This window comes from Perca flavescens, chromosome 2 (assembly GCF_004354835.1).
Source record: "Perca flavescens isolate YP-PL-M2 chromosome 2, PFLA_1.0, whole genome shotgun sequence".
Lineage (NCBI taxonomy): Eukaryota > Metazoa > Chordata > Actinopteri > Perciformes > Percidae > Perca > Perca flavescens.
This window is the reverse complement of record NC_041332.1, coordinates 1,033,064-1,105,152: the sequence shown is the minus strand read 5'-3', so window position 1 is coordinate 1,105,152 and position 72,089 is coordinate 1,033,064. Positions and strand designations below refer to the sequence as shown.

General features: G+C 41.7%; 2 protein-coding genes across 2 annotated transcripts in view; both read left to right on the top strand.

Annotated features, from left to right (window-relative positions):
- Positions 1–19,071: 19,071 nt before the first annotated feature.
- Positions 19,072–42,542, top strand: LOC114569564 (protein NLRC3-like). Its single transcript, XM_028599488.1, has 9 exons — positions 19,072–19,506; positions 19,597–20,666; positions 21,344–21,406; positions 21,783–21,837; positions 22,523–22,674; positions 23,414–23,509; positions 24,341–24,514; positions 24,774–24,820; positions 41,998–42,542. Exons 1-9 carry the CDS (start codon positions 19,072–19,074, stop codon positions 42,540–42,542), a joined length of 2,637 nt encoding a protein of 878 aa, XP_028455289.1.
- A 19,448-nt stretch (positions 42,543–61,990) lies between these two features.
- polr3f (polymerase (RNA) III (DNA directed) polypeptide F) overlaps positions 61,991–72,089 on the top strand; it is a 15,610-nt gene continuing 5,511 nt past the window's right edge. Inside the window, exons 1-5 of the mRNA XM_028600421.1 lie at positions 61,991–62,197; positions 63,021–63,138; positions 63,223–63,290; positions 63,962–64,029; positions 65,130–65,242. Of these exons, the coding sequence (XP_028456222.1) occupies positions 62,136–62,197; positions 63,021–63,138; positions 63,223–63,290; positions 63,962–64,029; positions 65,130–65,242 (429 nt within the window). The 5' untranslated portion in view covers positions 61,991–62,135. The remainder of the gene's footprint in view (positions 62,198–63,020; positions 63,139–63,222; positions 63,291–63,961; positions 64,030–65,129; positions 65,243–72,089) is intronic.

The window sequence follows — 72,089 nt, the reverse complement described above, 5'->3', positions numbered from 1 at the left end:
TTTCTTCCCAAGAGGGAGTTTTTCCTCGCCACTGTTGCACTGCTTGCTCTTGAGGGAATTACTGTAATTGTTGGAATTGTTGGGGCTTTGTAAATTATAGAGTGTGGTCTAGACCTACTCTATCTGTAAAGTGTCTCTAGATAACTCTTGTTATGATTTGATACTATAAATAAAATTGAATTGAATGTTGGGAGGGCAGGGCCTGTGTTGTTCTCCTCAGAGAGGTGTTTTTGATTGGCAGATGTGTGTCACAAAGTTGATTGCATCCAAAGTGTGAATATGTGTTGGTTTGGATTGGTGGACAGCAGAACAGTCTTTTAATCCTCAACTACAGACTGAATGAAAACACACCCAGAGGTTTCTGAAGAGATGTGTGCCAAAATCTCTACACAGGTGTAGAGCCCTGCACGGGCCAAAAACTCCAGCCCTAACCCGGCCCTGGCCCGTGGTGTTCAAGCCCTACCCGACCCCAGCCCGACAACGTCTGCAATTTTTTCAGCCCGAACCCGGCCCGACCCTAGACCAACATCAATCACTTTAAGCCCTCTCTGACGCACGCTCTTTGAGGCGCTCTCTCGCTCTCTCTCTGACGCGCGTTCTCTGATGCGCGCTGTCTCTGCTACACACGCAAACACACACACGTCACACCTTCTCCATAAACAACATGAAATCAAGGAGAGGGACAACTTTTCCTGCTACAGATTCGCCACCGTGGTCAGAAAACACAGAGGAGACACTTTGTTTCTGTCACTATGACTCTAGAGTCGCTACTCGCTCCGATCGCCGGCACTCTCTCACTTCTCCCTCTACCACACACTCCCCACACACACACACACACACACACACACACCCCACACACACACACATGCGGCTCGACGCACACACCAGCGCACAAGTATAAACATCAGGCCACTTACATAGGCTACGGCGAGAGCTCTGCGTGGAGCCTCCGCACAACTGTAAAATGGCCTTAAGATGGGCACAACGAGGAGAGAAGCTAAAATAAGCCAGAGTCCGACCCGAGCCAGATCTGCAAAAAAAAAAAACTGTAACTGGATAGAATATTTTAGGTTTGTTGTTTGTGGAGCTAACAGTGTTATGCACACTACTGTCGTAGAATGAAAACTGGGACATGTTTTGTTGTTGATTCTCCATGTTGACTGATTTGGGTATATGGAGAGAAATAATTATATTTCCTCAGTCTGCAGCATTGGTCTTGTGTAGTGTTTGGTGAACTTATTGTAAATGTCTCTGTGTACTTCATTTACAGTACTCTAATCACTGAGAAGTAGAATTGCTAAAAGTGTTTTAGGTTAGCAACAGCAGTGTGTATCTGGTTAAAACTTAATTAAGTCAAATGAAAGGTGTGTGTTTCATATGGTAACAATATGGTTTTTTATAAATTAGTGTATAGTTTTTGCAAGTGTGTTTCATTTTGCAAAGGTGCAAAGGTGTTTTGCTAATTAGGTGTGTGGTTGTGCTAATTGTGTGTAGTGTTTTGAAAACACGGGCCCTGTTTTGAAAATCGTGCTTAAGCAATCCAAAAAAACTGTAAGATTTAGCTGACTCTTAGTCCAGTCTCCCTCAGCATCAATCCGTGGTTCACAACATGGTCCACTAGTGTGCCTCTACCTCTGGCTGGGCCTCTTCCTCTTCCTCTACCTCCTTTTCCTCCTCTGTGGATTCTCACTCTCATTCTTCTTCTTCTGACTCCTTCCATTTTGGTTGAAGGCAGGTGAACTTACCTGCTGCATTTTATATAGTGCTTAAACCTGATTGGTTTGTCTACAATTTAGCAGTCATGTGTTTGCGTACCTGGTGGCTGTGTTTAATCACTTGGTTCATGTGTGTTTTCATTTGAAAGCCTTTGCTTTGAAATTGCAAGGAAATTACATCATGATAAATTTCTGTGTCAAATGCATACAAGTGTGTTTAGTGTTTTGAAATCACTGTTTGTAATTCAATTTCAATTCAATTCAATTTTATTTATAGTATCAAATCATAACAAGAGTTATCTCGAGACACTTTACAGATAGAGTAGGTCTAGACCACACTCTATAATTTACAAAGCCCCAACAATTCCAACAATTACAGTAATTCCCTCAAGAGCAAGCAGTGCGACAGTGGCGAGGAAAAACTCCCTCTTGGGAAGAAACCTCGGACAGACCCAGGCTCTTGGTAGGCGGTGTCTGACGGGCGGTTTGGGGGGGTGATGAACAGTGGCGATAATAGTCACATTAATAATGGAACAGTGACTGGATGTAGCGGGGAGCTGCAGGGTTCAGCAGGAAGCTGCAGGGTTCAGCAGGAAGCAGCATGACATTGCAGGGCACCGCTGAGCTCGGCAGGGAGTGCAGCAGGACAACGGCAACAGCTGGAACCAGGATCTTGGTGCCAACGTTCTCCAAGGAAATACGCTGGGGGAAAAAACATAAGGACTCCGGGGAGTAAACTCCCCAGAAGCTAGGATTAGTAACAAGCATTTCTGGGACTGGATACACACAGAAATAGTAATAGTAAAAGTAAATAGTAAATAGAAAATAGTAAATAGAAAATAGAAAGGGAGAGGAGAGAGCAGCTCAGTGTGTCAGAGGAAGGAAGTCCCCCGGCAGTCTAGAACTATAACAGCGTAACTATAACAGCGTAACTAAGAGAGACAGGTCATAAGGAGAGGTAGCTTTTTCGGGCTTAGATCTCTCCCCCTGCCGGATCGGGCTTGGCTGGCCTGTCTCCCTCTACTTTGTTATGTATTATTAATCTAACAATTATGAAGAGAAGCAGGTGGGCCAGTAAGGTGAACACTGCAACTCCTCTCTCCCTAACTATAAGCTTTATCAAATAGAAGAGTTTTAAGTTCATTCTTGAAAGCGATTACAGTGTCTGCCCCCCGAACCCAGATCGGGAGCTGGTTCCATAGGAGAGGAGCCTGGTAGCTGAAGGCTCTGGCTCCCATTCTACTTTTAAAGACTCTAGGTACCACCAGTAACTCTGCATTCTGGGAGCGCAGTGCTCTAGTGGGACAATAGGGTATTAGGAGCTCTTCTAGATATGATGGTGCTAGACCATTTAGAGCAGGGGTCACCAACACGGTGCCCGCGGGCACCAGGTAGCCCCCAAGGACCACATGAGTAGCCCTCAGGAATATTGATATTATCGGTTTCCCACCTTTTTAAATCATTGTTGATAATTATTGTGAGAAATCATTAACATGACCAGTGTCTTCACATAGATGAGCATCATTAATCATTAATAATCATATATAACTAAAGGCAAACTGAGCACATTTGTTATTTCAGAAGAGCGTTATCAAACTGGTAGCCCTTCGTATGACTCAGTACCCATGAAGTAGATCCCAGTTTAGAAAAGGTTGGTGACCCCTGATTTAGAGCTTTGTAGGTCAATAGAAGGATTTTAAACTCAATCCTGGATTCAACAGGAAGCCAGTGCAGAGAAGCTAATACAGGAGAAATATGATCTCTTCTCTTAGTTCTTGTGAGAACACGCGCTGCAGCATTCTGGATCAGCTGGAGAGTCTTAAGGGACTTATTTGAGCAACCTGACAGTAGGGAGTTACAATAGTCCAGCCTGGAAGTAACGAATGCATGGACTAGTTTTTCAGCGTCGTTTTGAGACAGGATATTCCTAATTTTAGCAATGTTACGAAGATGAAAAAAGGCTGTTCTTGAGGTTTGTTTTAGATTGGCATTAAAGGATATATCCTGATCAAAAATAACTCCTAAATTTCTGACAGTAGTGCTGGGGGCCAGGACAATACCATCCAGAGTAGCTATATCTTTAGATAATGAAGTTCTGAGGTGTTTAGGTCCCAGCACAATAACTTCAGTTTTGTTAGGGTTTAACATCAGAAAATTATAGGTCATCCAGGATTTTATATCTTTAATGCACGCTTGAAACTTAGCTAGCTGACTGGTTTCGTCTGGTTTGATTGACAAGTATAATTGGGTGTCATCCGCATAACAGTGAAAGTTAATTGAGTGTTTCCTAATAATATTGCCTAGAGGAAGCATATATAAGGAGAATAGAATTGGTCCAAGCACTGAGCCTTGAGGAACCCCATGGCTAACTTTAGCGTACTTGGAGGATTTATCATTAACATTAACAAATTGAGATCGATCAGAGAAATAGGACTTAAACCAGCCCAGAGCAACTCCTTTAATGCCAACCAAGTGTTCCAATCTCTGTAACAGGATTGAATGGTCAATAGTGTCAAATGCAGCACTAAGATCTAGTAAAACAAGAATGGAGACAAGTCCTTTGTCTGCAGCAGTTAAAAGGTCGTTAGTAATTTTCACCAGTGCCGTCTCTGTGCTATGATGCTTTCTAAATCCTGATTGAAAGTCATCAAATAAACTATTGCTATGTAGAAAATCACATAACTGATTAGCAACCACCTTCTCAAGGATCTTGGATAGAAAGGGAAGGTTAGATATAGGTCTATAGTTTGCTAAGACCTCAGGATCGAGGGTGGGTTTTTTCAGAAGAGGTTTTATCACAGCTACTTTAAATGACTGCGGTACATAACCTGTTAATAAAGACATATTGATCATATCCAGTAATGAAGTGTTTACCACGGGTAACGCTTCTTTGAGTAGTCTCGTTGGGATGGGGTCTAAGAGACAGGTAGACGGCTTAGCTGAGGATATCTTTAACATTAATTGTTGAAGGTCTATAGGATAAAAGCAGTCTAAGTATATGTCAGGTCTAGTCGTTATTTCTAGCGGTCCTGCGTTGAAAGGTGAACCATCAGAAGTTGAGGGCAAAAGATGATGAATTTTATCTCTAATTGTTGTAATTTTATCATTAAAGAAGCTCATGAAGTCATCACTACTCAGAGCTAGAGGAATAGATGGCTCAGTAGAGCTGTGGCTATCTGTCAGCCTGGCTACAGTGCTGAAAAGAAACCTTGGGTTGTTCTTGTTTTCTTCTATTAGTGATGAGTAATAGTCTGATCTGGCCTTTGTTTTGCAAAAAGTGTGAAGCTGACAATGTGCTTACAGTTGTGCAAATCTAGCCTAGTGTTTTGCTCCTTGAGTGTAAGGTTTTGCTAATTGTGGGAAAGTTTTAATTTTAGTGTGTAAGCAATTGTAAAAAACTGTAATCCTATGTAGAAAAATAAAACAGTATACAATAGTACAGTAATTTCACAGGAAATGGTAACAGAAGTGCTGATAGTGCATAGAATACAGTACTGTAAGCAGTTACTGAAACCGTGCAGATGTGTTTGATATGATGATATTTTTACAATACCTATTTTCCAGTCGAGATGTTCTTATCACACCTGCCACTGTGTATCGGCTTAGATTTGGCTGTACTCGCAGTCCAGCCTCCCTCAGCGTCAGGCCGTGGTTGACAACGTGGTCAACCAGTGTCATTTGTCAGATTCGGTCCTCTTTGAGCACCTTCTTGTCTTCCTCTTCCTCTACCTCTTCCTCCAGCATGGCCTCCATCTCTTCCTCTTCCTCTGTTGATTCCTCCTCTGTTGATTCCTCTTCCTCCCCTTCCTCCTTCTCCTTGTCCTCCTCCTCGTTCTCCTCGTTCTCCTCCTCGTCTTACTCTTTCTCTGACTCTTTCCATTGTGCTTGAAGACCGATGAACTCACCTGCTGCTTTTTATAGTGCTTATACACCTGATTGGTGTGTCTACAATTAGGCAGACAAGTGTTTGCACACCTGATGACTGTGTTGAACCAATTGGTTGGTAGGTGCGGTAAGGTGCTTTGGTATTGGTTTCGATTTCTAAATGACAGTGGGCACTACTAGAGTCACATGTGCAAAACTCAGTCTCCACAGCAGCAGTTCATGTGGACCAAACTCTAGTTCAGGGGTCACCAACATGGTGCCCGCGGGCACCAGGTAGCCCCCAAGGACCACATGAGTAGCCCTCAGGCCTGTTCTAAAAATGAAATTGAATATTGATATTATCAGTTTCCCACCTTGTTAAGTCGTCGTTGATAATTATTGTGAGAAATCATTAACATGATCAGTGTCTTCACATAGATGAGTATCATTAATTATTAATAATCATATATAACTATCACTAATCATTAATAATCATATATAACTAAAGGCAAACTGCGCACATTTGTTATTTCAGAAGAGTGTATCAAACTGGTAGCCCTTCGTATGACTCAATACCCATGAAGTAGCTCTCAGTTTAGAAAAGGTTGGTGACCCCTGCTCTAGTTGGTTTTTCATCGCTTGAACACAGTTTTCTAAACTCTACACACTTATCCCATGACTTTAAACACAACCTCCACAACACTGTAGATTTACAGCACTTTGTTCAGATGCGAACACACTGCTGTCAACACTGTTAACCACACATTCAACACAGAATAGATCTCAGTCTGGTGCCTATCAAACACTGCTGATTGCAATTTTAGCTGAAAGCCTAAGTATGTGTCTTATTTTAGACTAGTTAGTGAACATATATGGTATTTATACAGAGAAAGCTCAGAAAGTCTTTTTTTTTGTATACAAACACCAAATAAGAATGAAACAATTTTATACACTGTACTGTTTGAGAGAAACAGGTAAAAGAGCAAAGATACCAACATGTCCAGGTAAGATGTCTGAGTTTATATACACAGCTATAAAAAAGTGAAAAACACTATATCTTTACAATAGTAAAACTGTGTTCTTACTGTTTTCAGAAAGTAATGGAGGTGAAAGCAATAGAAACACCACATTCATTAGTATTTAGAGATGATGAAGACATCCAATGTGATGAAGAAAACTTGCCACATGATGCTGGAGAGAGGCAGGATTAGTCACACTATTCTTTGGTACTGTTACGTACCTTTAGTTTTTTTCCCCAGTAATTCCATAAATTACTAGAGACAAAATACTTTAAACTGAAAAACTGCTGATTTCCATTCCTTCTTTGTTACCTTATGTAAAAATTGGTATGCTATACAATCTATATTTTTTCCTTAAATAAACTATTGAGTAGTGTCAAGTCACTCAAATTGTTCAAACTGTAAAGATGAGAAAGTTTGTAATTTGTGTATTGGTGTTTGATGCTAGTGTTTTTACCCTCAGTGTGTTCTGAGTGACAGTGTGTGTTATCTCAGTGTGTGTGTGTGTGTGTGTGTGTGTGTGTGTGTGTGTGTGTGTGTGTGTGTGTGTGTGTGTGTGTGTGTGTTATCTCAGTGAGGATTGTGCGTAGTGTTTGGCTGCACTGAGCCTGTTTTGCAGCTGATGTGAACTGTTTAGCTCAGGTGACTATTGGTAGTGCAGACTGGAGTTTGAGTTTTGCACACGTGACTCCAGTTGTGCCCACTATCGTTTAGCAATCGGAAAAAAATGTAAGTGTGTTTAGTGTTTTGCAAATCACTGTGTGTAGAGTTTTGCAACAAGTGTGAGGTTGACAATGTGCTTATAGTTGTGCAAATATGGGCTGATGTTTTGCTTCTTGAGTGTAAGGTTTTGCTGATAGTGTACTACTTTTAATTTTAATGTGTAAGCTATCCAAAAAAACTGTAAGTTTAAAAAAGCAGGGTGTTGGGGGAATCACTTTTTCTTCTCTTTTTCATGAAACTGCAGTTTTTGCGAGTTCCCGCATTTTTTGCAAGCTCCCACAATTTCATCGCATAAAATTGTATAAATATCCCGCATATTCCATCACATTTTTTAAGAAAACATGCCACATAATCAAGGATTTTTGCCCGCGTTTTTCTGGAAGGACTCTCTCTTTGTCCTCCTCTTACTCTGACTCTCATTGCCTCCATGCTTGCAAAGTTCTCTAAATGGTTTACCTGAGGCCTATTTGTAGTGCTAAGGCTCAGACAGATTGGTGTTCTGTTTTCTGTGCAGGTGTTTTCAGGTTTGTATGGAAGTTCCTGCAATTGCCAGATGAGTTTTGCATTTTGAACAGTGTTTTTACCAATGACAACAGGAGATTTGGTTTTTGAACAAAGTGTCTAATGTAAGAAAATGTGTGTAGTGTTTCGCAATCAGTGTGTTAAAGAATTGCAAACAAAGTGCAAAGTTGATAATGTGTTTAAGCTATGCTACAAGAAGTTTAGGTTGTCAGGCTTTGGTCTAAGAATTCGTTTTTAGTGTGTAAGCAATGGGCAAAAACTGTAATGGTCTACACACACATACACACACACACGCACACACACACAAACAGTTGTGCAGCATTCCTCCTGTTCAGACTGCGTGTGTCTTAATAGAAACCTCTCTATCTTTTTGGATCAGCTCATATTTTCATTCGGATCACTCCTCTGTCACGTAGCTTAATATCTGTCCTGTGTAACGTGTGTGTGTGTCTGTGTGTGTGTGTGTGTGTGTGTGTGTGTGTGTGTGTGTGTGTGTGTGTGTGTGTGTGTATATGTGTCTGTATGTGTGTGTGTGCGTGTGTGTATATGTGTCTGTATGTATGTATGTATGTGTGTATATGTATGTGTGTGTGTGTGTGTGTGTGTGTGTGTGTGTGTGTGTCTGTGTGTGTGTGTGTGTGTATATGTGTCTGTATGTGTGTATATGTGTGTGTGTGTATATGTGTCTGTATGTGTATGTGTGTGTGTGTGTGTGTGTGTGTATATGTGTCTGTATGTGTATATGTGTGTGTCTGTGTGTGTGTGTGTATATGTGTCTGTATGTGTGTATATGTGTGTGTGTGTGTGTGTGTGTGTGTGTGTATATGTGTCTGTATGTGTGTATGTGTGTGTGTGTGTGTGTGTGTGTGTGTGTGTGTGTGTGTGTATATGTGTGTGTATGTGTGTATATGTGTGTGTGTGTGTGTGTGTGTGTGTCATGTTGTTGTTCTCCAGTTGGAGTTTGATCAACCATCAGATATGTGGCAGAAATGTGTTCTCATTCTCAGCCTGTTCTCATGAAGCATTCATTCATATAGCTCTGAAAAGTAAGCAAGTAAAGCAAAGCTTAACTTAACTGTCCTTTAATTTTTGCCGCCCAAACTCAACTAGCGCTGGAAGAAGTATTCAGATTACTGCAGTAAAAGTACTAATACATCACTGTAATAATATTATATTACAATTAAAAGTCCTGCAGTGAGAATGTTACTTCAGTAAAAGTGTATCATCACGAAAAAGTAGTTAAAGTATTAAAACATTGTAGAAAGTGTGAAGGATCCAACCAGTTGTGTGTTTAATGGTCTAATCATCTCAGCTGGACTTGTAGGCCATTATATTGTTGAATAAAACATCAGATTTTATAAACTACATTTGTTCTGTGTGCAGAAATCTTAATGTGTAAAGTAACTAATAACTAAAGCTGTAACAGATGAATGTAGTGAGTAAAAAGTACAATATTCTTCTAGAAAGTGGCATGAAAAGAAAAGACTCAAGTAAATGACAAGTACCTCAACATTTTACATGAGTAAATGTACTTAGTTACATTCCAGCGCTGCTGTGCAGCCAGCAGGTGTGTCTCCGCTCGTCTCCGCTGTAGGTGGGGGTTCCTGTTTGTCCAGTCGAGTCGGCTCCTCCTGCTGTAAAAGCTGCAGCAGCTGACGTTTAAAGAGATTTTTAATTACACATGATTTCAAGTTAAACCATGATGTAATCCAGAGATCTTCAACAGGGAGCCACCAAAGTATTGGTAGTTTTTATTATTTTTATTGAAATGTCTTAACATGATTTCAACATATTATTTGCAAATATAAATCAGCCAATTTGTGCAGAAAAACAACATTAAAGTTAGAATAAGTGGCCCATAGGTAAGGTAGCCATCCACAGATCCAGTTCATAAAGATTCACTGTGCTACATGTATGTTTAAAACAACATTAAAACATGGTTACAGTTATTATTTAAATGGCTTAGTATTACATGCATTAAAAAGGGTATGTAAAAAGGCTTTAGGCCGCCCTATTATTGTAGGCCCAGTTTAACATGCAACTTTATTTTATATAATATATGTAGTAGGGGGTTCCTGTCCCGTCTCTCTTAAGTTAAGGGGTCAGTATCTTAAAAACTTTGAAGAGCCCTGATAATCCGATCTAAACATGAATCCTTGTTTGTCAGCCTTTGAGAAACATGGCAGTGAGAATGAATTATTTCCTCTCTGTTGAGCTCAGTCTGAAGCTGAAAGGAAACAATAGTTGAGACTATGGTTATTAACAGAGACCCAGCTAACAGGACCAACCGGTCTGATCAGGGGACACCAGCACACCTCTTGTTGTAACAGATAGGCCTCCATTTTTATCACCACAGCTGTCATACAGCGGCCATGTTGGGACTCAAACTGCAGATGTCTTTCTGGAGCCTGAGCAGTGAGACACAAATACAAAATATCTGAGAGAAAAGAAAGACTTTATTTTTGTCTTTTGTTGACAGAATACAGTTTAGAGGGACTTGCACAGACAGGAAAAAGGAGGAACTGGTGGTTTTGGAGTTAGCTCTATACCTCTATACATGAAACTACTAATAATAACTATAAACTAGAGAATGTAATTTCTGAAGAAATTGCGGTGTGAATGCTGTATGTTGAAAGGTTGACGCTACACTGCTGATTGCTGACTTGAATTTTGTGACAAGAAGGTAAAGTAGTGAGAATATTTGTAAAAGTGGGAATGGTTTTAATAGTATGAATTACTTAGAAACGTTGAATAATACCCAGAATGTTTGAAAAGTGTGGCAAGTTTTAATTGTTTTTAGTTGAAAAAGTGGGAATGGGTATTATTAGTTTGAATGTCTTTGAAAAGTTTAATAATACCCAAAATGTTTGAAAGATGTGGAATATAATTATTAAATATTTAATAATTAAGAACAATTTAAACCATGTTATAACGATGTTAACTTATTTCACAAATGCACTGCTGTATGTTGAAAGGCTGACGCTTCACTGCTGATTGCTGACTTGTGTTAGAAGAAGGTAAAGTAGTGAGAATAGTTGAAAAAGTGGGAATGGATTTAATAGTATAAATGTCTTAGAAAAGTTGAATAATACGCAGAATGTTTGAAAGATGTGGCATGTTTTAAGTTAAATGTTTTTAATATCTTGTTTTTGAAAAAGGCTGATTGTCTTTTGAAAAGTTGAATAATGCCCAGAATGTGAATGGAAATTAAAAGTTGTATAAAACTCAGTTAATGAAAGATTAACCGTAATCCTAAGGTATAAATTACCATTAGTATAGGAGAGGAAGGAGGAGGAGACGAGAAGGAGAGGAACAGAGGAAGAGACACACACACACACACACACACACACACACACAGGAAGAGAGGAAGAGGAAGAAATGAGAGGAAAAGAAAAGGAGGAGAGGAGTAGAGAAAGAATATAGAGGAAGAGGGGAGGTAAAAGGAGAAGAGGTGTTTTTGTAAGTAAAAATGATGTGATGACTGAATTAAAGATGGGGAACGTTTTAAAGTTTGAATGGAGTTTCTCGGAATATTTTGATTTAATATTTTTAGTCAATTTTATGATGAAGCGGAATTTGAATGAAGAAGCAGTTAAAGGAGAATGAATGAGTTTGAAAAGCAGGAAATATGTCATATTGGGTAATCTCAATCAACTGACACAGACACATGCACACACACACAAACACACACACACACACACACACACACACAGGTGTGGCGATGGCGCAGTGAACATGACATATGCTTTTGGTGTGGGAGACATGGGTTTGATTCCCACTGTGATACATCAACCAATGTGTCCCTGAGCAAGGCACTTAACCCCTAGTTGGTCGAGAGGCGTGCAACCTCTGACATATATAGCAATTGTAAGTCGCTTTTCAGAAAAGCATCAGCTAAATTACATGTAATATAATGTAACACTCACAGGCACTTACAAAAACACACACAGGAGGATGGTAAGATAGGAAAAGGAGAAGAAAAGGAGAGGAGGAGCAGAGTAAAGGAGGAGAGGAAGAAAGGAGGAGGAGAGGAGTAGTGGCACACCTTTGATAGTCCTGCTTCGAGCTCGGAAACCGTAACTGTTATCCCTTAATGTTTAACACACACACACACACACACACACACACACACACACACACACACACACACACACACACACACACACATACAGACAAAGAGAGACACACACACACACACACAGACAGAGAGAGACACACAACCACAGACAAAGAGACACACACACACACACACACACACACACACACACACACACACACACACACACACACACACACACACACACACACACACAGACAAGAGAGACACACACACACACACACAGACAGAGAGACACACAACCACAGACAAAGAGACACACACACACACACACACACAGTCCAGCTGACAGTCTTGTCTGGGCCCAGGACGAGATAATCTTAGATGGGCCCCCCCGCGCACAGAGCTCTCCTTTTCCCTTGCTCTTCCTCTCTTCTGCTCTTCCTCTCCTGTTCCTCTCCTCTGATCTTACTCCTCCCCTCTCCTCTTCTCACATCTGTCACTGATCCATCCTGCTCAGACTGGGCAGTGGGCCCCTCCCGCATCTCTCTCTACCAAACTCAACTGTTAAACAACTACTACTGTCAAAGTTAACGTATTGTGTCGGGCTTTTATACAACCTGATGGACGATAACATGAGAGCTGGCCTGTTAGCTTACGTTACTATGCTCGTAAACGTTGGCTGCGCTGTTTCTTACCTTGCTCTACGTTGACTTTAGGCTATATTAGTTCTAGCTTCACCGTCGCCACCTTTTTTTAAATAATTGTTTAGAAAATCACTAAGGCCTCTATTTTCTTCTTCTCTTTTCTTTCCTTTTCTGAGCGCCAGACTTGTGCTGACCGAACATTTTGAGCGTACCGAACTTCAAATCTAGCCTACTGACAACTTCAAATTTTGATCAGTGGCCAAACCATTTTTGCGTGGGGGGGAGAGGGGGGTTTGACCACTATTACAAGGACCATTAGGAAGAAAACAACTAAAAAGCTTTTATGTAACACACACACACACACAGAGAGACACACACACACTCACAACCACACAAACAGTCACACAGTCATGTCACAGCAACAGCTTAACATGTCAGGGATCAGATCACATGACCAACTGCAGTTAAAGTTGCCATGACGACTCCTATTTCAGAGAGTTCTTAAAACAGTATGAATGGAAATTAAAAGTTGTATAAAACTCAGTTAATGAAAGATTATCCATAAACCTAAGGAATAATTCACCATTAGTATAGGAGAAGAAGGAGGAGGAGACGAGTAGGAGAGGAAGAAAGGAGAGGAGTTACACAAACGAACTAACAGACACAGGAAGATGAGAAGAGAGGAAGAGGAGGAGAGAAAAGGAGGAGAGAAGTAGAGAAAGAAGAGAGGAAGAAAGGAAAGGAGTTACACACACACACACACCAACAGACATACAAACAGAGGAAGAGAGGAATATAGGAAGACGAAAAGGAGAAGAGAAGGGAAAAGGATGACAGGAGAGGAGTAGACTAGGAACAGTAGCTTCACACCATTGGTCAACATGACAGGGACCAAATGCAGTTAAAGGTTGCTATGACGACTCTTGTATCAGAGAGGCCTTCTCACAGAAACAAAGCTCTGATGCACCTTTGATAGTCCTGCTCCTAGCTCAAAAACCCTAACTCCTATCTCTTAATGTTTGATACTGTTAGAGACATAACACCCTGCTGATCATCCTGTCCAAGAATGGTGTGTGTGGTGTAAGAAATGTGAGGACAGCAGCTGTCTGAAAAGGGCCTGTTTCTCTTCTCCTCCTGGCATTTCTGGGAGGATTTAGTACAGGAGGCAGTGCGGCAGTTGGTGGAGATGGCTTCACTTGGAAGCTCAGTGTGCCTCATGTGAAAGTCAGATTGCCTCCCTGAGCAGATTGTTAGAAAGGGCACAAGATGTCCTACATTTTGATGTAAACGTAATGTATGAGGAGTTAAAACTGTGGATGGTAGCGCAAGGTAAAGAAAATTAGATAGAAATGGAAGAAGGGAGACGGGTCTATAGTTATTGACTTCGGAGGAGTTTGTTGTTTTTGTTTTTTTAGTAGTGGGGTCACTCTTACCTCTTTGAGGGCGTCAGGGAAACAGCCAGTTGACAAGGCGATGTTAATGAGATGGGTGAGGACATTTTCTCTCCCTCTAGACCCAAAGGGTCAGAGTGTGTTTTTAATGCTGGAGTTCTCTGACTGGTTGGGCCTCCTGTTCTAGTCTGACTCAGTCAGTCTGCTCTCCAGCTCTGTGGAGATGGTGTCAGTAAAAGTCTCCATCTAGTGGACTGATAGCACAACTACAGCTCATCTGGGCTTTCTCTGCCTCACACATGTTGGAACCATGGTTACAGCTGCTGAACGATTGGTTGATTAAATGTCACATTGTTATGTTTTTGTATTTTCCTCCTAAGTGCTACAAGAAATGTCCCCACAAGCCTCTAAAACGGAGACATTTGGAAAACAGTGCTGCACACGTTTGGGTTTGAAAACTCTGGGGTTGCTTCGTAGTCTGGACGGAAACAAGCGGAGACCTTTGGAAACGGTGATGCACATCAGTCAGTCTTATCGGTTAGGCTTATGTTACACCTTTCCTAGTTTCAGGCTCCCAGACCGTGGTCTGGAAGCGGCAGTATTGGCAACAGATGAAGCCACCATGTCTTGAAAGCTTGATCAGTCCAGCATCATGATTCATCCAGAGCTCTGTGTGTTGTGTTGTGTTGAAGCCCAGAGCAGCAGCAGAGACCGGACTCTCCTGAACCTGAACCAGCTGTGTGTCCATCAAGAGCCACCGGTCTATGGATCCACCTTGAGTGTTTCAAGGACAGCTCATAGCTCTGCATAGACTCAGTAAGTCAACATAGTCCCAGCTTTAACATTGCATCATGTTCTGTACACGTTCTAACAATGTTGTTGTTGCATTCATCTCTAGCATTCAGATGCCTGCTGGATCAAGTCATTATCAGCTCATTTCAGACCTTTACATCCTGTAAAATACCTGCAGCACTACCAGTAATATTCTGAGTCATATCACTGCAGACTGATGGAACTGTCAGCAGAAGGTTCCACATTAAAGTGAGGGACTCATCAGTTGAGATGTTTTATCAGTGTGGTTGTCTGAGCTACTTCTCCATAGTCAGTGTGTTAGCTCCAGTAGATGTCAGTTTGGTGAAGCAGGCAGGAGTCCTGACACAGAAGCTAAGCAATGTCCTGCTGTGGACGGGGGCAGCAGCTAAACACATTTCAAACCCCTAAAAACATCTGTATCAGTTTATGTGTAGGCTATGTTTACAATATTTTCATCCCTTTACCTTGCTGTCAGACAGCCCTTTACGACGGGGAACTAAAGCCGTATCTCTGCTCTCTTCAAAGCCACCAGACTCCTTCGATAAAAACAGTCATGGGTGCGTGAATTTTGCATATTGCATCAATCAAGTAAAAATCAGTAGTAATCACATGATTTTCTGTTTCAGTGGATGTTGAAGGAACTTCAGGGAACAGAGGAGCTTCCTCTCCTCACACTGAAGGTACTTTAGCAACAGATTATTAAAGTGTGATTTTGATTTTTCATGTGTGTGTGTAAGATAATTGCCTTAAACGTTTATTTTATTCATTTTTAAAGATTTAAATATTTTCTGATATGTTCATCAGATGTGCTGTGCAAAGCATTTGAAGTTTATCACATTTCTACCATCAGGGTTTCTGTGGGGTCTAAAAAAGTCTAAAAAATCTAGAACTTTAGGCCTTAGAAAGTCTTAAATTCACTGAAGTATTGTTCTCTAGGTCTCAATCATTTTAAACAAGTCTTATATTGTCCTCCGTCCATGTAACGCCTCTAATGCCCACTGAAATGTTGTTTTTTTAATTCTGTGGTGTGGTAGTTCTTTCGCTCGTCCAAATATAATTTGCTGTATATGTACAGATCATTATTACTCCGTGTTGCTTTTAGTCAATTTTAATATATGTATTTATTATGCAAGTACTTTTGCGACTCTGCATTTCGTTGTACTTTTATCTCGTGATATAGGTCTTAAATTGTATTCATAAAGGTCTTAAATGTGACTTGGTAAAACCTGCAGAAACCCTGTACCAAGCTTTATTTGTTCTTGATCCTTCAGGTCTTTGCTAAATCAGCTCTAACAAAAAATCATATCTGAACCCTTGTAGCAGTTCAGGAGGTGATGAGTTCTGGTTTCTGATTATTTTGTCTATTCTCAATCAGCTGAAACTCAGAGGGGGGCAGGAAGCCCAGCAGTCTCCGCCCAGTATGGAGGTGTCGTCAGCTCACCTCAGTTTACAGATGTGAAGGCAGACAATATAACGCTTAATGTCAGCAACACATTTGGTAATTTTTCCCCTGAATTCTTAAATTAAATAAAGCCTTATTCATGTTTAACTACGTACATGCTTAAATTGTATTTAACGAAATGCCTTCAATTATTTTGCATTTCTCAAGAGCTGTTGCATGTTTGTGTTTCAGTCACGTCTCCTGACTGGACAGATGAGACGAAAGCCGTTTCTCCCAAAACCGAAGGTATTGTATGTGTGTGTGTGTGTGTGTGTGTGTGTGTGTGTGTGTGTGTGTGTGTGTAGGAATTTTCTCAAAAAGTCTGTCTTAAATTTAAATATTTAAATATTTTCTGAAGCCACATCGTATGTGAATTTCAAAATGTACGCAGAAAATAGCCCACTAAACATGGCTGGGAAATGTTCAGGGGTCTGTTGCACAAAAGTAGAATGAAGAAATCCAGGTTAACTGAAAAAGCGCAGCTTGACTTAGTGTGGTCTGCTCATTGCGGCTTAATCGGTTGCACATTTGCCGAGCCAGGATGAGAAGGTGAAGCTATGTCAAGCCAGTTGTAGATAGCTGGGATAAGTGCACGTTCACGGTAAAACATATAATATGCAAAAAGGGAAATACGGCTATTGTTATCAGACAGAGAGAAAAAAGCCAGACAGACAATAGCGGACCGACTGAATGCGTAAGAATTTAAAAAGATCTACTTACTAGTCACTCCACATTTTTACAAAGTTGTACACTCTGTTTTAATTGCTTTTAATATGCTTGTTTTATGTGTTTTCTTGCTGTATCTGTTTTTATGTGCTAAATGTGCTGGTTTTACTGTAAAGTGTCTTTGAATAGCCTGTAAAGCAGTATATAAATAAAATGTATTATTATTTAGCTTACTTTGCTTTAAAAGTGAGCAGAGGGAATTAATGTTCCTCGGGAAATTTACCCTAAGGACTAGGCTTAATTTCAAACCCTTATTCATAATGCGAGAATATGTTTTACAACCATATGCACCAATATCTATAAGCTATGTCTAATTCTAAATATCTTTCTACACTTAATGTTCATACAGAACAAACATGACTGGATAAAACCTAGAAAAAGAAGTGACTACTCAATACACACTGTAAGCATATCTGTAAAACAATATAGCCTGTTATTATTCATGGTTTTTTTCTCACTCCCAAGCTCGAACATGTCAAGTGACGGCACCAAAATAAAAAGATTAAGAAGCTTTGTGCCAATCAAACACATTCCCACTCCCATCTCATAAAATACGGACATTTGGTCAGGTGCCATTGTTGTCGTTATTGACGCTAAAAGTCTCCTTTAGAGTCCGCTGCACGGTGTAGGAGGATCCCCCTACCTCCCCCCGCCTCTCCACGTTGCACGGGGCAAATTCACGGGGAGAGCAGCATTGTCCCACTTTATCTCCTGTGGCAGTGCAACCATTTCTTACCATCCAAACAACTGCAATAGTAGGATTCAAACCAAACTTGTGACAACAATAGTGACAAGTAATGCATGTTAATAAAAATAAAGCAGAACACATTCAGAAGACAACGGAATAACTGTTAAACACGATTATTTTGGATCAGAGCGGCAGCTGATTTAACACATAAGACTCAGGATTAATCTTAGCCTGCCTGTTAGCCTGCTCTGGACCAGGCTAGCTGCAAAGAATAAATCTCCATGGTTACTTGGCTGGGTTTGATTCAACCTGCTTTTGTGCAACCAAATCAAAGCTAAATTCATCCAGGATAACTTGAATATCCTGGCTTAATCCCTTATCCTGGTTTTGTGCAACAGGCCCCAGGTTACTACAACATGAACACGAAGAGTAAACACACTTGTTACCAGATGGCTGTTGTTTGAATGAAATAATTTTACTTTAAATATCAGATTTGTATGTTTCATAATTTAAGAACAATAACTAATATATACCAAAACCATATCCCAAAAGTTATCAATGATTCCTCTTTTTTTAACCAAAATACACAATATTGTTTTATTGTAACAATGATCCATATTGGGAGTTTACAAGGAGTGAGCAAAGGCAGCAGTCAAACTGTAGCCACACTCTGGCCTTTCAACATAAAACAAGCATTAGTGTAGAATAACTATGAATTATTAGAGTGCAAATCCAACAAAATTGACTGAAGTCATATTTGTAGATGCAGAATTATTTTTTGTTTGTTGTTTGGATGAATCGTTGCAATGTATAGATTAGTAAATTAACAAGAATCTGTGTTTTCGGTTCGGCAGTGCACAAAAACTTTGTAGGTCATTCCACCAAACAGCCTTTCTTTTTTTTACTAGCAGACGGCATTAACAAGAAGGAACCTTCAGGCAACACAAAGCTAATGGAGAACAGAGAATTATTCCGATGGGATCAGGAATTAAAATGCGCTCCTTCTCTATTTAGTTCTACTCTTTACAGTCACCATATCATCCGGGTTAGTGAACAAACATTACAACATTATTGCAATAGACATAATATGATAAAATCTAACCTATGTCCTCGGGTACTGATATTTTCTTTAACAATGTCACTAAATTCATCCCAACTAACTATGCACCTGAACAGTTAATAGTTTACAATCAAAACTCACGTATTCTGTGTTCATGTGTGGTTAAGGAGATATGATGCAATGTGCATTATTTGGTTATGGCAGAAATAAAATGGAAGCCATGGCCACCTCAAGGAGTCTTTGCGATGGCTCAATTTCTAAAAATGTTCACGGCCCCATTCTGTGTCCCACATTCCATGCTTTCATAAAAAAGTGAACATATCAACCGGGCTATAATGCTTCTACATCTGTAGACAAACACCCTCATACTTTATATTTTTTATATTTGTGTTCAACACAGACGGAATGGTTCCGGTACCAAAGCCAGCACGGCACATCTCAGAATACCAAGAAAAGATTCAGCCAAACCTCATAGACCGTTACTTGCAACTACAAGAAGGGTTGACGGAGGTGAAACAACCTCTGGATAAGATGTACACACATCTGTCTGTCACAGCTGGGGGTGACATACACATCAACACACAGCATGAGGTCATGCAGATTGAGACAGTGAAGCCAGCAGATACAGAGACAACAATTGAACCTTGTGACATGTTCAAACACCCCTCTGGAAAAGACAGACCCATAAGAACAGTGCTGACCAAGGGAATCGCAGGAATTGGAAAAACATTTCTTGTGCATAAGTTTGTGTTTGACTGGTGTAAAAGAGAAACCAATAAAGATGTGCATCTTGTTTTCCCCTTCACCTTCCGCGAGCTGAATTCATGGAAGGGAGAGAAGGTATGTTTGGCAGAGCTCATTCAGGAATGTATCTGGGAGACCAGAGACATCAAAGAAGAAGCTCTTAATTACATCTTTACAGCTCTGCAGTCATCAGGAAACACCAACTTTGACAAGAGTGAATTCAAACTTCTGTTTGTTTTGGACGGACTGGATGAGAGCCGCCTTGATCTGGACTGCTCCACGAATGAAAACAAGGCAGTTAAAATTGATGTGACAGCGCCGACCTCAGTGGATGAGCTGCTGACGAACCTCATCAAGAAGAAACTGCTTCCCTCTGCTCGCATCTGGATAACCACACGACCTGCAGCAGCCAATCAGATCCATTCTGATTTTGTAGACATCGTGACAGAGGTCAGAGGGTTCACTGACCCACAGAAGGAGGAGTACTTTAGAAAAAGATACACAGATCAGGAGCAGGCCAGCAGAATCATCTCCCACATCAAGACATCACGAAGCCTCCACATAATGTGCCACATCCCAGTCTTCTGCTGGATCACTGCTACAGTTCTGGAGGAAGTGATGAAAACCAGAGAGGGAGGAGAGCTGCCCAAGACCCTGACTGAGATGTACGCAGAATTCCTAAAATTTCAGATTCATCAGACAAAAGACAAGTATGACCAAAAAAAGTGCATTCAGTACATTGAGTCATTAGCAAAACTGGCTTACCATCAGTTGGAAAAGGGCAACCTGATCTTCTACGAGAAAGATCTCAAAGAGAGTGGCATTGACGTCAGTGGCGCGTCTGTGTTCTCAGGAGTGTTCACAGAGATCTTCAAAAAGGAAAGTCGGGGAAAGAATGACAAAAATAAGATGTTTAGCTTCGTCCATCTAAGTGTTCAAGAGTTTCTGGCTGCTCTTCATGTAGAGAGGGCAGTCATTAACAGAAACAAGAATGTGATGTTTGGGCAAAGTTTGCGTGAAAAAGGACAAATGGTTTTCAGCAAAAAATCTATGATGTCTAAGGTCCACAGGTTTGCTATTGACAAGGCCTTACAGAGTCCAAACGGACACCTGGACTTGTTCCTTCGCTTCCTTCTGGGTCTTTCTCTGCAGACCAATCAGGATCTCCTCAAAGACCTGCATGCTCAGACAGGAAGTAGCTCACAGACCTATCAGGATACAGTTGAGTACATCAAGATGAAGATCAGTGAGAATCTGTCTACAGAGAAAAGCATAAATCTGTTCCACTGTCTGAATGAACTGAATGATCATTCTCTAGTGGAGGAGATTCAACAGGCCCTGAGTTCAGGAAGTCTCTCCACAGATAAACTGTCTCCTGCTCAGTGGTCAGCTCTGGGCTTCATCTTACTGTCATCAGAAGAAGATCTGGACGTGTTTGACCTGAAGAAATACTCTGCTTCAGAGGAGGCTCTTCTGAGGCTGCTGCCAGTGGTCAAAGCCTCCAAAACAGCTCTGTAAGTGCACCGATTACAGAAGATACTAACTGTATCAGATATGTATGGTTGTTCTCAACTAATGAATGTTTTAGTCAACTGATAGTCAAGATTTAGTCAAAAAATTGATTAGTTGATCAATTGAAAAACCTGCAAATTGTTTCTTCAGTTTCATTGTACCTCCACAGATTAATGCAGCCAAATGAAGAAAAAAAGATCTGCCACTTTGTAGTTCATTTGAGGCTGAAATTAATTAGTGTGAATGATTGGAATCCAACAGATGTGACTATATTCTTTTTTCTATAAAACTATATTTGTTTTCTGACTCCAGTAAAATACACAATACAAGACATACATTTATTGTGTTTGAATCATTGACACAGTCTGGACAACCGTAGAAATGTGATGTGTTGTAGATGTGTAAGTCATTTCAAATACAGATCAGAAGTGAAGCTGCTTTCTACTGCACTGAAGAGTCCACACTGTAAACTGGAGACTCTCAGGTCAGGAATATAATGTGATCCATTATATTACATTTTCCACATTTTATCCACATTTTATTTAGCTCATGCTTTTACTCAAAGTGAATTACAGTGACTGTCAAGTGCAATCAACCATGTAGGTAAAACTAAGAAGAGCAGGAATCACATAGAAGTACATTAGCTTAAAATAAGGTAAAATACAACATGTAAGTGTAATTTATTTTATAACACCATCATCTTCTTAGGTGCAGTTGGAAGAGATGTGTTTTTAGCCTGCGGTGGAGGATGTGTAGACTTTCGGCTGTCCTGATGTCAAGGAGTTGCTTATTCCACCATTTAGGAGGCAGCACAGCAACAAGTCTGGATTTTGTTGAGTGACAATAGGTGTCCCTCGCAGGGAAGGAGCAGCAAGAATATTGGCTAGTGACAAGAGCCTGGACCAGAACCTGAGGGTCAGAAAAGGCTGTATCCTTCTGAGGTTATGCAGCATGTATCTACATGATCAGGTTCTTGCAGCAATGTTGGCAGTGAGGGAGAACTGGCCATTGAGTGTCCAGGTAGTCCTGGTAGGGACTACCACAGAGTTCTCGGTCTGGGTGGAAGAGCCCTTCCCTGGAAGGAAAAGCAGCTCAGTCTTGTGAAGGCTGAGTTTCAAGTGGTGTGTGGACATTCAATGAGAGATGTCAGTCAGACAGGCAGAGATACTTGCTGGTACTTGTGTTTCAGACTGGGGAAAAGAATTAGTCGGGTGTCATCTGCATAGTTGTGGTAGAAAGAAAATGTGAGTGAAAAACATAACCAAGAGGGAGTTGGTGTACAGAGAGAAGAGGAGGGGGCCCAGGCCAGAACCTTGAAGGATCCCATTTTGAGTGGACAAGGATCTTACACAGATTCTCTCAAAGTTACCTGGTAGGTGCGGCCTTTGAGGTAAGATGTGAGCAGAGAGTGTGCAGAAACTGAGACAAAGATCCCATCCATCCATCCATATTTGTCCGCTTATCCGGGGTCGGGTCACGGGGGCAGCAGCTCCAGCAGGGGACCCCAAACTTCCCTTTCCCGAGCCGCATTAACCAGCTCCCAACTGGGGGATCTCGAGGAGATCCCAGGCCAGGTTGGAGATATAATCCCTCCACCTAGTCCTGGGTCTTCCCCGAGGCCTCGTCCCAGCTGGAAAAGGTTCTGGTGGTTCACGGTTTCAAATGCAGCAGAAAGGTCCAGAGGGATGACCACAGAGGGGAGAGAGGCTGCTCTAGCAGTTTCAAGCCGCTCAATGACAGGAATGAGGACAGGTTTGGTTGACTGGCCTGCCTTAAAAAAAAAATTTTGGGATCAAGAAGGTTGTTCTGGTGAAGATAAGAGAGTTGGTTGAAGAGAGCATGTTTGAGTGTTTTTGAGAAAACGGAAGAAGAGAGACAGGTCTGTTGTTGTTAACTTCAGACAGGTTGAGTGTGGCTTTCTTTTGGAGAGGGGTCATTCTCACTTCTTTGAGAGAGTCTAGGAAACAGCCAGTTGACTATGTGGTGATGTCATTTTTCTTTTCCTGGTAGCTACCTAAATATAAACGTAAGTCCTATTAAATACATAAACATGTTTGCACTTATGTTCTGTTCATATGTTTAGGCTGAGTTGCTGTGATCTGTCAGAGATAAGCTGTGAAGATCTGTCCTCAGTTCTCAGCTCAGAGTCCTCTAGTCTGAGAGAGCTGGACCTGAGTAACAACAACCTCACTGATACAGGAGGGAAGCTTCTTTCTGCTGGACTCGGGATTGCACACTGTAAACTGGAGACTCTCAGGTCAGGAATAATAAACCTGTAAAGGGGGAACCAGATCTGTCACACAGTCAATTAGCTATTTTTCTTTCTTAATAGTAATGCCTATCTAAATGTGTGTAAGTAATATCAAATAGAGATAGTAATGTTTTTTTACATATGTTCTGCACATATGTTTAGGCTGAGTGGCTGTAACCTGTCAGAGAGAAGCTGTGAAGCTCTGTCCTCAGTTCTCACCTCCAAGTCCTCTAGTCTGAGAGAGCTGGACCTGAGTAACAACGACTTGCACGATTCAGGAGTGAAGCTGCTCTCTGGTGGAATAAAGAGTCAACACTGTAAACTGGAGACTCTCAGGTCAGGATTCAGCTTCTTTTAAACAAATAACCATTTAAATGTTGCTTGATATACAAGTTAATGTATTTTATAAAATATACCCAACATGTTTCAGCCAATTGTTTATTTTTCACGGCCCACAACTTTTGATTCAGTCTCACTACTCTCATCAGCATCTTCTTCAGCAGCAGCATGCAGCTGTTTCCATCCAACAAGCTCTGATAAACCCACTGTACACTACCTGCCCAGCAGCAGACAGCAGACAGACACAGTTAGACACTAGCTGGTAAAGAAAGTTCAACATGAGCCAAATATTTTTCTTAAGGGTTTGTAAAGACTTAGCCCATTTTTTTAACCTCAGAATTCTGTATGATTCTCTGTGATTCACTCACATATTATTCCCAGTGCAGCAGATGTCTGCTGTCTACCAGCTGTGATAGAGAAAGCCTTAGGGCTATACCAACTTAAGTCAAATTACTTTGTCAGGTTCTATGCCAACTTTTAAATCCAGTATTTCCCCAGATTCTTCTGCTTTATTTTGCTCTTTTGTTGGACTGGCTTTGGACCACTGCAGTTGTTTGCCAGTTGAGTGAGAGGTCAAAAATAAATGAATGCAGATTTAAGACAAATTACTTTGTGTCAAATTCTGGTGGCATTTGACGGTTTATCAACTATGTATTTCAAAGAAGTGGACTGATGAGACAATTTAACATTTAGCTAAAACTAGGACAGTTACACTGACGAAAGACATGATGAAAATTAATTCATTATTTTTATTGTAAATTTAAGTCATTTTGTGTGTGTGTGTGTGTGTGTGTGTGTGTGTGTGTGTGTGTGTGTGTGTGTGTCCAGTTTGTCAGGCTGTCATATCACAGAGGAAGGCTGCACTTCTCTGGCCTCAGCTCTGAGCTCCAACCCATCCCATCTGAGAGGGTTGGACCTGAGCTACAATCATCCAGGAGACTCAGGAGTGATGCTGCTTTCAGATAAATGGGTGGATCCACACTGGAGACTGGACACTCTAAGGTATGAACAGACAGTAGAGCTCACGGTTGGTTCACAGTGTGTACAGTGTGACAGTAACAGTGCTGAGAATCTTGTCCCTGCTGAGACTCAACTTCTATTAATAAGTTACATTCTCATTGGAGCACTTTGAGGACATCTCGATTATGTTGATGTTCAGAGTTAATATTTGACCTTAAAAACCTGAGATGTTTGATATATTTTAAAGATGAGAGATAAGGAAGCTTCTGAAGGTTCATTCTGACTTTGTTTCTTCCTCCAGGCTGGATCATTGTGGAGCGCAGAGGCTGAAACCTGGTCTGAGGAAGTGTGAGTGTGCTTTCACTTTGATTCATAAAAGCAAGGCACAACATTTTACAGTAGGATTAGTACTGCGTTAGTATTTTTTTTCGATTGGTAACAAGCATCTGTTAAAACGGAAATAAAATTGTCAAAACTATTCACACAGAGAAACAGAAGTCACAAACTGTGGATAATTTTTGATTGCTTTAACACAAAATACGGTCAAAGACCACATTTTCCGAAATGTGACATAAATCAGGCCAGGAATGATGTATTAACAAATCACTCTGTAAATATCTTCAGAATACTGCTAAATGTATAACTGGAAAGTTTTTTGTACATAGATGCTACATAGGCTGAGATGTTTATACTTGAGAATGACAAAAAAACTCATTTTGAGAAAACATCATTTAAAGATTTAAATAGGGGAATTTAATTTAATTTAATTTAATTTCTATTGGAAAACATTGCTCAAAAACAGATGCTCAGGGGTCTCATTTATAAAACTGCGTAGGATCCTTACTATAAGTGTACGTACGCCGAAAAAAAGTCAGATTTATAAAACCGTGTGTACGCACACCTGTAAGCAATGTTCCCTTTATAAATCACAGATTGAGTACAAGCGTGCGTACGTGGATCAGCCTCTTATCCCGCCCTCTACACGCCCATTTTTAACCATAAATAGTCAATGTAAAGCACCTCGTGAATGCTGATCAGTATGTTAATGACCCTGGCAGTTCTTTCGTTACACCGAATCATGACGACTGGCGGAGAAAATAAATAAATAAATAAATAAACCGCTCAGACGCTCGGGAATTGCTGCCAATTGAATTATAATTTCGGCCTGTTGTCGCACAGTGTAGGGAAACCAGAATTATAGACTACCTTTATTAATAAAATCTTTAAAAACGGCAGGCATTACGGCACTCGGGGACAGCTTCGATATACCAGACGTATATAATAAGATTTAACAGAACTGTATATTATATCCAAACAAGCCTTAGTAATGAAGTTGAAGATTATATATAATATTTATTTAAAAAAACAATTAGCTGTCTGACATTTCCCTCTGGAAACAGCCGGTTTCCCCCAGAGTGGCGAGGACCTGTATTTGGACCGGGATGGCCCGGTTCTGATGCGTTGTCCTCTCTACTGGACCCAATTCAGTACATAGATCCACGAACTCAGCTTTAGGGAATCTAAATCGGCAAATTAGCCAGTCATCGTCATGGTCCTTGAAGTCTCTTTCTCTCCTGATTCTTCCATTGGGGGTTAGCCAATAGTTAGCCAGCAGTGCCATCATGCAGCATTACGCACGGGGTCACCGCAGTATTTATATGTTTACAGCAATTTGTGATTGTTAACACCTTGCCAACACAGCAATACAATCTGAAGACGAAACAAAGTCTAATAGGCAAACACACTTTTCTTCATGAAGGTTTTGTTAACAGTTTTAAAGTTCGGACTGATAACGAGGACATTAAGGGTAAAGATTGCGTGAGAGCTTAACAGCTGTATTTTCAGACTTTGACATTTGATGATATATGCATAGTTTTAAAGACATATATTTAGTTATTTACACTGTGTTCTGCCGTTATCTAATGGTAGGGTATTTGATGATATCCTGTATTCCATGTAGTCGGACCATCTCCTCCTCCTGCGCTCCGTAGCGGACAATGTAACGGCGAAATTGCGCCGATTAAATATTAAGAACAAATTTTTATTGAAGATTTCAGTTTATGGAACAGTTATCACGGAGTACAAGCGCAAATAACACTGCTGGATTTAATCTTCATGGTAACGTGGATGATATGGAGTGAAAAGATGTGTGAGGCATCAATATTTTTATTTTTTCTACTCTTATAGTTATTCCCATTTACTCTCTGCAGTCTGACTTCAGTTCACCACCTCACCATCTGGTGTATATGGCGTATCATGCACAAAGTTGCCGACAAAACCCACGCTAGACAGTTGTATGGACACAGAACAAGACCAACAATAGATGTCACAGCTTTCTAAAGTCTAATTGTCCACTCCAGCAGCATATGTAGGCTATTTTAGCTATGCTTAGATTCTTCTGAAGGTGGAGATGGCCATACTTGCTGCTGCCTCAAGCTTACTTTCCCACACAAAACAGTCCCCTCAGTCAGCTGATGGTGAAGCTACCTAACCAGGCTCCATCAGCACTGGTTCATAAAAACACAACAGAACAAAACTAATTATGAAAGACCAATATTTAGAACATTGGAGAAAGCAAACACAGTAGACTAAATTGTTATTTGACATAGTATCTGCACACTGGCAGAGATACGAAGAAGAGACGGATCCTGACCAAATACAGGCTCAGTGACCACCAACTGGGTCAGACAGAGATACACTTCCTCCTCCACTGGGAAAAACTATCTTCACTAAGAAATTGTTTAGTTTTACACCTTGGAAAAATAGCCAAAAAAATAAAGCTTCCCAAAGTTAACACCAGAAAAGAAGCCAGAAGTTCTCCTAGGAGAGGTGACAGCAGCTCCACTGACAGCTAAATATGGATCTGTCTGCCACAGCCTGAGGGACTCACAACCACTTTAGGATCCCAAAATTTACATATTTGTTTAGTATTATATAGTAATTATATTATACAAAAACTGTAACTGTTGTGTAATGTAATTGTTTTGTAATATAGTTGTATCACGATCAGTAAAGTATGTATGTGACATCTGTATATTTAATATATGACATGTAGGCTATGGATTTCTGTAAACTTCTTTGAGAGAGAGAGTCAGTCTGATTACCTCCGCTGTCTGAACAATCCTGTTTTCTGAATGACAGTTACACATCAGCGTACTATGTGAAGACATTTCATCATCTGCTGTCTTAGTTCGTAATCCCCTGTGTTTTCGTCTTCTTTCGACATTTTGAGCTACCGCGGAAATGTCAGAGTGCGTCACGTGACCATTCTGAACGAATCACGTTGTCAGAAATTGGCATAAGCCAATGAGATTGCACATTTAGAGTTAAATCCCTTTTACTTTCACGATTGGTTGCTGATAAAAAGGAAATGACCATATTTGGATCCGACAGCATTGTACAGGAGAGAGAGAGCTTTCCAACGATATATGTGATGACAGGGTGCAGACAGCGATCGGGGAGCAGCGGGATGATTTAGAACGCCAACTTTTGTTGAATTTAGGAGAAATCTACAGACGCAAACAAACAAAGTGTAGTAAAATAAAGACCTAAATGTGTATTTTTTTTACTTTTTTTTCACCACAAGTCTGAAAGAATAGATGTTATTGAAGACAAATAGCCCAAAATCTCAAAATTGACCAGTGAAAGAAAAATTATGTTTTTGCCTGCCGTGTCTCGCCTTAATATGTAATATGAATAGATAAATAACTAAATTAATATTTCCTTGTTAATTGTATGACATAATTCATGTCATGTCTCCCCCCCCACACACCCCATCTTCCTTGGTAGACTGTGAGATTGTATGAGATGGAAGAATGGAGGAACTGACACAGTAATTGAACTGACCTCTTGACCTCTTGACCAAAAGTCCCTTTTGGGGAGAAACCATGGTGGTGAGAAAAACTTCCTTTTGGGGAGAAACCTTGGCCAGACCCAGGCAAAAATAAGGACTATAAGTCTAAAACTATAACAGCATAATTAAGACAGACAGGTTAAGGAGAGGAGCCTGGTTGGGCTATAACTCTTCCCAACCGGATTGGGCTGTACTGGTCTGCATCCTTCTACTTTGATTATATCATTGATTATATGGTAGATGAGTCTGACGACTATGAAGAGAAGCAGAGAAGAGAAGGGGTGCAGACACACACCCTCTCCCGCTGGTCTGGCTGAACGTTGCAACTCCTCACTCCCTAACTATAAGCTTAAATTTGGTGACGGTGTCTGCCCCCCAAACCCAGACTGGGACCTGGTTCCATAGGAGAGGAGCTTGGTAGGTGAAGGCTCTGGCTCCCATTCTACTTTTAGAGACTCTAGGAACCACAAGTAACTCTGCATTCTGGGAGCGCAGTGCTCTAGTGGGGCAATAAGGTACTAAGAGCTCTTCAAGATATGATGGTGCTTGACCATTTAGAGCTTTGTAGGTCAGACGAAGGATTTTAAATTCAATCCTGGATTTTACAGGAAGCCAATGCAGAGAAGCTAATACAGTAGAAATATGATCTCTTTCTTAGTTCTTGTCAGAACATGCGCTGCAGCATCCTGGATCAGCTGGAGAGTCTTAAGGGACTCATTTGAGCAACCTGATAGTAAGGAATTACAATAGTCCAGCCTGGAAGTAACGAATGCATGGACTAGTTTTTCAGCATCGTGTTGAGACAGGATATTCCTAATTTTGGAAATCTTACGAAGGTGAAAAAAGGCTGTTCTTGAGGTTTGTTTTAGATGGGCGTTAAAGGATATATCCTGATCAAAAATAACTCCTAGATTTCTGACAATAGTGCTGGAGGCCAGGGCAATACCATCCAGAGTCTTTAGATAATGAGGTTCGGAGGTCTTTAGGGCCCAGCACAATCACTTCAGTTTTTTTTGTTTAACATCAGAAAATTGTAGGTCATCCATGATTTTATATCTTTGATGCATGCTTGGAGTTTAGTTAACTGACTGGTTTCGTCTGGCTTAATTGATAAGTATAATTGGGTGTCATCCACATAACAGAGAAAGTTAATTGAGGATTCTTTGTTAACATTAACAAATAGAGAGATTGATCAGATAAACAGGACTTAAACCAGATTAGTGTGATTCCTTTATGCCAACTAAATGTTCCAATCTCTGCAACAGGATCGTATGGTCAGTAATATTGCATGCAGCACTAAGATCTAATAAGACAATTACGGAGACAAGTCCTTTGTCTGAAGCAGTTAGGTAGGTTGTTATTAATTTTCACCAGTGCCGTCTCTGTGCTATGATGCCTTCTAAATCCTGACTGAAAGTCCTGAAAAAAACTATTGCTATGTAGAAAGTCAAATAGCGTATTAGTGACTACCTTCTCAATGATCTTGGAGAGGAAGGGGAGATTAGATATAGGTCTTTAGTTGGCTAAGACCTCAGTATCGAGGGTGGGTTTTTTCAGAAGAGGTTTTATTACTGCTACTTTAATTAAATGACTGCAGTAGATAACCTGTTAATAAAGACATATTGATCAGATCTAGTAATGAAGTGTTAAAGGAACACGCCGACTTATTGGGAATTTAGCTTATTCACCGTAACCCCCAGAGTAAGACAAGTCGATACATACCCTTCTCATCTCCGTGCGTGCTGTAACGCTGTCTGACGGCTCCAGCATTAGCTTAGCCTAGCATAGATCCTGCAGGTAACTGGTTCCAACTAGCCTACTGCTCCAAATTGTGACAAAAGTGACAAAATAACGCCAACATGTTCCTATTTACATGTTGTGATTTGTATAGTCACAGCGTGTACAAAAAACAACGTAACATGAGACACAGCCGTCTTCTAACAGTAAACAAACCGGGAACTATATTCTCAGACAGGCTTGCTGCGAGCATATCACTCCGCCCAAGTACTATATTCTTCCGCCTGAGAATATAGAATATAGTATAGATGATGAAGGTTATCTTTCATTGTTATAATTTTATTAATAAAGAAGCTAATAAAGTCATCACTACTATGAGTTATAGGAATAGATGGCTCAGTAGAGCTGTGACTGTCAGCCTGGCTACCATGTTGAAAAGAAATCTTGGGTTGTTCTTATTTACTTTATTAGTCTATGAGTAATAGTCTAATCTGGCATTTCTGAGGGCCTTCCTATATGTTTTCAGACTGTCTTGCCAATCTAAATGAGATTCTTCCAGTTTGGTGGAACGCGATTTACTTTCAAGTTTTCGCGAGCTTTGTTTTAATTTGTAAGTTTGCGAGTTATACCAAGGTGCTAGTTTCCTTTGATTTATGATCTTCTTTTTGAGAGGAGAAACAAAATCTGAAGTAGTCCATAGCGAGGCTAGGGATGACTGCTGGGGGACTGCTTACAGAAGCTACATTATGTTGGTCCGCACCAGCAATGGAGAGCTGGCTAGCTACGGAAGCATATGATTTTGATTCCATGGTGCGGAGCCGTGCCTCAAACTCACTAAGCCTTGCCTCCAGAGCAGTGAATAAACTACATTTATTAAATGTATCTTTATCACTAAAGGAGGCAGAGGAATAGCTAAACATCTGACACACAGAGCAAGAGAGGGAGAGGAATTAGCCGTTGCTAATGGCTAAGCTAAAGTAACACTTACACACAGGTAACACTTACACACAGGTAACACTTACACACAGGTAACACTTACACACAGCTAATTTAACAGCTGCTTTTAGAAGAAGTTTGCTACTTTTAAATAAAACTAGATTCCTGGGCCACACCAACACAGCGAGGAATGACCAGACAAAAGATATATATATATATATATATATTCCTCTGCCACCAGCACAGAATGTCTCGCTCCCACGGTGCTTCAAATAGTCCGTTCCACATCCAGAAGTCCGGGACCAGGAATTCCGGGGTGACGCTCTGCTCTGGAAATGATATAATCAATCGCAGCCCGGTCCTTGTCTGGCAACTTCAAAACAGTGTCAGGTGATAAAAGTGACGACTTTCCTTTTATACACTTCATGTAGGCCCATCAACAATATTGCGCCTCCGCTGCTCTGGTGTCAGCTGCTGGATCTGGCACCTTCACAGAAATTGACATCTACTAACAACGGCTCGAGCTCAAATGCCGAAACAAGCTAAACATGTATCAGTGAGGGATAACAAGGACCACTTCCCTTCAATCGGAGTTTTGCGAGCGTTGACATTGCAGAGTCTAGGGATCGGCTCCAGCAGGGCACAGGAAATCCAGCCAGCAGTGACTCCGAGAGAACAGAAGCTCAGCAATCCGATCCGCTGCTACTCCGTAAAGCGTACAGCACGTCCATCCGTCCAGCGCGTCTTCCTGGCAAGAGATCTAGCTTCCTTTTATTGGGAGTGGTCTGATCAGCTGGCAAATCAGAGCTGATGAATGGGGTTCTACAGGTGTGTCAATTAGTGTCTATTGTTGCAGGTTGTGAGAGAGAGGAAAATAAATAGTCCACAGCACATATAACGTAAAACCACAGCAAACAACATAAGAAAATCACAACAAACAATAGGAAAACCACAGCAAACAATAACATTTTAAAGCAAGAAAAATAAATAAGTATACAAAATAAACTAGCTCAATCACACTGCTCCACTTATTTTATATTATATGACACTCCTCCCCCCCTTTAACAATTGTTGTCCCGACAAAGTCTTAGTGTCCATACCTGTCTGGAGGCCTACCCCTATTTTGTCTCTGGGACCTACGCAGCGGGGATACATCTCCTGGCTCAAGTCTCACAATAGCGGCTATTGGATCATCGTCCACTGAAACTGCAGGAGGGTCACATGCTATGGGCACAAAGGTCAGAGGTAACAACAAAGGCCCAGGATGCAAGGCATTTGAAATATTGGGGTTCCCCCTTTTTCAGTCTCTGGGGCTTGTTGAGGCTCCTCAGGGGGATTGAAAAGGCAAGGCCTTAGGTGATTCCGATGGATTGTCCTGATGGGGCCTTCCTTTTCTTTAGGCTTTATCTGAAAAACTGGCAGGCCTGGGCGTAGTTGGTCAATAACCACATAAAGTTGGGGCTGCCAGTGAGGTGCCAACTTCCCCTTGAGAGCACTCTCTCTCTGGGCAACAAGGGCAGATTCTTTGTTTTCTGATCATACCTGGCCTTGTCCCGCATTCTGCTCTCTCTGGTTTTTGCTGCCACCTGTCTGTAGACTCTCTGTAGGGTCTGGTTGTGTTGATAAACCCAACCCTCCAAGTCTTGTCTTTGGGTCAATGGAGGTGCACTGACAGCCGTTTCAACTGGCAGGTGGGCGTGTCGGCGAAACATGACAAAGTGGGGGGTCAATCCTGTGGTCTCATGAGGGGTGTTGTTATACATCTGCAGGAGAGTTGGCAAGTGATCTGGCCACCGCACTTGGTCTTCTGGGCTCAATGCTCCTAAAAGAGACAGAACAGTCTTGTTAAACCTTTCACAGGCCCCATTTCCTTGGGGCCTGTAGGGTGTAGTTCGGATTTTGGTACACCCATACAGACGGCACAGCTGTGCCATCATGGTTGACTTAAAGGCTGCTCCTTGATCTGAGAGGATTCGTTCTGGACATCCCCATGGCTGAATGAGGTGTCGCCAAAGGGCACGTGTCGTAGTGGCTGCCGTCTGGTCCTTTGTAGGGACAGCCCATCCGTACTTTGAGAACAGATCAGTTATTACCAACAGATAAGGATAAGCGTCACCATGCCTACCAAGCGACAAATAGTCGATTGAAACAGTTTCCAAAGGATATGATGTAAGAATAGGCACCAAAGGTGCCCTTACCTCTGGTCCTCTTTTCTGTTGGGTGCAAGTTGGACATGTAGATGCCCATTCTTGCAAGTCAGCACCCATCCTGGGCCAGTAGAAGGTTTTTCTTAGCAAGCCCTTGATTTTGGCTATCCCCATATGGCCTGAGGCGTTGTGATACTTCTCCCACAACTTATGAGTCCTGTCTGTAGGAACCACGATCTGGTGGAGGCTCAACCCTGTATGGCGCTCTTGGGCCTTCCGCTTTAACACACCCTCCTGGATGTGTAGTCTGCTCCATTCCCTTAGAAGGCGTTTTGTTGCAGGCAGGCACACTTTCCTCTCCTCAGCTCCCGGAAAGAGATTTCCATCCACCCAACCCTTCATTTGGGCCACCATCTGGTCTCTCTCTTGCCAATCCTTCCAATTGTCTTCGGCTTCTGTGCTGGCCTCTGACTCCACCACGGCTGTCCCCACTTGGGCCTGCTGGTCAGATCCCATTTCCTGTGGTAACCTGGACAAAACATCAGCATTACGATTGGAAGCACCAGGGCGATACTTAAGCTCAAAATCAAAATTTGCCAGTTGTGCTGCCCACCGCTGTTCTGTAGCCCCCAAGTGTGCTGTATTCAGGTGGACGACAGGGTTATTATCCGTAAAGGCCAGGAATTTATTCCCCCACAGATAGTCTTTAAACTTTTCAGTCACAGCCCATTTAAGGGCTAAAAACTCCAGTTTAAAAGAACTGTAGTTTTGATCGTTCCTCTCGTTGGGATTTAGGCCCCTGCTGGCGTAAGCTACAACTCTCTCTCTACCATCCTGTAGCTGTGCCAACACAAACCCCAACCCCCCCCAGACTGGCGTCAGTGTAAAGATGGAAGGGTTTTGAGAAGTCTGCATATGCCAAGATAGGGGCACTCACCAGAGCAGTCTTCAATGAGTCAAATGCCATCTGGCAGTCTGAGGTCCAGTCAATGGCAGCATTTCCTTTCCGCATGCTAGCAGAACCTACTAGGAGAGCATTCAGGGGTGCGGCCATTTTGGGAAAACCTTTCACAAACCTTCTGTAGTACCCCACAAACCCCAGGAATGATCATACCTGCTTAATGGTAGAGGGGATGGGCCAGTTCTCAACGACAGCTGTCTTTTCAGGATCTGTGGATATCCCCTCACCGGAGATGACATGGCCAAGGTAAGTGACTTTCCTCTGGAACAGGCTGCATTTGTGGGGCTGCAACTTTAAGCCATGGGATGCAAGCTTCTCAAAAACCTGCTTCAGATGGTTGATGTGAGTGTCAAAGTCCGGGGAGTATACAACAACATCATCCAAGTAGATCAGGAGAGAGTCATGAACCTGCCCGCCCAGGCACCACTGCATCAGACATTGAAATGTTGCATGTGCATTACAAAGGCCAAAGGGCATCCTTTGAAACTTGTACAAGCCCAGGGGGGTGGTGAATGCAGTCTTCTCTCGATCCCTCGGGTCCACATCTACTTGCCAATATCCACTGGCCAGGTCAAGGGTAGAATACCAAGCAGCTTGCTTGAGACTGGTGAGGGATTCTTCTATCCTTGGCAAGGGGTAGGCATCTTTGTGGGTTAGGGCGTTGAGCTTCCTGTAGTCTACGCAGAAACGCCAAGATCCATCCTTCTTCACAAGGACAATTGGTGCTGCCCAAGGGCTGGAGCTTTCCTTTATGACATCATTATCCAGCATGTTTTGCAGAAGTTCTCTCAATTCAGGGTAAAGGCTTGGTGGAACTGGCCTGTAGCGCTCCCTGCTGGGTGGTGCAGAACCTGTAGGTATTGAGTGGAGGACTGCACTGGTCTGGCCAAAGTCCTCATCAACCGCTGCAAAGATGTCTCTCCATCGCTGTAACAGTGAGTCCATCTGCTGTTGTTGGTCTGCTGTTAAGCCATCACCTTTCAGTAGGTCGACTGGATGCTGTTCTTATGTGCTGATGTGGTTGGTTTGTACATCCACTTCCACCACACCTGGATCTACGGTCTTCAAGACAAGGTCCTTTTCCCCTCAAATCTGCTTTGGGTCAACCTGGAAGACATTAGCAAGGGGGCGCCGTTGAGGTATCAATACGGGGTAAGGATTAAGGTTACGTACCCTTATAGGGAGGCGTCCTTTCACCACAGTAGTAACAGTTCGGGCCATCTGCCACTCGTCATCTTGTTCTGGGCCTTCCACCAAAGCACAAAAATCTGACCTGGTCTTCGCACCATAGAGGTGTGTCCACAGCACCATCTCGCTGTTAGGAGGCAAATAGACTGGGTCTTGGCAGGTTAACCTGGCCACTCCAATCTGTCCATCGGATGATTCATCCTGTGAAACTTTTTGACAGACAGCAAAAGCACGCTCCCATTCCCCCTTTGCTTCACGTGACATAGTTGCACCAAAGACAGTCAGGCCAGGGTGGACTCCCTGAAACAGCTCTTTCCAGCAATGTGAAATGACATTCATCCCTAGGATACCCCTTTCAGCACTCAGGCACTCATCCTTTACAATGATAACCCCTTTACCTGGCACGGTGACTCCTCCCACTGAAAAATCCAAGATGGCGTAGCCAGTATATGGGATCTGTAGTCCATTAGCTGCTTTTAGAGAAAGCCAGTGCAGATCTTGTGGGTTTCGCTTCCGCTCCCCACTCAGCCATTTCTGGAAAAACGTTTCACTGAACAGCGTAACTTGTGAGCCTGTATCAAGCAAGCAGGGCAATTTCACTCCTGCAACAACAACTTCAACTCCTGGACACGTCCCCACCAGGGATGGTTTGTCCGTTTGGTCCCCCTGATCCCCCTCCCCAACCACCTGGCTCTCGGTGGTCGGGGCAGCTAGTTTAACTGCCTCCTCCCCTGTTGACAGTACCTCTGGATGTGACCAGCTTTCCCACAGCCTCTGCAGATTGGTTTACCCCGGTCATCCCATTCCAGAGTGTGGTGGCGCCTAGGGGAGGTAATGTATGGCCTTCCCGAACAGCCCCCCTAGGGGATAAGGCCGGGTCTCTACGCACCATAGTCTGAGAAGAGAATTGGCATTTAATCTCATCAGTTAGGGTTTCTTTAAGAACAGAAAATTGGTCTGTAATTTCTTGTCTGAGTTCGGCTCTTACTGTCTCCCTCCACTCCTCTAGGCTAGGTGCGACCATGGATGGGTTTGGCTGTGGCACAGAGATACGTGAGGCACAGACAGGCTCCATCTTCAGCTCAGCTTCTAATGCTTTCACTTCACTACACACTTCAGTGAAGGTCAATGTAGGCGTTCTACACACCTGCCTTTGGAGTTCTTGTTGCACCACACCAGGCCTCAAGCCCAGGACAAGCTGGTCCCTAATAGTCATCTGGTCCTGGGCAGAGCCCGCTGGTTCCTGCTCCTTCCACGCGGAGAATAACTCCCGGAGACGAAGAATGAAAGCAGCAACAGTTTCCTCTTCCTGTTGGAGACATTTAAAATATTGTGCCCGTAGTTGGGCTACTGGTGTTACACGCCCATACAGTCTCTTTAGCTCCTGCAGCATGTCTACACTTGTGGAGAGTCTTCCTGGGTTCAGTAGCCTCATCTCCCTCTTTGCGTCTCCCTCAAGTGCCCCACCCTTGTGCCCTCAGCATAGCCTGGACCTGCCCACTCCATTCAGAAAAACAAAATTTTACTTGAGTCACCATTAAACCTTGGGATCCATGGGACTCCCATAAACCAAGGCATCATCATTGCATTTATCACAGGCTGACTAGGTGGAACATTTTCTAGCCTGGCCCCAGTTCCTTGTGACACACTACACCCTGGACCTTCAGGCTGCCCTCCATTTTCATCTGCCATTCTACACTGTGCGGTGTGGAAAGGGAATCCTGCCGACAACGCCACTAATGTAACAGCTGCTTTTAGAAGAAGTTTGCTACTTTTAAAACCCAGGAGACAATTAAACCCAAGGAATGATTCAATTCTCTGTCCCAGGGTAAAAGCCTATCCAAGTTCAGTCCAGACTGGAGTTAGCTCCGGGTTTTCCTCTGCCGCCGGCACAGAATGTCTCGCTCCCACGGTGCTTCAAATAGTCCGTTCCACATCCAGAAGTCCGGGACCAGGAATTCCGGGGTGCCGCTCTGCTTCTGTCAGTAAGGAAATGATATAATCAATCGCAGCCCGGTCCTTGTCCGGCAACTTCAAAACAGTGTCAGGTGATAAAAGTGATGACTTTCCTTTTATACACTTCATGTAGGCCCATCAACAATATTGCGCCTCCGCTGCTGTCGTCAGCTGCTGGATCTGGCACCTTCACAGAAATTTACATCTACTAACAACGGCTCGAGCTCAAATGCCGAAACAAGCTAAACATGTATCAGTGAGGGATAACAAGGACCACTTCCCTTCAATTGGAGTTTTGCGAGCGTTGACATTGCAGAGTCTAGGGATCGGCTCCAGCAGGGCACAGGAAATCCAGCCAGCAGTGACTCCGAGAGAACAGAAGCTCAGCAATCCGATCCGCTGCTACTCCATAAAGCGTACAGCACGTCCATCCGTCCAGCGCGTTTTCTGGTAAGAGATCTAGCTTCCTTTTATTGGGAGTGGTCTGATCAGCTGGCAAATCAGAGCTGATGAACGGGGTTCTACAGGTGTGTCAATTAGTGTCTATTGTTGCAGGTTGTGAGAGAGAGAGGAAAATAAATAGTCCACAGCATATATAACGTAAAACCACAGCAAACAATATAAGAAAATCACAGCAAACAATATATGAAAACCACAGCAAACAATAGGAAAACCACAGCAAACAATAGCATTTTAAAGCAAGAAAAATAAATAAGTATACAAAATAAACTAGCACACTGCTCCACTTATTTTATATTATATAACAGTAACACTTACAGGTAACACTTACACAGAGGTAATACAGGTAACACTTACACACAGGTAACACTTACAGGTAACACTTACACACATGTAACACTTACACACAGGCAACACTTAAACACAGGTAACACACACAGGTAACACTTACACACAGATAACACTTAAAAACAGGTAACAAACACAGGTAACACTTACACACAGGTAACACATACATGTAACACTTACACACAGGTAACACACACAGGTAACACTTACACACAGATAACACTTAAAAACAGGTAACAAACACAGGTAACACTTACACACAGGTAACACATACAGGTAACACTTACACACAGGTAACACTTACAGGTAACACTTACATACAGGTAACACTTACAGGTAACACTTACACAGAGGTAATACTTACACACAGGCAACACTTAAAAACAGGTAACACAGACAGGTAACACTTACACACAGATAACACTTAAAAACAGGTAACAAACACAGGTAACACTTACACAAAGAAAACAAACACAGGTAACACTTACACACAGGTAACACATACAGGTAACACTTAAACACAGGTAACGCTTACAGGTAACACTTACACACAGGCAACACTTATCTTTGTGTAAGTGTTACCTGTGTTTGTTACCTGTGTTTAAGTGTTACCTGTTTTTAAGTGGTACCTGTGTGTGTTACCTGTGTTTAAGTGTTGCCTGTGTGTAAGTGACACAGGTAACACACACAGGTACCACTTAAAAACAGGTAACACTTAAACACAGGTAACAAACACAGGTAACACTTACACAAAGATAACACACACAGGTAACACACACAGGTAACACACAGGTAACACTTACACAGGTAACACTTAAAAACAGGTAACACTTAAACACAGGTAAAACACAAAGATAACACTTAATCACAGGTAACACTTACACACAGGTAACACTTACAGGTAACACTTAAACACAGTTAACACACACAGGTAACACTTACACACAGGTAACACTTAAACACAGGCAACACTTAAACACAGTTAACACACACAGGTAACACTTACACACAGGTAACACTTAAAATCAGGTAACACTTAAACACAGGTAACACTTACACACAGGTAACACTTACACACAGGTAACATTGACACACTGGTAACACAGGTAATACTTAAACACAGGTAACACTTACAGGTAACACTTACACACAGGTAACACATACAGGTAACACTTACACACAGGTAACACATACAGGTAACACTTACACACAGGTAACACACACAGGTAACATTGACACACAGGTAACACTTACAGGTAACATTTATACACAGGTAACACACACAGGTAACACTTAAACACAGGTAACATTTACAGGTAACACTTTAACACAGGTAACACACACAGGTAACACTTACACACAGGTAACACTTACAGGTAACACTTTAACACAGGTAACACACACAGGTAACACTTACACACAGGTAACACTTAAAAACACGTAACACTTAAACACAGGTAACACACAAAGGTAACACTTAAACACCGGTAACACTTACACAAAGGTAACACTTACACACAGGTAACACTTTATTTCATTTTATTTTCGTGTGAATAACAATTGTTTTTTTTACATAGAAACATTTAAAAACAGAATGAAGTTAAATTTAAAGGGGTGATAGAATGCAAAACCGAATTTAACTTGTCATTATTGAAAAATGACAGTTTGGTGGGTAAATAGGCCATACATAGAACCTCTAAATCCCATTGACACCTCTTTCCCCTGCAAATCTTACAATTTGAAACTGCCTCTGAAAACGGGCAAATCTCAACAAGCCGCCTAGTTGAAGTCAACTCGGCGGCTCCTCCTCATTTGGCTCTAGTCTCTCTCTTTGGCACGCCCCAACATTTACATAGGCTACACAACTGACCTGAGATCAGGTAGTCTTCTGAATCTAGGTTGCGCAGATCTCTGCTATTCCATTACAAAATTCACTTCTGAAACTTTTTTACGCGAGAAATCAACTATGCAAAGCTCAAATATGGGCCGTTTTACGAAAATGTATGCCTAATTGCAAATTTTGTCCGACTGTGTGTCGGAGTTCAGCGGCCGGTTCTGCCTGGGTTGCTACATCGCCGCCCTGCCTGTCCTCCGTCACAGACCCCGGCCTGCTGTGAGGTAGATTGAGCTCCATCACGGCCAGCAGCCCGGTGCTCAGTACCCACGCAAACTCACCCTTTCTGGGTTGGTAGACTACCAAACGCCGCTGCCCTGACAGGGCTGTTCTCCCTTCCCTCTTACTGCTGAATGGCCGGTGTGTGTGACTGAGAGCGCGGTCAGCGAGCTTGTTACGCCCGCAATCTCTTACTGGTGAGCTGGAGTCCATCAATGAGAGCTAGCTAACCTCCTCCTAACGAGACCTCTGGAATTCCAAAAAATGCATTAAATTGAGTGTTAGCTAAGCTTTGTAAGACCTTGGGGAACCTGTAATATAAGTGCTGTGACGAAATTCAAACTGTAAATATACTATAGTTATGCTAAAAGTGTAGTTAGCTAGCTGCGATCTTTTCCCATTGTATTGAATGGGACACATAGCTAGCTAGCTGCTCCTCCTAACAAGACCCCTGACGTTCACAAAAAATGCCTTAAATTGAAATCTGACACAACTGTTAGCTTTGTAAGACCTTGTGGTAGCTGTGATATAATTGCCGTGACGAAATTCAAACTGTACTCAACTCAAAATATATTCTAGTTATGCCGGCAGCCGGCCAAGCCCCGGTAATGCAGTAATCCACAAAGGGTGACTTTGCCCTGGGTATGGAGCCCAGCAGTCTGCCGCTTTCTCATGAGACTGTGTGGAGCTCCTAAAGTCCGACACGTCTTACCAAATTTGCAATTAGCCATACATTTTCATAAAAGAAGTGAAGTGAATTTGGTAACGAAACATTGCAGTGTCTGGAATATGAGACCTGCTGTCTCGTCTCTAATGTGTGTGTATGGGGATTCGCTCAACCAATCAGCGCGTAGCTCATCTAAATATTCATGAGCATACCATATTTGGAAGAAAAGCTCTTGTTACAAATAGGGCCAAAACACAGGGATGCATAAGGGCCAATAAAATATCAACCAGGCCATTTTCAGCCCAACCAATGTTACATACCCCATTAGGAGACCATAAGGAACAGTGTGAAATGCCATATATAATCATGTTCAAGTCGCAGAGGCTGGTTTTAGAACATAAGAGACGTCTCCTGTTTCAACAGGAGAAGACAGAGAAGTCAGCTGGTAAAGTCAGCTATAAACTTTAGAAATTATCCATAATCCATTTTATTTTTATGTTACAAACAGCAAGTCAAAATGGCAGAGTTTTAGACGGAGCCTCAACGGCCAAGATAGAATGACTGAAGAGAGAGTCCAGTGGCGTCAGAACAAAGCACAGTAACGTTATATGGTTGTGCGAGATAAAGAGTGACTGAAGAGAGAGAGAGAGACAGAGAGAGAGTGACTGAAGAGAGAGAGAGAGACAGAGAGAGAGTGACTGAAGAGAGAGAGAGCGAGATAGAGAGAGAGACTGAAGAGAGAGAGAGAGAGAGAGAAGTTAGGACGGAAGTACAAAGAGTGGTTGCTATGGAGACGATACATTCGATTCTGTTGACAGTTGAGTTCTGAGTTGATTGGTTGTAGGTCTAGTCAATTGAGTGCAGAGGCATTTTCTTTCCTGGTTTGGTTGAAACACGCCCCATAATTACAGCCCAACGGAGCAGTTTCAGACTCATATTCTGACTAGAATCTGAGGATGACCACGTCAGGCTAGTGTATCTGCACTCTATTCTCGTTTAAAAAATATTCAAAAGAGATGTTTCATTGTGAAGTTTTGACCTAATTAACTTAGCTTGTTTAAATTTAAATTTAAATTAGCTTGTTAATAAAGCAACTAATAAACCATCAGGTGTATTAGATGATAAACTGCTGCTGTGTTGTGTCTCGTTCTCTTCGTCAGATTCCTGTGAACTCACACTGGACACAGACACAGCACACAGAAACCTCAAACTGTCTGACAACAACAGGAAGGTGACAGCAGTGGAAGAGGAGCAGCCATATCCTGATCATCCAGAAAGGTTTGACGACTGGTGTCAGCTGCTGTGTAGAGGTGGTCTGACTGGTCGCTGTTACTGGGAGGTGGAGAGGAGCGGAGGAGGGGTTTCTGTAGCAGTGAGTTACAGAGGAATCAGGAGGAGAGGAGACAGTGAAGACTGTTTGTTTGGATATAATGATCGGTCCTGGAGTCTGATCTGCTCTGATGGTGGTTACTCTGTCTGGCACAATAAAAGAGAAACACGTCTCTCCTCCTCCTCCTCTTCCTCCTACTCTATCTCTGATAGAGTAGGAGTGTATGTGGACTGTTCTGCTGGCATTTTGTCCTTCTATACAGTCTCCTATGACTCACTGATCCACCTATACACCTTCAACACCACATTCACTGAACCTCTTTATCCTGGATTCTGGTTAGGGTTGCATGGTTCAGTGTCTCTGTGTTCTGTGTAGGATGGTCCCCTTGTGTGCACAAACACACACTGCTGACCAACACACAAAATCTCTTTGTAAATCAATCTCAAAATTACAAGAGAACACATTAAAGGAGTCACTAACATATACACTTTATAATAACTGCCACTTGTTAATGGTACATTGATAGTTAAACTTTAGTTGATAGTTATTTTACTGTAGACAAACAATTAAGATTCAAGATTCAAAATCCTTTATTAATCCCACAAATGGGGAAATTCACACTGTTGCAGCAGCAAAGGGATAAAAGGAAAAGTTGAGGACACACGTTAACACACAATAATAAAAATAACTAAATAGAGTAAATATTTAATAGTTAAATGTATTTACAGTAATTGCACATGTTTTATTGTACATTTTATTAGCCCTGGTGTGTGTTTTGTTCATGTGGTCTACTGGGAGTAGTGCTGATTGTAGAGTCTGACAGCAGTGGACTGGAAATACCTGAGGTATCTCTCTGTGAAGCAGCATGGGTGCAGCAGATTGTCACTGGAGAAGCTGTTCAGTGCTGACAGAGTGTCCTGCATGGGTTGGGAGGAGTCATCCATCATGGAGGATAATTTAGCCACTATCCTCCTGTCTCCCGCCACCTCCACGGTGTAAAGGGGGCAACAAAGAACACAGCTTGCCTTCTTAATCAGCCTGTCCAGTCTTTTCCTGTCTGCCACTGCAATGCCACTGCCCCAGCAGCACCACTCCATAGAGAATGGCTGATGCCACCACAGAGTCATAGAATGCCCTCAGGAGTGCCTCCTGCACCCCAAAGTGGGGAGTCTCCTCAGCAGATACAGTCCGCTCTGGCCTTTTTTGTAAAGTGCTGTGGTGTTGCCAGTCCAGTCCAGTTTATTGTTCAAGTGAACACACAGGTACTTGTATGATTTAACCATATCGATGTCCGTACCCATCTGAGGCGCTGTACCAAATTTGGTAAAGATCGACCAGTAGGGTGTGCTATAGTCAACGTAGACTTGTGAGGTCTGAGGTTGAGCGCGTCGTATACAATGCCAAACGGCACTTCTGATTGATAACTTAATAACTTTATAATTATAACTAGTAGAAACATACGGTCTTTTGGAGCTAAAAGCTAACGCCCCGTTCTGCTGATGTCTTTGATGTCTTCCTAGCCCTTACAAAAGGTTTTGTATCCAGCCTAGACGTCCAGAGTTTTTCGGGGTCTTTGTGTAATTAATCCATACTGTTACATCCAAGATTGATACACTGTATGTAAGAAATGTAAATAGTTTGTCCTTTATAGATTTGATACGGTAGACCATGACATATTGCTTGACCGATTGGAAAACTGGGTTGGTCTTTCTGGCTCAGTACTAAAGTGGTTTGAATCCTATTTAAAGAATAGGGACTACTTTGTGTCTATAGGTAATTATACATCTGAGCATACAAATATGACGTGCGGAGTTCCCCAAGGCTCAGTTCTGGGGCCTCTTCTGTTCAACATCTACATGCTTCCACTCTCTCAGATTATTGAAAACAACAAAATAAGTTACCACAGTTATGCAGATGACACACAAATTTACATAACCTTATAGCCAGGGAACTATAGCCCAATACAACAATGAAATATGTGCATTCAACAGATTAATGATTGGATGTGCCAGAACTTTCTTAAATTAAATGAAGAAAAAACGGAGGTGGTTGTTTTTGGAGCTAAAGAGGAACGATTGAAAGTCAGCGCTCAGCTTCAAACGACAATGTTAAAAACAACAGACAAAGCCAGAAATCTTGGTGTAGTCATGGACTCAGACCTAAATTTTAAAAGCCACATTAACATAATTAAAAAATCAGCCTATTATCACCTTAAAAATATATCAAGGGTTAAAGGGCTTATGTCTCAGCAGGATCTGGAAAAACTTGTCCATGCTTTTATCTTCAGTAGACTTGACTACTGTAACGGTGTCTTTACAGGTCTCCCTAAAAAATCAATCCGACAGCTGCAGCTGATTCAGAACGCTGCTGCTCAAGTCCTCACTAAGACCAAGAAAGTGGATCACATCACTCCAGTACTGAAGTCTCTACACTGGCTTCCAGTGCCTCAAAGAATTGATTTCAAAATACTTTTACTGGTTTATAAATCACTAAATGGTCTAGGGCCAAAATACATTTCTGATCTGCTACTACACTATGACCCACCGAGACCTCTCAGGTGGTCTGGGACAGGTCTACTACAATATGACCCCCCCAGACCTCTCAGGTGGTCTGGGACAGGTCTACTACACTATGACCCACCCAGACCTCTCAGGTGGTCTGGGACAGGTCGACTACACTATGACCCCCCCAGACCTCTCAGGTGGTCTGGGACAGGTCTACTACACTATGACCCACCCATACCTCTCAAGTGGTCTGGGACAGGTCTACTTGTTGATTTGATACTATAAATAAAATTGAATTGAAAATTGAATTGAATTTTAAATCCAGGTTGAAGACATATCTTTTTAATGTTGCCTTTCTTTAAATAACCTATTTTTAACTGCTCTTTCTTTAAAATTCTTATACTGCACTCTACATTTTATTCTTGTCTTTTAATGATCTTAAATTGTTGTTAATTGTTTTAATGCTTTGAAATTGTTTTTAATTGTTTTCCAACTGTTTTTAATGTTTCATGTTTCATGTAAAGCACTTTGAATTGCCTTGTTGCTGAAATATGCTATACAAATAAAGCTGCCTTGCCTTGCCTATATATGAGTTATAATATTCACTGGATGACTGTGCACTGGATGACTCCAAATATATAGAACGGTTCATGTTCCGTTTTATTTATTAATTTGTCTTTATGGTCCTACAACCTTTTTAACATTCAAGTGACTTCACTGCAGCACAAATATTCTAATAGCCCAGTTTTTCCTGAAAAGAAATTATGTTCATGGATTGGGTTGTTTTACAAGCTTTTATAGAAAATAAAACCAGACGGACCAGAGGTGGTCAAAAATCCTTTAGGGCTCTGGGATATTTGCAAGGCAATGTACCGCAGACCTTACGGCTCACACCTCTCGATACTTCCCGAAGTTTAACTGCCCACATTACGCTTTGGGTCCCGCTTAAGCGTGCTCACCGGGTCATTGGGGGCAACTGGTGCCGGGAGGCTTGGACCCCGTTGTAACTGCTTGCAGTTCTAGTTATCATTTTGTTGTTAGTTAACAGTAGAAACACTATTAACTATAGTTTAGTTAATTATCAGTATACCATTTATTTGCGATGGTTATTATAAAGTTTTACCAAATAGGATGACTCACTGCATGGCTGTGGTTTGAAATACCTTTAAATATGTTTCCTTTCAGGTTTTTGGGGGCGCTTCTGTCTAACGTTTTACTACATTTGTTTGAAAATTGCGCAAAGATTATCTCTAACCAAAGATAGCTTATCACACACAGCGCCAATGATCTGAAACGCTACCCACTTCCTGTCTCCTAAAGGTTCGTGGCCTTGTTTGAAAGTGTTTAGAACGTTGTGTGGATGGATGAAAAGTTATATAGTTAAAGGTCCCATGGCATGAAAATGTCCCTTTATGAGGTTTTTTAACATTAATATGAGTTCCCCCAGCCTGCCTATGGTCCCCCAGTGGCTAGAAATGGAGATAGGTGTAAACCGAGCCCTGGGTATCCTGCTCTGCCTTTGAGAAAATGAAAGCTCAGATGGGCCAATCTGGAATCTTCCCTTTATGACATCATAAGAGGAAAGGTTACCTCCCCTTTCTCTGCTTTGCCCGCCCAGAGAATTTGGCCCACCCATGAGAGAGAGAGACATCATGGCTTGCAAACAAGCAAAGTGGCAGTTGGTCAAGGCCACATCCCCACCCTCCACCTTGCCCCCCCCTCTCTACTCCTCAAAAGCTGCAGACACAGAAATGGCACATCCTAAGGAAAGCTCATTGGGGGACTGGCTCTAGTGGCTGTAATTCTGCACCAAGGCTGAATTTTGGGAAAAAGACTGAGGCCTATATGAAAGCATCCAAAAAGCAGCATGTCACCTTTAAGTAATTTTTCTCAAATAAAGTTAATTTTCTCCTTATTTGTCCGTCTCAAACACAACATTTCAGTGTCAGAATGTTCTGGAGATATGAAGCTTGTTGAAGAATTGCTCCAATATTTACTTTGGTGATTACGGGGTGAAAAAGAATCGCTCATAATCTGTGTTCACGTTCACTTCTCCTGTTGGAATCAATCCACTCAGGACCTGCCACTAGTCTCCTAAAGAGGCACACAGACAGGAAATAACTTTTGAGTTGGGGTAAAACATCTCTTAATTTAGTAGAATGTTTGCTTCAGAAAGCTGCTCTCCATTGGTTTAGATGGTTTTGCTTCCAGCTGGTAGCCAATCAGAGTGTTTGCCTGCAGAGTGAACAGCAGGAGGCAGCAGATCCACAAATACTGAAATTTTCTGCAACATTCATAATGGAGAGAAATACTGAAGACTAAAGATCGAAAGTGTCACGTTAAAACTTTGTTGCAGAAAAATGTTTGCGTCCTCTGCAGCTGTTTAAACCTTTAAATACATAAATAAAGGAAATGATGAGATGGCTTTATGTCTGGCTCATTGAGCTTTTAATCTCATCTGATGTCTGTATTAAAAACACTGTGTAGCAATAAAATGATTTACAGTTTGAGTTTAATCTGACAATTGTGAAAATGAGATGAATGTTTCTGTGATTCTGTAAAGAAAGGCTTGTTAAATCCCTTTTATTTTGATCATAATGAATGTAACAAGTTGAACATTTTTGATTCAGTAATGGAGAGAAAGAAAGATTGATTGTCCTGAAATATAAAGTGGTAATTTCTCTGCTGTTTGTTCACAGCGTATGAATATGTTAAAAGGAAGATCCACCCTAAAATAATAATTACTGTATATCAGCAGTGTGTTGTTTATTTAGATCACAAGAAAATAAAATATTTACTACAAAAATGTATGATTATTTTCTATGAATACACAACAAATCTTTAGTTTCAGTGTTTTTCGGGATGTTCAGGTTTGGCTTTGATGTTTTAGTTTTCATCATCTTCTCGTCTCTGCTTCTCTTCATAGTCGTCAGATTCATCTACCAACCCTTATAGAGCTGGCTCAGGTTTGCCTTGCACCAGCTCTCAGTTATGCTGTTATAGTTTTAAACTGCCGGGGGACTTCCTTTGACACACTGAGCTCCTCTCTCTTCTCTCTTTCCATCTGTGTGCTTCCATGTCCCAGAGAGGCTTGTTACTAACATAGCTCCCCCGAGTCCTTATGTTTTTTTTGCCCACCAGTTTTTCCTTGGATTAGGGTGGCACCTATATCACTACACCCTGCTACACCCTGCTATGTCCTGCTATACCCTGCTACACCCTGTAACGTGCCGCACTGCCGTGCTATGCCATGAACTACTACAACTACTATTTCTAGTCATAGTTCCATTATCTTTATTGTGACTGTTATTGCCACTGTTCATCACACCCCCAACTGGCACTGTCACACACCGTCTACCAAGAGCCTGGGTCTGTTCAAGGTTTCTCCCTAAAAGGAAGTTTTCCTCATGGAAGGCTTGTATCATGTGGATGTGCCAAAAGTGTGGTTGTCATTAATTATAATTCCAGACATAAACTTTTTTAACAGAAACAATTTGATGTTTTTAAAGTGTTATTTAAAAACATTCAACTGAATAGAGAGAAACAAGAATATGAATATAATAGTCAAAAAATTTGAAATGGGATAAACTTATTTATATAAAATATAATCAAAAATGGGGACACAGTATTTCATGGGGACACTGTTTCATGGGGATACAATGTTTTATGAGGATACAGTGTTTCATAGGGACACAGTAATTTTTGGGGATACAGTATTTTATGGGGACACAGTGTTTTATGAGGACACATTGTTTTATGGGGACACAGTGTTTTATGAGGACACATTGTTTTATGGGGACACAGTGTTTTATAGGGATACGGTATTTCATAGGGACACGGTATTTTATGGGGACACAATGTTTTATGGGGACACTGTATTTTATGGGGACACTGTATTTCATGGGGAAACAATGTTTTATGGGGACAAAATGTTTTATGTGGACACAGTGGTTTATGGGGACAGTATTTCATGGGGACACAATGTTTTATGGGGACAAAATGTTTTATGGGGACAAAATGTTCTATAGGGACACAGCATTTCATGGGGACACAATGTTTTATGAGGACACATTGTTTTATGGGGACACAGTGTTTTATGAGGACACATTGTTTTATGGGGACACAGTGTTTTATAGGGATACGGTATTTCATAGGGACACGGTATTTTATGGGGACACAATGTTTTATGGGGACACTGTATTTTATGGTGACACTGTATTTCGTGGGGACACAATGTTTTATGGGGACAAAATGTTTTATGGGGACAAAATGTTCTATAGGGACACAGCATTTCATGGGGACACAATGTTTTATGGGGACAAAATGTTTTATAGGGACATGGTATTTCATGGGGACATGGTGTTTTATGGGGACAAAATGTTTTATGTGGACACAGTGGTTTATGGGGACACTGTATTTCATGGGGACACAATGTTTTATGGGGACAAAATGTTTCATAGGGACACCGTATTTCATGGGGACACAATGTTTAATGGGGACAAAATGTTTTATGGGGACACAGTGTTTTATGGGGACACTGTATTTCATGGGGACACAATGTTTTATGGGGACAAAATGTTTCATAGGGACACGGTATTTCATGGGGACACAATGTTTAATGGGGACAAAATGTTTTATGGGGACACAGTGTTTTATGGGGACATGGTATTTTATGGGGACACAATGTTTTATGGGGGACAAAATGTTTTATGGGGACACTGTGTTTTATAGGGACACAGTGGTTTATTAGTGGTTTAAAATAAAAAAGCCCAATCACTACTGTGCAGACTCCGCCTCCAAAATTGCAAGTTGGCAATGACCGTAGCCATAAGACTTTGGCTTCTCTTTGTACAGCGGCAGGAAGTTGAGACGCAGGGGTTGTCTTTAAGGGTTTAACTGGTATCAGGTGGTTTAGTTCTAGCTGTTGAACTTTGACCATGTGTGCAGGGGATATGCCCCCCCCCCAATATTTAGAATAGTTAGATTAAAAAAATATTAACCCCAAAAGAGGTAACAACCATCCTCCAGGTGGCTCAAAACATGTATATATCCTTATATAATATATATATTAAATATATCCACAAATATTTCAGACTCCCCTAGAGTGGACCATACCATCTTAAAGGTGCAGTAAGTGATTCTGCACAAAGATTGTTGATATCTGAACTGCCAAACAATTACAACCCCCACTCCCCTTCATAAGCTCTGCCCCCCTAGATTCACGGACGGACTGTTGCTGATTGGGTGGAATAGTGTTTTGTGGCTCTTGCACTCCTTTCTGTTTGTTTTCCATTTACACAGCCAGTGCTGTTTTTTTTCTGTTTTCTAGCGTGCTATTTTTTGAATGTGTAGAAAGTTTTTTAATGATTAATTAATAAACATTAAAGACATTTGCACCATGAATTGTTGCATAAAAAACCCCCAGAATGTGGGAAATGATTGTTTGATGCTCAAACATTTCTGGGGGAAGAACCCTCACAATGTCCCCCCATATACATATACAGTTTAAAACAGTTTAAAGTATAAATAATTGTATAGGAAAAACGTTAGCGTCAATCCCTTGCTTGTCAGTATGGACCGGAGGAACAATTCCAGCCACCAACTATCAGCATACATGTAAGATCATGAGAAGACCACCAGGCGTCACTGTTGTTATGTCTATTACAGGGAGAGTTCAGCAATTCACACTTTTTGTCCTTTTACAGGACACCATATGTTTTCAATTTGGTGCTTGTAGGTCGTTTTTCAAAATGTATCTTCCACTACTCCATAAAGGTAAACAGCTTAATATACATTGTGTGCCCATGGCCTAAATTATTCAAAAAAATATCCATTTAAAACCACCCGTTAAGTTAATTTGTTCACACATTGAGTTTATTTAAAGGGAAATTTCACCGCTGGAAAGCTGAATATATCTTTAAATTGGGTCACTTATGTAGTAGAAATGTGAAAAGAAAATTGAAATTGGTGCCTTCTAGGCCGAGATAAGCCAGAAAATTTGTTTTTGGCTTGTATGGATGAAAGACACCAAATCCCAGAATGCACTTGCTTTGCTGCTGTATGAGGCCACTCCCAAGCCACGCCTGCCCTTTACAGACAGACAGTGAGACGATCAACTCAACAAGTGTTTTATTGTCATTTCAACCATATACACGAAATAACGTTTCACCGTGGCTCAAGTGGTGTTACACATTTAAAACATGCTTTTTTTTTTGCCACAGCTGATACATTATCTGGACTGATCGATAGCTCCAGAGTAAACAGAACTGCGTCCATGGCAACGCTCTGCTATGCATGGCAACGGTTTGTTATCCTTAGCAACGGTCTGTTATCAAGAAATAACAGCATTCTACATTAGAATTCAACCAAGCCATGTAATAAAAGAAGGCTAACACATAGCTACTAGCATTAGCTCTTGGTGGGCTGTGGTATAAACATCGAGTATAAACACAGCCGTACGTTTGCGTGGGATGTAGCTAGAATTGTCGGCATTTTACAGTCAAACTCCACCAGCAGTTAGCAGTTAGTTGGATACAAATCACCCCATTTCTGCAACAGGCAGTCCGGGGTAACACAGCCCACCTCCACTAGTAGTCTTACCCGGTGACAGAGCAGCAGGCTGGATTGTCCACAGCAATATAAACACAACAACAAAACCACAGCACAGCCGTCTCTGAACTCACGTTGGGAGTTTGGTTGAAGTTGGATGTAGTCCAGTTTGTTTAATGAGCGGACATTTGCAAGCAGGATTGGTGAACAGATGGCCGGCTAGCGTTAGCTTTCCACCGGCACACTCGTTCAACGCTCCCCACTGATGAGGTCTCCTCGCCGGCCAGAGGCATCGAGCACCACCGCTGGTCTCCGTGTGTGGAGTATTGCGTCTGTAATAAAGCGTCCTGCATATTCTCCGATGTGTTCCAATGTATCCCGGTGGTACACGTGTGCGGTAGTTTGAATGCACGTAATTGTTGTTCTAAAATTTCTGTCGGGATGAACTGTTTCTGCTGAGAAGCTAAGTGAGGATTCAAGATGGCTGACACTCGTTTTTTCCTCTGCAATCTCCGGAAAAAGCCGACAGTCCAACCCCCTTTGGGCTATGCGGAAGTGGCTCCTAATACAGGCTGTTGTCTTTTGCGTCATCTGAGGCTTTTTTCCAGACCCTCAATACAGAGATTTCCCCTCTCAGGGGGACATGAGGGAGGGAAGCATGGTCATTCAAAAATACTACCAGGGGCCTGTTTCACAAAACCAAGATAAGGGATTAAGCCGGGATTTCCTGGTTATCCTGGATGAATTTAGCCTTGACCCGGTTTCACGAAAGCAGAGGCACATAAATCACCATGGAGATTTATTCTGTGCAGCTAGCCTGCTCCTGACTAGGCTAACAGCCAGGCTAACAGCTAGCCTGGTCCTGACCAGGCTAACAGCCAGGATTTATTTAATCCTGGAACCTTTTCTGATCACCCAGCAGAGGTTTTACCCTTTTGTTATCAGCCTGGATTAAAATATAACAGGTGCATATTGGTATGTTTAGGAGACACAGGGGGTTTTCACACCTCATTTTAACACAAGCAGACAGATTGCATGTAAATTTACTCAGAGTCTTTGTGAATTAATGTTTGTTGCTCCAATGTTTCAGGTAGTTGAGATAAGTGCATTTTATTTTGAATCATCTGTAATTTTTTGGTTTTTGCATTGAGTAGAATTGTGTCTGAGTGATTGATAAGCCCAATGCAAGTCAAAACAACAGCTGTTTGAATTTTTTCACACATATTCTTTTATTTCACACAAAACCAAGACCAAAGGTGCCTTTTGTTTGAACACTCTCACCGATGCAACTCCCCCATTCTAACCTGGGAAGAGAGTACAATGGGGGGGTGGAGATAAATGTAGCAGTATGGAAAATAATTTGAGTTACTTTAAGCCATTTAAGATTAGCTACAATTGTAACAAAAAGAATTTAAGATTCTTAGGGGGTTTTCAATGGATAATTTAGTAAATGCATATTTGGCATTTTGGGCATTTTGACTAAAAAATTGGTTTGTTTTTCACTAAAAATGATAAATAACAGGCACATGGAGATAAATTAATTGTATTTTTAAGCATTCTGATCTTACTGTAGATAATCTTTTCCACTATTTTCTTTTGTTTTGTTAGTTTTTATTCTTTTTCATGTTTCTGATGATGTCTCTGAGAAATCATAGGGTTTAGAGAGTCAAGGTAGTAGTAATTCCATTGATATTTCTTTATGGTTTGTTGATTTTTTTTATTATTTTTATTCCGTAGTTGTAAATATTTTGTTAAAAAATAAATAAAAAATGGGGGGAGATCAGAGGATTAGTAAAGCCTCTGTGCTGGCCACACAGAGTGCTATGCAAATCTTCTTCTCAGGGTATTAAATGTGGCACAAAAGATTGATTTGTGATATAGAAATTGATTTAAAATAAGCAATTTGCTGACCAAGTTTGTCAAAAATGTTTTAAGTAATAGTAAAAGATGAATCACGCAGCCCACATTCCCCCATTGAGAAAGAAAATTGTGGAGTTTTTGTGTTTTTGTAATTGATGATCTGTACTGTATGACTACAATGGACTCATGACTTTTTGGGATCATTTATTGTGTTATGGACTATAGCTTTTTGCCCATTGTCTTAAGGACTTTGGAAAACACAGATGACAAAGGAAATTCCTCCTCTATGAGAAATGAATGGACAAATCAAGGACAAACTATCAATAATATGACTTTTTGCAAGGCAGTGTGTTGGCATGTCAGTAATTGTATTCATAGGTGAAAGCAGCCTCCAGATTCCTGCTGATAAAGACATTCAGCCCGATGACTACATCTGATTGAGGAGCTCAAGGGGTCCAGGTCCAGGTGGACAGATTCATGCAAGGTGCTGCTGGACACCAGTGCTGCAGTGGAGTGGGAGAGACGCATCACAAGGATCCATGTTTGCACTTCAACTTCAAGTCCAGCAGAGTGCCTACAGGAACCCAGTTCATCTGACCAGACGCTGACGGAGAGCATGGAGCATCACTGCTGCTGAATTCCTGCGGTGGTTTCCTGACAGAGCAGGGAGACTGGATCCCACCCCCTGACCCTGGGCCTGCTGACACACCAAAAAGCTAAGGATGGCTTTTTCTACAGGTGCTGGAGCAAGCAGCACACCCAGCCGGTCCAACTTCATGTTTCAGAAACAGGAGGGAGAGGCCAGTGATGACATCCACAGGTGTCAGACATGGTTTACCAACGCCAACAAGGGGAGCGAGAAGAATTGGGTCAGCGGTAAATCCACAAGGAGACCCTGGGCTCCCCTCTGATCTGTCACCTTCATGTTTCAACAGTTAAAGGGCCAGAATGCTCAGGAGGATAAGAGCATTTTTTACAGCAGCTGCAGCCGAGCTAGGCGCGCAAATGTGACGTCAGGAGTGCGCCATAGCCTGCTAAGGTTTTTGGTGACATTGCCGCCTGGCGCTGGGTGCATGAGAATGAACCAGCAGCGATCTAAGATTTTGTCCCAAATTTTCAGATTGGACAATATTGAACAAGGAACTTTTCAAAATCTGGATTTCAGACCATTCCCCAGTCTGCATCTTTCACTACAGAAAGGACATTGATGTGCTGTTTCCTTGTGCTCACTCCATCTGAACTGACAGCATATATTGAAGTGTGTGTGTATCAGTTTTTTAGCTCCTTTGAGATTAAGATCAAACCTAATGCATTTTTTCCTTGAGCCAGATAAAAGATATTTTCTGCCATAGAATAGATTTCAGCCCACCTGATTGCATTACACATGTGAGACAAGTTATTCCTTGTGCAGTATTTGAAGTGCAGTGTGGAAACTTGAATTTGGTTTTGTTTTCTTTGATTTCTAAGATGTTTTCACTTCCATTGTCTTTACCTGGTCAACAGCTTTAATATCTTCTGATTTAATTAAGTGTTTCTGTTTTTGTTTCAAATGGAATGCAAGTCACTAATCACTGTGAGTAAAACCAGCAAAACATATTTTGTTAAGAGAAAATAACCTTCTTGATACAAGATATGGAGTCAGATAAGATGAGGTCAGAGATGAAAAATAATTTCTTGTATAAATCAAACACATTTTGCTAATGTCTACATTTTTGTTGTATGTTTATGTAATGACATTGTTTTCATTAACATTCATAGTGTTTTCACACCAAAGGTGTGAAAAATGAGGGATTGTTGAAGTTAAAAAGTTAAAACCCGGCTTATGTTTTGAAAGCAATGTACTTGCTAGATCTAATCAAATAACTACACTGATTAGCATTGGTCTGGCTCACACCGTCTGTAGCTTCAAAAGAATTAATTAGGTCATGGCTGACATTTAGCATACTGTAGGAGACTCACTGGCCCTCATTTATGAAACGTGCGTACGACCTAAAACAGGCGTACGAGGGGCGTACGCCGATTCCTACGCAAAGCTCGGCATTTATCAATTTCGACGTGAGCGTAGGCTGCGATCAAATCTCACGTCTGGTCTGAACTCGTATACGCAAGTTCTCGAGTCAGTGTGGACTTGCGGTGCAGCATATAATCAGTTTAACAGGAGAAGCAGAAGTCATCAGTTGATCACATATCAGCAATGGCAGATCTGGCTCTTTTAGAAGACCTCTATGCGCCGGTCTGCAACATTGTTTTAGCCTGGGGGGTTCTGCACAACATCGCACAGGAAGACACGGTGCCATAAATGTAGCGATGGAGCCAGATGACCCGATGCCCAGAGAGCAGTGTCCAGAACAGCCACCAACTGAGGGCTATATGAAGGAGACAGGATATTATTCCTCACTTTTAAAAGGTAGCCTATAGTGTTATATTTGGCAATGATATTCAATACAGGAAACATGACGATGCACAACCTTTTTATTTATTCTTCAGGTTTTTGTTTCTCTTTCAAGTGAATGATTTATTTCTGCCATTGACCAAGTTATTTTGGCTTGTTTTTCCAGCCCCTCTGCTGTCAGGAGACAGGGTCCAGCACGGGGGGGCGGAGGACACGCGCTCTCCCTCAGCTGTTGCCTCGTTCCGACAAACACGAGTAAAATAAAAGACACTGCATAAACTCCGCTACCGTGTGTTTATTTAATTATAGGTACACCTACATGTAGGCCTAAGAGATTGCAATAGAAGCCTGTATATTACTATTAGGACTATAGAAAATGTGTCACTGTCAAGGATGTATAAATTAAATAGGCTAAACTTCAGCTGGAGTACGGCAACACTGTTGACCACATCAGTGATCTCTTTCCATTCTGCATTCTTTCTACAGCCTTTAATACCAGTTTTCAGGCTGCCAAATAGTACACACGTTAGTGCAAATGAACCGGAGATATCAGGGTTTCAATCTCCACCTCTGAGAAGTGCCGCTTCTCAGCCGGATTACGTCTCGCCATGTCGTAAATTGTAGGGGCGAGGCCTCAAAACCCAGAATATATCGGGGCGTGATATTTAAATGACGATCGTTTCCAGCCGCCGCATTTATCAATGTACGACCATTCTTACGCTCTGATTGGTGTGATACGAACTTTTCATGAATCCCACGTGAAGCCTGTCGTAAGATGATTTTCTGCGCTCATATCTGCGCTGGTTTCTACGTTAGGTTGATAAATTTCTCTTTCTTCACTTTATTGGTCTGAGTGAGTTAAGCTAATTGCTGTTAAACTAGCTTTCTTTAGTTTTCTATTTCTGGTGCTCATGGTAAATGAGAGAATTTGTTTTGGTTCTTTGAATGTTAGGGGCTTGAAAGACATTGTTAAAAGGAAAGCACTTTTTTTGTTTTGTAAAGGGCAAAAATCTCCATCCATCCATCTTCGTCCGCTTATCCGGTGTCGGGTCGCGGGGGGAGCAGCTCCAGCAGGGGACCTCAAACTTCCCTTTCCCGAGCAACATTAACCAGCTCCGACTGGGGGATCCCGAGGCGTTCCCAGGCCAGGTTGGAGATATAATCCCTCCACCTAGTCCTGGGTCTCCCCGAGGCCTCCTCCCAGCTGGACGTGCCTGGAACACCTCCCTAGGGAGGCGCCCAGGGGGCATCCTTACCAGATGCCCGAACCACCTCAACTGGCTCCTTTCGACACAAAGGAGCAGCGGCTCTACTCCGAGCTCCTCACGGATGACTGAGCTTCTCACCCTATCTCTAAGGGAGACGCCAGCCACCCTCCTGAGGAAATCCATTTTGGCCGCTTGTACCCTGGATCTCGTTCTTTCGGTCATGACCCAGCCTTCATGACCATAGGTGAGGGTAGGAACGAAAACTGACCGGTAGATCGAGAGCTTTGCCTTCTGGCTCAGCTCTCTTTTTCGTCACAACGGTGCGATAGATTGAATGCAATACCGCACCCCGCTGCCCGATTCTCCGACCAATCTCCCGCTCCATTGTCCCTCACTCGCGAACAAAACCCCAAGGTACTTGAACTCCTTCACTTGGGGTAAGGACTCATTCCCTACCTGGAGAAGGCATTCCATCGGTTTCCTGCTGAGAACCATGGCCTCAGATTTAGAGGTGCTGATCCTCATCCCAACCGCTTCACACTCGGTTGCGAACCGATCCAGTGAGTGCTGAAGGTCACAGGCCGATGATGCCATCAGGACCACATCATCTGCAAAGAGCAGCGATGAGATCCCCAGCCCACCAAACTGCAACCCCTCCCCACCCCGACTACGCCTCGATATCCTGTCCATAAATACTACAAACAGGATTGGTGACAAAGCGCAGCCCTGGCGGAGGCCAACCCTCACCTGAAACGAGTCCGACTTACTACCGAGAACCCGGACACAGCTCTCGCTTTGGTTGTACAGAGATTGGATGGCCCTGAGAAGAGACCCCCTCACCCCATACTCCCGCAGCACCTCCCACAGTATCTCCCGGGGGACCCGGTCATACGCCTTCTCCAAATCCACAAAACACATGTAGACCGGTTGGGCATACTCCCAGGCTCCCTCCAGGATCCTTGCGAGAGTGAAGAGCTGGTCCGTTGTTCCACGACCAGGACGGAATCCGCATTGTTCCTCCTCAACCCGAGGTTCAACTATTGGCCGAACCCTCCTTTCCAGCACCTTGGAGTAGACTTTACCAGGGCAAAAATCTCATTGTTTGTTTTTTCAAGAGACTCATTCTTCTGAAGCTGATGCAGCTTTTTGGACTAATCAATGGGGAGACAAAATTTTATTTAGTCATGGCTCTAACCGATCTGGAGGGGTGGCGATATGTTTCAACAAGTTCCCTGGAGAAATATTGACTCATCGATCCGATGGAGAGGGTCATTATTTGACGGTGGTATTGAAGATGGAACATGTATTCTTTATAATAACTAATGTTTATGGTTATAATAATGATGCTCAAAACAAAATACTGATGGAAAATATCTCACGTGTGATTTCAGAGTTAAAAGTATTGTACCCTACCGATTACATCTTAGCAGGAGGTGACTGGAATATGGTACCAGATGAATGGGTTGATAGAATGCCTCCCAGATTATGGAAAGCACAGCAAAATGACATTGTAGAAAGTTTTATAGTAGACAACAGTTTGATTGATGCGTGGAGATTCCTTAACCCTGGGGATAAGACATTTTCGTGGTTTAAGCCTAATGGAGAAAGCAAATCTAGGATTGATTACTGGTTGGTTAGTGATAACTTTCTGACATATGTTAAACAATCTCAAATTTCTAAAGCACCACTATCTGATCATTGTTTCATAGATCTCATTTTAGAACCTTCAATGAGGAAAACCAGGAACAAAGGTTATTGGAAGTTCAATTCTAAGATGTTAAAAAATGAAGATTATTGCATTAAGGTTAGGGAAATCATAAGAGCTAATGAAGAGGATGATTCAATTGTAGGTTATATTGGTAGGTGGGAATTTACTAAGTTTAAGATTAGAGAATTCACAATAAAATTTTGCAAGGAATTAAATAAGGAAAAAAGACAATATGAAAGTAATTTATTGTGGGAAATTAATCAGTGTTGTAGTAATTTGGACCCAAATGATCAAGGGAAGAAGAAGTTAATGGAGTTACAGGTCCGGTTAGATGAGCTGTACCTTGAAAGGGCACAGGGGGCTTTTATTAGGTCAAGGGCGAAATGGATCGAGGCAGGGGAAAAAGATTCTTCATATTTTAGTAGTTTGGAAAAAAATAGACAACAGCGAAACTCAATTACTAGTTTAATAATAAATGGGGTAGAATGTAAAGATTTTAGAAGTATAGATAAGGAAGTCTTCTCATTTTATTCCAACTTATACTCCTCAAATTATTCTGATATACAGTAGAGGCTGATTATTTTTTTGATAAAATCAAGAATGCTATCCCATGCATTGATGATCCCTTTAAAGATACCTGCGAATCAGATCTGACAATCGAGGAGTTGGATTCAGTTATTCTCAAGATGAAGTTGAACAAATCTCCGGGGACAGACGGGCTCACAACAAATTTCTATCAATTCTTTTGGAATGATGTGAGAAATTTACTATTTAAAGCGTTACGAGAATGTATAGAGAAGAAAGAACTGATGTCATCTATGAAACAAGGTTTAATTACTTTGATTCCTAAATCTGGAAAAGACAAGAGAATCTTAGATAATTTGAGACCAATTACATTGTTGAATACTGACTACAAGTTACTTTCTGGAGTTGTTGCGACTAGGCTTAAGGGAGGTATGTCGACCATCATTGGTGAGACACAATCAGGTTTTCTGAAAGGAAGGTCGATTCACAACAACATTAGACTTGTTTTAGATTTACTTGAATACAGTGATATTATTCATGATAGTGGGTTTATTTTATTCTTAGATTTTTACAAAGCGTTTGATTCTGTTGAATATCCTTTTATTTTGAAAACTTTACATCACTTTGGATTTGGGGAGAAATTTATGAACATAATTGGGATGCTATATAATGGAATCAATAGCTCGGTAGCTCTAGGACTTGGCACCTGTCCTCGATTTGAGATTAAGAAGGGAATTCGTCAGGGGTGCAGCAGCTCTCCTCTTTTACTTATTATGGTAGCAGAAATGTTGTCCATTTTGATTCAGAATAGCTGTATTGAAGGGTTAGTTGTAAATGACAGACAAATTATCATAAGTCAATTGGCTGACGACACAACTTTGTTTCTAAAATATGAAAATCAAATCCCTTTAGCCTTACAAAGCATTGACCACTTCTCAAGAGCTTCAGGTTTACAATTGAATTTAGATAAATGTGAAATTTTAGCACTTCATGATTATCCCTTGCAACCTCTATGTAACATAAAGGTCAAGTCAGAGGTTAAATACTTGGGGATTGTTATTTCAAAGGATAAGACAACGTCAGACAAAATGAATATATGGAACAATATAGAAAAATGTAAATTAATCTTAAATAGGTGGCTGCAAAGAGATATCACTATTTTTGGGAGAGTCTTGTTATCTAAAATGGACAGCTTATCCAGACTTATCTACCCGGCTTTCTCCCTACCCATCTCTACAAACATGATCAAGGCCATAAACAAAATCAATTTTAATTTCATATGGAGAAACAAATGTCAGTACATAAGGAAAATCGACATGGTTAAAAATTATGAAGATGGAGGTGTGAAGGCCATTGATTTTGACATAATGAATGGTGTCTTGAAATCGAAATGGTTAAAATCTTTTATTAATAACAGGCAGTCCTTTTGGTTTACTGTCCCCAATTTGATATTTTCAAAAATGGGTGGTATAGATTTTCTGCTGCGATGCGATTTTGAATGCAATTCATTACCAGTCAAACTTTCTGCTTTCCATCAGCAGGTCCTTCTCTATTGGAAGTTAATCTACAAACATAACTTTACACCTCATAATACTCCAGTTTGGAATAATAGATACATATTGATAAGTAGAAAATCTGTGTACATGGAGGAATGGAAATCCAAGGGAATTTGGGCAATTGCTCATTTTATGGATAGTAATGGACTCTTGTTACAGCACGAGGAGTTTTGTGAGAAATATCAACTTCAATGCAATGTCAAGCGTTATGACAGATGGTTGAAAACTATACCAATGTCTCTGAAATCAATGGTGAGAGAAGATGTTAGGTACTCCAAGGTTTCTCCTGGTCTGAGGCAGCTCTGTATCCAAGGAATTGATTTCTGTGATTATAAATGTACCAACAAAGTTATTAGAAATATTCTATTGAAGGAATATTATCCCAATTCAGTTAAAAGACAATATATGTTGAAAGAATTTGGTTATGAAGAGGTTAAGAAAATAAGGAAAAGTTATATCTCATTTCCTCTTCTTCCGAAGGTAAAAGAAGTCAATTTTAAAATTTTAAATGAAATCTACCCGACAAACGAATTTTTAAGACTGAGATTCAATTTTGGTACTAATAATTGTGTTTTTTGTGAAATAGAAATTGAGGATTTAGAACATGTTTTTTTTCTGTGTGAGTCAGTGCAATCCTTCTGGAGAGATCTGCATAGCTGGCTTCAGACCAGGGGAATTGAGATACCACCTCTGACAATGAAGAATATTAAGTTTGGTGTTTTTGTTGAAGATAAGAAGGTAGATTTTGTTCTCAACAACTTGGTGCTGCTAGGAAAACATTTTATACATAAATATAGATATTTTAAGACCAAACCCTCCCTGATCCATTGGAAGAATGAGTTCAATCTTTTGTGCAAGTCATTGAAATGAGTTAAGGATAAAAAAGCCCTTGAATTGATTGATTTATTTGAAATTTTTAATTTAATTTGAGATAGCCCCTTCTTTTTATTTATTTGATGGATTTATTTTATTTTATATCACTTTTTACGCTGATTTGTAAGAGATAAGCTCCTAGATTTTGTTTTTTTTATGCTCAACCCGAGGCAACAGTTTTGTTTTTTTTTAGATGGATTTGTGATTGTGCCTTGTTTGTTTGTATTTTTATGTTCTGAATAAATGAATAATAATAAAAAAAAAACTTTAAAAAAAAAAGATCAGTCCGCTGTCAGCTGCAGTGTTTTAGTGTTTTATGTTCAAATGTGTTTTGTCTTGTCGTTTTCGTGCCGTTTCATTAAACCTTTTAGTTAATTTTCAATTCGACCACAGCCTCACCTTTCTCCTCCAGAAATCAGAACGAACACGTCTTTTAGTTATTTCTTAACAGAACCATCCACGTTATTTTATTTTTTGACAATTTGGTTGAAAGAAACCCAAATTCCTGATAAAGAAACTTGATGAAAATGGGTCAAATTTGACCCGAGGAAAACAGGAGGGTGAAATATGTCGCTCCTGTCTGTAGTCTTTGGTTGTAACATATTTCGTTTGTTGTTTACATATATAATATCCTCACGAGGATTTATTTTTTTAAAACAGGCAGTTTTCAGGACGCTCCCTCTTACTTGTGAGGACCCAGAACTAGCATGTCGCTCTGGTCCGTTTGACAACATTAGCTAAGAGGCTAACTCCGCAGCTCGGCCAGTAAATAAAGACAGACAACAGTTAAAACATGGCAGAAGTCAAAGTGAAGAAGGAGACCAATCTTTCAGATGCCACGGAGGTTGAGAACAGGTGAGTCCGGCGGCGTCAGCGCGTTTTACGGCTGAACGTAACGTGCCGTTTACCCGGTGCACCAAACTCCGTGCAACATATCACATTTAGTGTTTACTCGTTTATCGTCAGACACAAATATGCTATATGCTGCGAGTACACATATTCTGAACCGGAGTAAGTTTATTTGAAATTCGGCATCCAGTCAGCTTACTATTTCACCCAAATCTGAGCATTTTCAGACATCTCTAATTGCGTTTTGATGATGAAAGTTTCGCTAAGCAACACCGGATGGGAGAGTGGCGTTGTGGTGCTCTTTGCCGTGTGCGCCAAACGCCGTGCAATTTATGTCACATTTAATGTTAACTCGCTTATCACCATCATACACAAGGCTATATATCAGGAATTAACACATCTGCTGAACCGTAGTGAGTTTATTGTAAATTCGGCGTTCAGTCGGAACAGCCAGCTAGTTATTTCCCCCAGAATCTGAGCATTTTCAAACCTCTTTTTAAAAAATACCTTCATAAAGCGTTTTAATGGAGGAAGTTTCTCTCAGCGGCGAGAGGGACTTTATGGTCAAAGTTCTGCTCATTTTGTCTATAAAAACGGCTCTGACTCATTTTTCACAACTTGTTTAATCTACTAAACAGTTGTCAGTTAATTGTGATCTCATTTTAAACCGAGTTTGGTTTAAATGTTCCTCTGCAATGGAACTCATCACCTGCGCAGGTAGGAAGAGGACTCTCTCTACTGTACTTTATGAGCACACACAGGACACACTCAGTAATCCGTTTTATATCTTATTCTCTGTGTGTGTGTGTGTGTGTGTGTGTGTGTGTAGGATCAAGCAGCTGTGTCAGCAGTTCCCTCATGGTATCACCGACCAGGTGATTCAGAACGACATGCCTCAGCTGGAGCCCCAGCAGAGAGCCATGGCCATCAACAAGCTGCTGTCATTGGTCAGTCTAACGATGACGTCATCACGTTTGGCTTTCTGATCGCTGGGATTGGTTGGTTCTTATTGACGTGTTTACCTGTTCCAGGGTCAGCTGGACCTGCTGAGGAACAGTTCAGGTCTCCTGTACAGGATGAAAGACGTGCAGAGCGCCAGGTAAACATACTGTACCTGACTGACAAGTGCATGCTCCCACAATGCAATGCAGCTGTGCAAATGGTCCATTATTGAGCAAGACAAAATAAGCTGCAATGTCACTCTATGGGACACATGTTTTAAAGAGTAAGATCCTTTTAGTTTAACATGAAACAGCCCCGAAATCACCATCACCAAACTCACCAGACTCCATGTAAATTATCAGGACTTTTAGCGTGTATAGAGCCAACATATCTCCACCAGACTCCATGTAAATAATCAGGACTTTTAGTGTGTATAGAGCCAGCATATCTCCACCAGACTCCATGTAAATAATCAGGAATTTTAGTAAATGGGTGAATTAAGGGTTTATTTCAACCAAACCAGAGTGGTGATTGTTGGAACAGTGGAAACATGAACCAATCTGGTGGAGATATGCTGGCTCTATACACGCTAAAAGTCCTGATTATTTACATGGAGTCTGGTGGAGTTTGGTGATGGTGATTTCGGGGCTGTTTCATGTTAAACTAAAAGGATGAGTACTGCAGTTAAAGTGATGGGACTTAACATGTTTGGCTTCAAGATAAAAAGGAAGTAACAGGTGATTGAACTTATCTTTAATATGAATATTGAATGTCTATAACTTAATGTTTCTATAACCCTGACTAACAGCTGTTGTTATTGTGTTTCAGTAAGATGAAAGGCTCCGACAACCAGGAGAAACTGGTGTATCAGGTCATCGAGGACGCAGGAAACAAAGGTAGTAGAACATGGAGAAAACACAGTACCTGACCATATTGACTTGTGCAGCAGTTCTACAGCTAGTACATGACCAAGGTGCTTGTGTGCTGTGTGCAGTAGTTCTACAGTTTGTTTAATTAGCCTCCGTCCAGAGGGGAGATACTGGAATTCTTTATTCCAAGGGTGTAGCAGTGTTTCCCACAAAATGTCAACGTCGAAAAAATAACAACTATGTGGCCAAGGCGTAGTAAACGGACATCGATATGTGGTTTTGGATCAGTGACAATAAGTAATTCATTTAAATATCTTTTATAAAACAGACCCGCCGTGAACTGCATAATAAATAACACAACATGTAGCCTACAAAAATATGCCTCCAGTTGTGCCGCCTGGCCGTCTGTGTTTCAGTATGTGAGAGTGTCTGTAATTTAGTTCCTTTCTGTGCACTACGAGCGGACCACGACACTGTGCTTGGACTAAACTGACCTATTTTCTTGTTGTGCTCCAAAAATGAACTGAGTTTAAGAAAAGCCGAGGTGGACTTTTTTTGGTGGATTTTTGTGTGGACTTCTCTATTGTGGAATCTTGGACAATACATTTCTTTCTTGTGGGACTTTGAGTGCTTTGCTTTCCTTTTGTGTTAAATATATGAACGTTTGATTTGAACCTTGAAATGTGCATTTGTGTGTTGTTGGGTTTGTTTTTTCGTTGTTCAGTGTGTAGAGGGTGTACATTTCTATATGTGCGCGCTTGTGTGGTTTGACCTATATCCAAAACTAAACATACAAAATACAACTGACCTGAAACTTAAACTGGACTAGGACTATCTTAGATATCAGGAGAGAGACCTGGCTGGCTCCCCATCTAGAGAAAACATCAAACGGATTTAGACAACCTTAATCTGAAGCTTTGTCGATACAAATAGTGTAGGGAACGTTTTCTTCTATGTAGTTATGTGCATATCGGATGGTGCATGCAGCATAGATGGCGTGCCGACAGCCTCTACAGTCGTGGTATGACGTGTGTGTCTGTGTGTGTCTGTGTGTGTCTGTGTGTGTCTGTGTGTGTCTGTGTGTGTGTGTGTGTGTGTGTGTGTGTGTTTGTGTGTGTGTGGTTCAGGGATCTGGAGCAGAGACATCCGCTTTAAGAGCAACCTTCCTCTGACGGAGATCAACAAGATCCTCAAGAACCTGGAGAGCAAGAAGCTCATCAAAGCTGTCAAATCTGTCGCTGTGAGTACAGCACATACACACAGATACACACACACACACACACACACACACACACACAGATATATAAACACACACAGACACACACACACAAAACCCTGAGAACAGACCACAGCAGCAGAATCAGGAAGGAGTTACACCACAGCAGGGGGGTCAAACTCAATGTCACTGAGGGCCACACTGGAAATGCTGATCCCAATAAGGGCCAGACATGTTGAGTTTATTGACATGCTTTTATTTAACAAAAAAGTCAATTAACTTTGTATTATTGCATGTCTCTTATAGCTTTCTCCCATACAGTTTGGTCGACATAAAACCCTAAAAACGTTTCTTAGCTATCGTAGAATTCAGCAAGTCATGAAAAACAAACCTTACATGTTTAAAAGCAGCTGACTCACCACAACCTGTTTCACAGCCTGAATATTAAAACTCTGCTTCTGGGGGGAATTCAGACGATTCAATTCTGCAAATCTGTCAAATTCTGCACGGCAGTGTTGCATGATTACAGTATTAAAAACAGTTTCCTCATTTTTTTTGGTGTGGTGCACAACTAGTCTGTTAACCTAAATTGAAATGTGGGCCGGATCAAAATTTGCAAGGGGCCCGGATTTGGCACCCGGGCCTCGAGTTTGACACGTGCACTACGTGGTGATTGGTGCATACATAAACAAACATATTACATATTAATATGAAATAAACTATTTTTATAACACCTTTCATACACATGAAGCCAAAAGTGCTTTACATTAAAAACAGGTTACACGTTATGACAAAACATTAATAGAAATAAAATAAGACAAAAACAAAACCAAACAAGACATACAAGTGAGATCAACACATGCACAGACACACACACACACACACACACACACATGCCCACACACACACACACACACACACACACACACACTGTAGTTTAACAAATGCCCGAGATGCTTTGTGAAAGAGTAAATAGAGAAATGTGTGTGTGTGTGTGTGTATGTGTGTATTCAGGCGTCTAAGAAGAAGGTCTACATGGTGTGTGTGTGTGTGTGTGTGTGTGTGTGTGTGTGTGTGTGTGTGTGTGTGTGTGTGTGTGTGTGTGTGTGTGTGTGTGTGTGTGTGTGTGTGTGTGTGTGTGTGTGTGTGTGTGTGTGTGTGTGTGTGTGTTGTGTGTGTTGTGTGTGTTGTGTTGTGTTGTGTTGTGTTCAGGCGCCTAAGAAGAAGGTCTACATGCTGTATAACCTGTGTGTTGTGTTCAGGCGTCTAAGAAGAAGGTCTACATGCTGTATAACCTGTGTGTGTGTGTGTGTGTGTGTGTGTGTGTGTGTGTGTGTGTGTGTGTGTGTGTTGTGTGTGTTGTGTTCAGGCGTCTAAGAAGAAGGTCTACATGCTGTATAACCTGTGTGTGTGTGTGTGTTGTGTTCAGGCGTCTAAGAAGAAGGTCTACATGCTGTATAACCTGTCTGTGTGTGTGTGTGTTGTGTTGTCTGTGTTGTGTTCTAAGAAGAAGGTCTACATGCTGTATAACCTGTCTGTGTGTGTGTTGTGTTGTGTTCAGGCGTCTAAGAAGAAGGTCTACATGCTGTATAACCTGTCTGTGTGTGTTGTGTTGTGTTCAGGCGTCTAAGAAGAAGGTCTACATGCTGTATAACCTCTGTGTTGTGTTCAGGCGTCTAAGAAGAAGGTCTACATGCTGTATAACCTGTCTGTGTTGTGTTCAGGCGTCTAAGAAGAAGGTCTACATGCTGTATAACCTGTCTGTGTTGTGTTCAGGCGTCTAAGAAGAAGGTCTACATGCTGTATAACCTGTCTGTGTGTGTGTGTGTGTGTGTGTGTGTTGTGTTCAGGCGTCTAAGAAGAAGGTCTACATGCTGTATAACCTGTCTGTGTGTGTGTGTGTGTGTGTGTTCAGGCGTCTAAGAAGAAGGTCTACATGCTGTATAACCTGTCTGTGTTGTGTTCAGGGCGTCTAAGAAGAAGGTCTACATGCTGTATAACCTGTCTGTGTTGTGTTGTTGTCTAAGAAGAAGGTCTACATGCTGTATAACCTGTCTGTGTTGTGTTCAGGCGTCTAAGAAGAAGGTCTACATGCTGTATAACCTGTCTGTGTGTGTGTGTCAGTTGTGTTCAACCTGTCTAAGAAGAAGGTCTACATGCTGTATAACCTGTGTGTGTGTGTGTGTGTTGTGTTCAGGCTGTCTAAGAAGAAGGTCTGTGTGTGTGTGTGTTGTGTTCAGGCGTCTAAGAAGAAGCGAAGGTCTACATGCTGTGTGTGTGTATAACCTGTCTGTCTGTGTGTGTGTGTGTGTGTGTTTGCCTAAGAAGAAGGTCTACATGCTGTATAACCTGTCTGTGTTGTCGTCTAAGAAGAAGGTCTACATGCTGTATAACCTGTCTGTGTGTGTGTGTTGTGTTCAGGCGTCTAAGAAGAAGGTCTACATGCTGTATAACCCTGTGTGTGTGTGTGTGTGTTGTTGTGTCTAAGAAGAAGGTCTACATGCTGTATAACCTGTCTGTGTGTGTGTGTTGTGTTCAGGCGTCTAAGAAGAAGGTCTACATGCTGTATAACCTGTCTGTGTGTGTGTGTGTTGTGTTCAGGCGTCTAAGAAGAAGGTCTGTGCTGTATAACCTGTGTGTGTTGTGTTCAGGCGTCTAAGAAGAAGGTCTACATGCTGTATAACCTGTCTGTGTGTGTGTGTGTTGTGTTCAGGCGTCTAAGAAGAAGGTCTACATGCTGTATAACCTGTCTGTGTGTGTGTGTGTTGTGTTCAGGCGTCTAAGAAGAACCTGTATAACCTGTCTGTGTGTGTGTGTGTGTTCAGGCGTCTAAGAAGAAGGTCTACATGCTGTATAACCTGTCTGTGTTGTGTGTCTAAGAAGAAGGTCTACATGCTGTATAACCTGTCTGTGTTGTGTTCAGGCGTCTAAGAAGAAGGTCTACATGCTGTATAACCTGTCTGTGTGTGTGTGTGTTGTGTTCAGGCGTCTAAGAAGAAGGTCTACATGCTGTATAACCTGTCTGTCTGTCTGTCTGTCTGTGTTGTGTGTGTGTGTGTGTGTGTACATGCTGTATAACCTGTGTGTGTTGTGTTCAGGCGTCTAAGAAGAAGGTCTACATGCTGTATAACCTGTCTGTGTGTGTGTGTGTGTTGTGTTCAGGCGTCTAAGAAGAAGGTCTACATGCTGTATAACCTGTCTGTGTGTGTGTGTTCAGGCGTCTAAGAAGAAGGTCTACATGCTGTATAACCTGTCTGTGTGTTGTGTCTGTGTTGTGTTCATGCTGGTCTGTGAAGAAGGTCTAAGAACATGCTGTATAACCTGTCTGTGTTGTGTTCAGGTGTCTAAGAAGAAGGTCTACATGCTGTATAACCTGTCTGTGTGTGTGTGTTGTGTTCTCTAAGAAGAAGGTCTACATGCTGTATAACCTGTCTGTGTGTGTGTGTGTTGTGTTCAGGCGTCTAAGAAGAAGGTCTACATGCTGTATAACCTGTGTGTGTGTGTGTGTGTTGTGTTCAGGCGTCTAAGAAGAAGGTCTACATGCTGTGTGTGTCTGTAACTGTGTGTGTGTGTGTGTGTGTTGAAGGTCTACATGCTGTCTAACCTGTCTGTGTGTTGTGTGTGTTCATGCTGTATAACCTGTCATGCTGTATAACCTGTGTGTGTTGTGTTCAGGCGTCTAAGAAGAAGGTCTACATGCTGTATAACCTGTGTCTGTGTGTGTGTGTTGTGTTCAGGCGTCTAAGAAGAAGGTCTACATGCTGTATAACCTGTCTGTGTTGTGTGTGTGTGTCTGTGTTGTGTTCAGGCGTCTAAGAAGAAGGTCTACATGCTGTATAACCTGTCTGTGTGTGTGTGTTGTGTTCAGGCGTCTAAGAAGAAGGTCTACATGCTGTATAACCTGTCTGTGTGTGTGTGTGTGTGTGTTCAGGCGTCTAAGAAGAAGGTCTACATGCTGTATAACCTGTCTGTGTGTGTGTGTGTGTTGTGTTCAGGCGTCTAAGAAGAAGGTCTACATGCTGTATAACCTGTGTCTGTGTGTGTGTGTTGTGTTCAGGTCTCCTAAGAAGAAGGTCTACATGCTGTATAACCTGTCTGTGTTGTGTTCAGGCGTCTAAGAAGAAGGTCTACATGCTGTATAACTGTCTGTGTGTGTTGTGTTCAGGCGTCTAAGAAGAAGGTCTACATGCTGTATAACCTGTCTGTGTGTGTGTGTGTGTGTGTCTCTAAGAAGAAGGTCTACATGCTGTATAACCTGTCTGTGTGTGTGTGTTGTGTTCTGTCTAAGAAGAAGGTCTACATGCTGTATAACCTGTCTGTGTGTGTGTGTGTTGTGTTGTGTGTGTCTAAGAAGAAGGTCTACATGCTGTGTGTGTGTGTGTGTGTGTGTGTGTGTGTGTGTGTTGTGTTCAGGCGTCTAAGAAGAAGGTCTACATGCTGTATAACCTGTCTGTGTGTGTGTGTTGTGTTCAGGCGTCTAAGAAGAAGGTCTACATGCTGTATAACCTGTCTGTGTGTGTGTCTGTGTGTGTTGTGTTCAGTGTGTAAGAAGAAGGTCTACATGCTGTATAACCTGTCTGTGTGTGTGTGTGTGTGTGTTGTGTTCAGGCGTCTAAGAAGAAGGTCTACATGCTGTATAACCTGTCTGTGTTGTGTTCAGGCGTCTAAGAAGAAGGTCTACATGCTGTATAACCTGTCTGTGTTGTGTTCAGGCGTCTAAGAAGAAGGTCTACATGCTGTATAACCTGTGTGTGTGTGTGTGTTGTGTTCAGGCGTCTAAGAAGAAGGTCTACATGCTGTACCTGTCCTGTCTGTGTTGTGTTCAGGTCTGTCTAAGAAGAAGGTCTACATGCTGTATAACCTGTGTGTGTGTGTGTGTTGTGTTCAGGCGTCTAAGAAGAAGGTCTACATGCTGTATAACCTGTCTGTCTGTCAGGTGTCTAAGAAGAAGGTCTACATGCTGTATAACTGTCTGTGTGTGTGTGTGTGTTGTGTTCAGGCGTCTAAGAAGAAGGTCTACATGCTGTATAACCTGTCTGTGTGTGTGTGTGTGTTGTGTTCAGGCGTCTAAGAAGAAGGTCTACATGCTGTATAACCTGTCTGTGTGTGTGTTGTGTTCAGGCGTCTAAGAAGAAGGTCTACATGCTGTATAACCTGTGTGTGTGTGTGTGTGTGTGTGTGTGTGTGTGTGTGTGTGTGTGTGTGTGTGTTGTGTTCAGGCGTCTAAGAAGAAGGTCTACATGCTGTATAACCTGTCTGTGTGTGTGTGTGTGTGTGTTGTGTTCAGGCGTCTAAGAAGAAGGTCTACATGCTGTATAACCTGTCTGTGTTGTGTTCAGGTGTCTAAGAAGAAGGTCTACATGCTGTATAACCTGTCTGTGTTGTGTTCAGGCGTCTAAGAAGAAGGTCTACATGCTGTATAACCTGTGTGTGTGTGTGTTGTGTTCAGGCGTCTAAGAAGAAGGTCTACATGCTGTATAACCTGTCTGTAACCTGTCTGTGTGTCTGTCTCATGCTGTCTGTCTGTGTGTGTGTGTGTGTGTGTGTTGTATGTGTGAAGAAGAAGGTCTACATGTGTATAACCTGTCTGTGTTGTGTTCAGGCGTCTAAGAAGAAGGTCTACATGCTGTATAACCTGTCTGTGTTGTGTTCAGGCGTCTAAGAAGAAGGTCTACATGCTGTATAACCTGTCTGTGTTGTGTTCAGGTGTCTAAGAAGAAGGTCTACATGCTGTATAACCTGTCTGTGTTGTGTTCAGGCGTCTAAGAAGAAGGTCTACATGCTGTATAACCTGTGTGTGTTGTGTTCAGGCGTCTAAGAAGAAGGTCTACATGCTGTATAACCTGTCTGTGTTGTGTTCAGGCGTCTAAGAAGAAGGTCTACATGCTGTATAACCTGTCTGTGTTGTGTTCAGGTGTCTAAGAAGAAGGTCTACATGCTGTATAACCTGTCTGTGTTGTGTTCAGGTGTCTAAGAAGAAGGTCTACATGCTGTATAACCTGTCTGTGTTGTGTTCTGGTTGTCTCTACATGCTGTATAACCTGTCTGTGTTGTGTTCAGGCGTCTAAGAAGAAGGTCTACATGCTGTATAACCTGTCTGTGTTGTGTTCAGGCGTCTAAGAAGAAGGTCTACATGCTGTATAACCTGTCTGTGTTGTGTTCAGGCGTCTAAGAAGAAGGTCTACATGCTGTATAACCTGTCTGTGTGTGTGTGTTGTGTTCAGGCGTCTAAGAAGAAGGTCTACATGCTGTATAACCTGTCTGTGTTGTGTTCAGGCGTCTAAGAAGAAGGTCTACATGCTGTATAACCTGTCTGTGTTGTGTTCAGGCGTCTAAGAAGAAGGTCTACATGCTGTATAACCTGTCTGTGTTGTGTTCAGGCGTCTAAGAAGAAGGTCTACATGCTGTATAACCTGTCTGTGTTGTGTTCAGGCGTCTAAGAAGAAGGTCTACATGCTGTATAACCTGTCTGTGTTGTGTTCAGGCTGTCTAAGAAGAAGGTCTACATGCTGTATAACCTGTCTGTGTTGTGTTCAGGCGTCTAAGAAGAAGGTCTACATGCTGTATAACCTGTCTGTGTTGTGTTCAGGTGTGTCTAAGAAGAAGGTCTACATGCTGTATAACCTGTCTGTGTTGTTGTGTTCAGGCGTCTAAGAAGAAGGTCTACATGCTGTATAACCTGTCTGTGTTGTGTTCAGGCGTCTAAGAAGAAGGTCTACATGCTGTATAACCTGTCTGTGTTGTGTTCAGGCGTCTAAGAAGAAGGTCTACATGCTGTATAACCTGTCTGTGTTGTGTTCAGGCGTCTAAGAAGAAGGTCTACATGCTGTATAACCTGTCTGTGTTGTGTTCAGGCGTCTAAGAAGAAGGT

Coding starts and splice junctions, on each gene's coding strand:
- LOC114569564 (XM_028599488.1), top strand. CDS start 19,072: ATGGTTCCGGTACCAAAGCCAGCACGGCACATCTCAGAATACCAAGAA. Junction 24,515..24,773: donor TGGAGACTGGACACTCTAAG/GTATGAACAGAC, acceptor TTCTTCCTCCAG/GCTGGATCATTGTGGAGCGC. Junction 24,821..41,997: donor GAAACCTGGTCTGAGGAAGT/GTGAGTGTGCTT, acceptor TCTCTTCGTCAG/ATTCCTGTGAACTCACACTG.